This window comes from Carcharhinus amblyrhynchos, chromosome X (assembly GCF_965287045.1).
Source record: "Carcharhinus amblyrhynchos chromosome X, sCarAmb.v2.hapA, whole genome shotgun sequence".
NCBI classification, from domain to species: Eukaryota; Metazoa; Chordata; class Chondrichthyes; order Carcharhiniformes; family Carcharhinidae; genus Carcharhinus; species Carcharhinus amblyrhynchos.
Genome location: NC_137359.1, coordinates 14,169,543 through 14,231,127, shown reverse-complemented (window position 1 = coordinate 14,231,127; position 61,585 = coordinate 14,169,543). Strand labels below are relative to the sequence as shown.

Genomic DNA, 61,585 nt, shown 5'->3' with positions numbered 1-61,585 from the left:
CAACTGCCAAGACCCTACACATCACTTACACTGAACCTATACCAAGCACTTTTACCTTTCATTTTATCTCCTTTATCTCAACCCTCCGACAAAACTCATCTCCAAACTCCATGGCCTGGGCCTCGGCTCGTCCCTCTGCAACTGGATCCTGAACTTTCTAACTCACAGACCACAATCAGTAAGGATAGGCAACAACACCTCCTCCACAATCATCCTCAACACTGGTGCCCCACAAGGCTGTGTTCCCAGCCCCCTACTATACTCCTTATACACCTCTGACTGTGCGGTCAAATTCCCCTCCAATTCGATTTTCAAATTTGCTGATGACACCACCGTAGTGGGTCGGATCTCAAACAATGACAAGACAGAGTACAGGAATGAGATAGAGAATCTGGTGAACTGGCGCAGCAACAATAATCTCTCCCTCAATGTCAACAAAATGAAAGAGACTGCCATCGACTTCAGGAAGTGTTAGGAGAACATGCCCCTGTCTACATCAATGGGGACGAAGTGGAAATGGTTGAAAGCTTCAAGTTTTTAGGTGTCCAGATCACCAACAACCTGTCCTGGTCCCCCCATGTCGACACTATAGTTAAGAAAGCCCCACCAACGCCTCTACTTTCTCAGAAGACTAAGGAAATTTGGCATGTCAGCTTCAACTCTCACCAACTTTTACAGATGCACCATAGAAAGCATTTGTTCTGGTTGTATCACAGCTTGGTATGGGCTCCTGCTCCGCCCAACACCATAAGAAACTACAAAGGGTCATGAACGAAGCCCAATCCATCACACAAACCAGTCTCCCATCCATTGACTCTGTCTACACTTCCCGCTGCCTCGGAAAAGCAGCCAGCATAATTAAGCACTCCACGCACACTGGACATTCTCTCTTCCACCTTCTTCCATCGGGAAAAAGATACAGAAGTCTGAGGTCACTTACCAACCGACTCAAGGACAGCTTCTTCCCTGCTGCTGTCAGACTTTTGAATGGTCCTACCATATATCAAGTTGATCTTTCTCTACACCCTAGCTATGACTGTAACACTGCATTCTGCACCCTCTCCTTTCCTTCTCTGAATGGTATACTTTGTCTGTATAGTGTACAAGAAACAATACTTTTTCCTGTATGTTAATACATGTGACAATAATAAATCAAATCAAATATTAAGTTGATCTTTCTCTACATCCTAGCTATGACTGTAACACTACATTCCCCACTTTCTCCTTTCCTTCTCTATGGACGGTATACTTTGTATAGCGCGCAAGAAAAAATATTTTTTCCTGTATGTTAATAGATGTGATAATAATAAATCAAATCAAATATTAAGTTGATCTTTCTCTACACCCTAGCTATGACTGTAACACTATATTCTGTACTCTCTCCTTTCCTTCTCTATGAACGGTATGCTTTGTCTGTATAGCGCACAAGAAACAATACTTTTCATTGTATCCCAATACATGTGACAATAATAAATCAAATCAAATCAAACCTTGTCCTAAAGGCAATGACCCCTACAACCTGCATTTAGATGGCTACTTCAAACCGCCTGTTGTCTCAACCTTGAAGCCATTCTTCATACATAAGCTATAGGCTCTTGTGAGCCGGTTATTCAACCAAAGGAGCATTGCAATTCAACCTGACTGACTTTGTGGGGCACCTACGCCGATTTTAATCCTGTGTTTGTGATTAGGTTTTGAGACAGTTAAATCCTCAGTCTATGGTTAGATAGGAAGATGCAAACCCAACAATGATCAGGGAATGGCAACTCCAAGTCTGAATGCTGTGTGATTGAGAGGGGAACATAGTCTGATAGATTTCCAATAATATTGCTGCTCTTGCCCTCAGCGGCAGCAGTCACTCAGTACACCTCTCAGTAGAAGCTGAAAGCATAATATAAAGAAAGACCTCTTATTGGCCCTTCAGAGTTTTTGTAAAAAGGAAATAGAACATAAATGGGTCAAATTGCACTGTGCAATTTTGGGAGATTGAACCAGGGCAGAACTTAGTCAGTAAATGGTAGGGAGAGTTACAGAACAAAGAGATCTAGGAGTACAGATTCATAGCTCCTTGAAAGTGGAGTCACAGATAGCTATAGTGGTGAAGAAGGCATTCAGCACGTTTGGTTTCATTGGTCAGAACATTGAATACTGGAGTTGGGACATCTTGTTGAAGTTGTACAAGACATTGGCAAGGCCACATTTGGAATACTGTGTACAGTTCTGGTCACCCTATTATAGAAAGGATATTATTAAACTAGAAAGAATGCAGAAAAGATTTACAAGTATGCTACCAGGACTTGATGGTTTGAGTCATAGGGAGAGGCTAGATAGACAGGAACTTTTTTCCCTGGAGTGTAGGATCTTATAGAGGTCTATAAAATAATGAGGGGCATAGATCAACTAGATAGTAAATATTTTTTCCCAAAGGTAGGGGAGTCTAAAACTAGAGGGCATAGGTTTAAGGTGAGAGGGGAGAGATACAAAAGGGTCCAGAGGGGCAATTTTTTCACACAGAGGGTGGTGAGTGTCTGGAACAAGCTGCCAGAGTAGTAGTAGAGGCGGGCACAATTTTGTCTTTTAAAAAGCATTTAGACAGTTACATGGGTACGATAGGTATGGAGGGATATGGGCCAAATGTGGGCAATTAGGACTAGCTTAGGGGTTTTAAAAAAGGGCAGCATGGACAAGTTGGGCCAAAGGGCCTGTTTCTATGCTGTAAACCTCTATGATTCTATGACTCTATTATTAATAAGGTGAAGGTGATGTGTTCACTCAGTATTGCTGGTTGGACATATTCCTGCAGGTTTAATCATTAGCTATTGAGTATGAACCACTGGCTCACTCTTTATAAATATGTTCACGTTTAGCAGCAGCACACCAGGAGATCCTTGCTGATTCTGCAAAATTCTCAGATAAACCAGGAGGATTGGCAATCATCTTGTGGTGAAGGCACTAACTAGTTTGAAATAAATGGATTAGCGTTGCTGTTGAAATTGTTTTTGAAGGTGTTTCACACACACTTGCTGGAAGGAATTGTCTGCTAATATTGCACTGGGGTAGTGGTATTATCACTGGACTTGTAATCTAGAGACCCTGGGTAATGCTCTGGGGACCCAGGTTCGAATCCCACCACGACAGATAGTGAAATTGGAATTACAATTTGAATGATGACCAAAGAGACCATTGTCGGAAAAACCCATCTGTTTCCCTTTAAGGAAGGAAATCTGCTGTCCTTTCCTGGTTTGGCCTCCATGTGATTCTGGAGCCACAGCATTGTGGTGGACTCTTTACTGCTCTTTGAAATGGCTGAGCGCGACACTCGGTTCAAGGGCAATAAATGTTGGCCTTCTTAGTGATGTCTATATTCTGTAAATGAATGGAGGGGGGGAATCATCTCAACACCTCTGGCCCCCAGCAGTTTTTAAATTTACAAGTGATTATGACACTGTGTGTACACCAGTGTCTATAGGATTCATCTGCCTATATAAATGATTCAATGGCACTCTATTGAAGAAGAGCACAGGACTCTCCTCTACATTCTGGCCAATATTTATTCTTCAACGAACATCACCAAAAAGAACCATTATATTGTGGAAGCTTGCTGTAGGCAAATTGTGTCTCCTACATTCTGCACAGTGATTAGCACTGTTGCCTCACAGAGTCCTGGGTTCAATTCCAGTCTTGGGTCACTGCCTGTCTGCACATTCTCCCCATGTCTGCATGGGTTCCCTCCGGGTGCTCCGGTTTCCTCCTACAGTCCAAAGATGTGTAGGTTAGGTGGATTGGCCATGCTAAATTGCCGCTTAGTGTCCAAACATGTGCAGGTCAGGTGCATTAGCCGTGCTAAATTGCCCCTTAGTGTCCATAGATGTGTAGGTTAGGTGGATTGGCCATGCTAAATTGCCCCTTAGTGTCCAAAGATGTGCAGGGCAGGTGGATTAGCCACACTAAATTGTCCCTTAGTGTCCAAAAGATGTGCAGGTTTGGTGGATTGGCCATACTAAATTGGCCCTTGGTGTCCAAAGATGTGCAGATTAGGTGAATTGGCTATGCTAAATTGCCCCTTAGTGTTTAAAGATGTGCAGGTTAGGTGGATTGGCCATGCTAAATTGCCCTTGGTGTCCAAAGATGTGTAGGTTAGGTGGATTGGCCATACTAAATTGCCCCTTAGTATCCAAAGATGTGCAGGTTAGATGGATTGGCCATACTAAATTGCCCCTTAGTGTCCAAAGATGTGCAGGTTAGGTGGATTGGCTATGCTAAATTGCTCCTTAGTTTCAGGGGATTAGCAGGGTGAATATGTGGGGTTATGGAGATAGGGCCTGGTTGGGATTGTTGTCATTGCAGAGTCAATGGGCTGAATGGCCTCCTTCTACCCTGTAGGGATTCTATTATATTACAGCAGTGACCAAAAAGTACTGCATTGGCTGTAAAGCTGGGGGGGCTGAGGGGTTACGGGAAAGGGGAAGGGAAGGGGGTAGGGGGGCTAACGTTACAACCAAACACCCTCCAAGCTCAGCAAGCGCCTCTTTGTGAAATGCAACGGCCCAGGCCCCCCCCGGTTAAATAACAGGACTTCACCATTGGAGCAAAGGACAACAAGCGCCTCTGCACTGCAATGCCCTGCTGCAAGAGGCACCTTGGCTGCTTTCTGGGTGCTGCAGATGTGCACAGTGCTAGCCAGCTGTTTTGGGGAGGCGGGGGGGGGGAGGTGGAGCCGAGATGCTATTGTGCGATGCAGTCAGAACCTCCCCTAACTGCTGCACCCGAAATGGTACCTTCCAGCTCTCCTGTGTGCGTGGATATTGCTAGAAATTGTATTGTCACAGAGCTATTGCGGTAATAAGCAGCGGCAGGTCAGTTTTCCTGCAAATTAAGCAGCAGGAAGCGCAGAACATTCTCTTGTCACCCGCACTGCGAGTCCCAAAATGACACAAGGAAAAGTAAGTCGACCCATATCGCTGAGCACTTTGCTGTTTTATTTATTGCTTGGGGGCACATGTTTATTGTTCCTGGTGTTTTGCTACAGTGTGACATTTTTTATTTCTGTATCCCTCCAAACATCTTCTGATGTTTTGCACTTATCTAACCTCCCGACGTTATAACCGCAGACTTTCTTTAGGAAATAAATATTATCAGTGCTAAAGTGGGGAATTCTCGCCGAAAATAATCCCCTCGCCTTCACCAGGTTTATTTAAAAACCTGGAGGTCATCAGGTGCTGAAATGTAATGTGATGGAATGTAACATTTAGTTAAGGTGCTTTTTTTTTCAAATATTACGAGTTGGATGCTATATCTAATTCCTCTTGCATAACGAGCAGCCTGAGTGAGTGTGTGCACTTTAAGCTGTCAATATCCTTCGCTGTGGTGCATGCAATGTATCTGCTACTGTTTATTCAGCCCCAAACGGTGCGCCATCGGATTCATATGCAGCCATGTGTCAACCCTGAACATTCATCTCCTTTCCTTTCCTCCCACTTTTCCTTCCCCTCCTCTCCTGAAGGCTCTGACTCATGCTGAGTTGTGGTGCCAAGGTTACCAGCGTCTTTCCTAAGCTGATCCATCATGAGTTTTAAAGTTTAGTGTCACAAGTCGGCTTACATTAACACTGCAGTGACGTTACTGTGAAAATCCCCTGGTCGCCACACTCCTGTTCGGGTACACTGAGGGAGAATTTAGCACCTAACCAGCGCCACTGTGGGAGGAAACCCACGCAGACACGGGGAGAACGTGCAGACTCCACACAGACAGTGACCTGAGGCCGGGAATCGAACCCAGGCCCCTGGCGTTGTGAGACAGCAGTGCTAACCCACTGTACCACTGTGAAACCCACACAGACATGGGTAGAACATGCAGACTCCACACAGACAGTGACCCAAGCCAGGAATCGAATCTGGGTCCCTGGCGCTGTGAGACAGCAGTGCTAACCCACTGTGCCACTGTGAAACCCACACAGACATGGGGAGAAGGTGCTAACTCCACACAGACAGTGACCCAAGCCAGGAATCGAACCTGGGTCCCTGGCGCTGTGAGGCAGCAGTGCTAACCACTGTGAAACCCACACAGACATGGGGAGAAGGTGCTAACTCCACACAGACAGTGACCCAAGCCGGGAATCGAACCTGTGTCCCTGGCGCTGTGAGGCAGCAGTGCTAACCACCATGCCACCCGAAGACTATCCTATCTACCACACATGCACTTTGCCCTATTGTGGAAACTCTAACTGGTTACTTCCCCCTCTCAGTAGACAGATGTGGAACTAGTAGTGGAAGCAGATACGATAGTGAGTTTTAAGGGGCGTCTGGACAAGTACATGAATAGGATGGGAATAGAGGGATATGGTCCCCGGAAGGGTAGGGGGTTTTAGTTCAGTCGGGCAGAATGGTCGGTGCAGGCTTGGAGGGCCGAAGGGCCTGTTCCCGTACTGTAATTTTCTTTCTTCTTTCTTTGTTCTAGTTCCGATAACTTGCTATTAAACTGCAATTTGAACCTTATATTTTATGCTGGGAGCAAGGCATTTCCCTTTGAGCTGGCACTGAGTCTCAACTCATTCATATTGATTGAGGCTGTTTGAGTAAGTATATTGGGGCTACATATCACACACATTATTCATCGCAGCCTTTGCCTCGTTCCTGGGGCTTTTGACACCTCGCCAACTGTGGTATCTTAAGCCAACCAGTTACACGTTGGCATCAGTCTCATGCCACACATACAGTCGTGGGTTGGAGGCTGGCCTACACTGAGGGGGTGGGCAAGGGGGAAGAGAGGGAAAAATATTTGGGAAAAGGCATGCATCGACTGGTATGTACAAGGCACATACAAAAAGGGTATGCAGTGATGATTCTTACATCAGATGCAGAAAGGGTCGTTGTCAAGATGTTTAGCAAGCTACCTCAGTGCTAGGGTCCCTCCACATCTCGCACAGTGGAGCTGATGCACTTTCAGGTCTGCTGTGTCACACCTGCTTGGAGTCAGCTGCCTTGGGTTTGTTGCAATTGATCTCTGGTTCTCCCTTGTTATCAGATGTAGGTGAAGAACATTACGTGCAACCGCATCAGAAATGCCTGTCTCGATATCTGACCTCTGGCGCTCAATTTTTCAGTGTTTGGTAATGTGAGTCCGTTTACAGTTGACGCTCACTGCGCTTGATTGGTTAAGCCTGGGTGTGGATTCAGAGAAAGGTGAACAAAGCTGTAGATAAAGCTGAACGCATGGACAGTGAATAAAACCACTTACACGTAAAAACGAGTGTCATCTCTGCATAGCTCCGAGATATAAAATATACAACACTGACCATGTGAGGCATTTCTGCACCACCTGAACCCCTCTATAGCAGTAAAGGAGAACATGCCCCTGTCTACATCAACGGGGATGGAGTAGAAAGGGTCGAGAGCTTCAAGTTTTTAGCTGTCCAGGTCACCAATAATCTGTCCTGGTCCCTCCATGCTGACACTATAGTTAAAAAAGTCCACCAACACCTCTACTTTCTCAGAAGACTAAGGAACTTTGACATGTCCGTTACAACTCTCACCAACATTTACAGATGCACCATAGAAAGCATTCTTTCTGGTTGTATCACAGCTTGGTATGGGCTCCTGCTCTGCCCAAGAAAGCAAAAAACCTCAAAAGGTCATGAATGTAGCCCAATCCATCACACAAACCAGCCTCCCATCCATTGACTCTGTCTACATTTCCCGCTGCCTCGGCAAAGCAGACATTAATTAAGGACCCCGCGCATCCCGGACATTCTCTCTCCCATCTTCTTCCTCAGGAAAAAGGTCCAAAAGTCTGAGGTCACGTGCCAACCGACTCAAGAACAGCTTCTTCCCTGCTGCTGTCAGACTTTTGAATGGACCTACCTCACATTAAGCTGATCTTTCTCTACACCCTAGCTATGACTGTAACACTACATTCTGCAGTCTCTCCTTTTCTTCTCTATGAACGGTATGCTTTTCTGTATGGGGCGCAAGAAACAATACTTTTCGCTGTATGTTAATACATGTGACAATAATAAATCAAATCAAAGCTTCTTCCCTGCTGCTGCCAGACTTTTGAATGGACCTACCTCACATTAAGCTGATCTTTCTCTACACCCTAGCTATGACTGTAAAACTACATTCTGCACCTCTCCTTTCCTTCTCTATGAACGGTATGCTTTGCCTGTATCTGTAGGTGGGGCCTATTCCCACTCAAGAGGCCGGCAGCATAGCTCTGAGTGTGCCACTGCGCATGCGCTGATCTGTTAGCGCTGAGACTGGTGCATGCGCAATGGCCCCTCCCCCATTGCCTGCCTCTCGCTGGACCCCTGGGCCATCCCGATCACCAGCATCCCTCCATCTGCCAGTCATCCCGAATGCAGTGGGGCCCCACCCCATTGGCACTGGCTGATGCCCTGGGCAGTGGTAAGATGCCCCCTGGGCATTGCACTGCCCATTGGTAACCCCTACCCCAGACTTCCTGGATAGGCCTCAATGGCCTCTATTTGCTCCGGTGGTGTCAATCACCTGCTTCCCATTAGTGGGGAGCAGTAGTAAACCCCGCTGGACAGAACCATTCCTGGGGGCAGGGAGATGCTAGCGGGCCTGGAGACTTCAGTCCAGGGCCATCCCTATTAATGACATGGAAATCCCAAGTTGGCACATTCTCCCCATGTCTGTGTGAGTTTTCTCCAGGTTCTCCAGTTTCCTCCCACAATCCAAAGATGTGCAGGTTAGGGGGATTGGCCATGCTAAATTGCCCCTTAGTGCCCAAAGATGTGTAGGTTAGGTGGATTGGCCGTGATAAGTTGTCCCTTAGTGTCCAAAGATGTGCAGGTTAGGTGGATTGGCCATGCTAAATTGCCCCTTAGTGTCCAAAGATGTGTAGGTTAGGTGGATTGGCCATGATAAGTTGTCCCTTAGTGTCCAAAGATGTGTAGGTTAGGTGGATTGGCCATGCTAAATGTGCAGGTGTAGAGGGATAGGGCAGGGTGGGTGGGGGGACCTGGGTAAGATGCTTTTTTTTGGAGAGTTGGTGTAAATTTGATGGGCTGAATGGCCTCCTCATGTCAGGATTCTATGGTTTCTCAGTGGGTAGTTCTCTCACCTGTGTCAGAAGGTCTGGGTTTCAAATCCCACCCCAGAGATTTGAGCATTAAAGGCGCAGAGCTCATTCCTGGTGCAGTACTGAAGGAGTGCTACACTGTCAGAGGGGCCATTTTCAGATAAGATGCTAGACTGAGGCCCTCACTGTCCTGCTCTTGGCTGTAAAAGATCCCATGGCACTATTTTGAAGAGTGGGGGGAGTTCTCCCTGGTGACCTGGCTGATATTTATCCTTCAATTGATATCACTAATATGGATTATCTGGGTCATTAGCACATTGCTGTGAGCTAATTAGCTGCAGAGTTTCCTACAGTACAACAGTGACCACACTGCAAAACACACTTCATTGGCTGTAACGGGCTTTGGGGTGCCCCCAGAATGTGACAGGTGCTATGTGAATGCAAGTTAGTCTTTCCAACAGGGGAGCGGCAGGAGTTGGAGATGTCCGAGAGAGGGAAAGAGTGTAAACTCGATCGCCAGCCAGCCTCTGACTGCTCGCTCTAAATGCCAGTCATAGCGCTGCGCCCATCAGTAATGGCAGAGCCCTGGCAGCAGCTCACCCTGGCGATGTGGGCATGGGCAGGAGAAAACAAGGCCTGCTGTCGATTTAAAATATCCTTTAAGTTCGGATGCAGCTTTTGATTTCCAGTTTGTGTGAATTGCATTCACTCTGAGCTTTGTTGTTTGCTGTGATGTGGAACCTGGGATAAAAAGTCACTTGTGTCGACGATTTGACTAGAAGCATTATGTCTGAGCCATGTGACTGATTTCTGCTGGTTGTTACTACACTGGCAAGTTCTCTGCACTGACACATTATCAGCTGGCAACAGGTTAGCTGAACAATTTTGTACCAGGCACTGGAACATGTTTGACAGAGGAGCGAGAGAGAGAGAATGCCACCAACAGATTTCAAATTGCACCATGGTGTTATACACAAGAGTTAGAGCTTGTCCTGCAGCCTGGCATGTGTGAGGTGCCACCCCAACAGATGAGGGGCAATTGGGCTGTGTGCTGTGCTTTCCCCCCCCCATGCCATCCTCACAGGATCATAGAATCCCTACAGTGCAGAAGGAGGCCATTTGGCCCATCGAGTCTGCACTGACAACAATCCCACCCGGACCCTATCCCCATAACCTCATGAATTTACCCTAGCCAGTACCCCTGACACTAAGGGGCAATTTAGCATGGCCAATCCACCGAACCGACATTTCTTTGGGCTGTGGGGAGACTGTGCAGATTCCACACAGACAGTGACCCAAGCTGGGAGTGGAACCTGGATCCCTGGCGCTGTGAGGCAGCAGTGCTAACCACTGTGTCTCACAGTGATTCGCGCTTGAATCTTTTTTTTAATTTGGTCCTACGAATATGGGCATCGCTGGCTGGACTAGCATTTGTTACCCATCCATAATTCCCTTTAAGGTGGCAGTGAGCTGCCTTCTTGAACCACTGCAGTCCATGTGGTGTAGGTACACCCACAGTGCTGTTAGGGAGGGAGTTCCAGGATTGTTATTGGACATCAGTCAGTCCATGTGGTGTAGGTACACCCACAGTGCTGTTAGGGAGGGAGTTCCAGGATTGTTATTGGACATCAGTCAGTCCATGTGGTGTAGGTACACCCACAGTGCTGTTAGGGAGGGAATTCCAGGATTGTTATTGGACATCAGTCAGTCCATGAGGTGTAGGTACACCCACAGTGCTGTTAGGGAGGGAGTTCCAGGATTGTTATTGGACATCAGTCAGTCCATGAGGTGTAAGTACACCCACAGTGCTGTTAGGGAGGGAGTTCCAGGATTGTTATTAGACATCAGTCAGTCCATGAGGTGTAGGTACACCCACAGTGCTGTTAGGGAGGGAGTTCCAGGATTGTTATTGGACATCAGTCAGTCCATGAGGTGTAGGTACACCCACAGTGCTGTTAGGGAGGGAGTTCCAGGATTGTTATTGGACATCAGTCAGTCCATGAGGTGTAGGTACATCCACAGTGCTGTTAGGGAGGGAGTTCCCTCTGGTTCTAGTTTTTCCTACTGGTGGAAACATCCTCTCCACGTCCACTCTATCCAGGCCTCGCAGTATCCTGTAAGTTTCAATAAGATCCCCCCTCATCCTTCTAAACGCCAACGGGTGCAAACCCAGAGTCCTCAACTGATTGTGGGAGCTTGCTGTGTGGGAATTTACAACTGTGCTTCCTACATTACACCAGTGGTCACACTTTAAAAGTGGGTTGACTTGACGAGGTGCAGTAGAAATGGAAGTCTTCCCTTTAACTGTATGGTTGGAGGGGTCACTTATCTTTATAGGGGTGTTCAGGTGACTGATTGCGTTCTTGCTGTTACTGGTGTGGAGGAAAGGACAGCATTACCTCACGTTCCATTCGACACCACCCAGGACAAAGCAGCCCCACTTGATTGGCATCCCTTCCACAAAGATTCACTCCCTCCAGCACCAACACACAGTGCCAGCAGAGTGTACCATCTACAAGATGCAACTCACCAAGGCTCCGTAGACAGCAAACCCACGGCTGTTACCATCAAGAAGGACAAGGGCAGCAGATACCTGGCAACACTGTCACCTGGAGGTTCCCCTCCAAGTCGCTCACCATCCCGAGTTGGAACTGTATCAGCCGTTCCTTCACTGTCGCTGGGTCAAAATCCAGGAGCTCCCTCCCCAACAGCACTGTGGGTGTACCTACACCACATGGACTGACTGATGTCCAATAACAATCCTGGAACTCCCTAACAGCACTGTGGGTGTACCTACATCACATGGACTGACTGATGTCCAATAACAATCCTGGAACTCCCTCCCTAACAGCACTGTGGGTGTATCTACATCACATGGACTGACTGATGTCCAATAACAAACCTGGAACTCCCTAACAGCACTGTGGGTGTACCTACATCACATGGACTGACTGATGTCCAATAACAATCCTGGAACTCCCTCCCTAACAGCACTGTGGGTGTATCTACATCACATGGACTGACTGATGTCCAATAACAATCCTGGAACTCCCTCCCTAACAGCACTGTGGGTGTACCTACACCACATTGGACTGACTGATATCCAATAACAATCCTGGAACTCCCTTCCTAACAGCACTGTGGGTGTACCTACACCACATGGACTGACTGATATCCAATAACAATCCTGGAACTCCCTCCCTAACAGCACTGTGGGTGTATCTACACCACATGGACTGACTGATGTCCAATAACAATCCTGGAACTCCCTAACAGCACTGTGGGTGTACCTACACCACAGGGATGGCTGTGGTTCAGGAGGGTGGCACCATCCTCTTGCCATTAAATGCTGGCCTATAGTCATCCCCTGAAACAATTGGAAAGAATTATTGAGCGCATGTATTCATTTCCCCGTTCTGTTCAACCCCGGGGAAGCTTTGCAGCCGGTCAGACCAATTGCTGGAACTCAATAGCTTTGCAAGTCTACTTTTAATGTCTTTCAGTCGATAGCAACATTGCTGTGCCTCCCTGCCTGCCGTGATTGCCGGGGAGAGACCTGAAGCTTGAGTATTAGTCTTGAGCGTGCCTCTAATCTCGAGTGATGGGAACTGTGACCGTCATCTAATCCGGCGGACAACCTAATCCTCTTCACTAATGCTCTTTCAGCATATAGCTGGGAAGGGAATGTTGGAACGCCATTTCAAGACTGCTTCGTGCCTCCTGTTTTGGGAAGCTTCAATTTGAGCCTGATATGGGATGGTAAATTTAGCCAAGACGCATAAAGGTAAGTAGATTTGTGCCATTTGAGCGCAGGGTGCACTGTATTCTGTTGGGGACGGGGTGGGCACACTACAGGAGACTCCAGTGAGCCCAGTTCCGATTGTAGACTCTGCCCAGTTCCCCCAATTGGCCCAACTCCCAAATTGGGCCCAGAGGGCAGAGAAATACATTTTTCTCTTTGCACCAGGGTCTGTGTCACTGAGAGTCAGTATAGCTTCGCCTGACGTATATTGTCCTTGTTCGCTTGCAGCTTTTCGCCACGAGCAAAGCCCCAAATTCGGAAGGCGAGCAGGGAGGCACTGAGAAACGCGAACCCATGTCGGCGTCAACTGCCCCCCCCACGTATGAGGAGGCGACTCTGGGCGCCAAGAATAACAGTCCGTCACCATCGGCACCTATGCACCCGAGCTGGGCATACGTGGATCCAAGTAAGTCAAATGTTTCGACAAAACCATGTGAGAGATTGGAGTTGCGTTTGTACTGGTAACTTTTTCATTATAATGCTCATGTTCTGCTTCCTTTACGCTCTCATATGTTGAGTCCCCAACTGGTGAGTGCCATAACCTGCTTACAGGAGGCCTACTCACAGGCCTTAAAAACTACCACTTTGCCCAAGATTTTGGTCATCTGACTGAATGCTGAAATATTCCTTCACATTTTGTTTCATAATCCACCGGTGAGGCACCCTGGGATGTTTTACCACATTAAAGATGCAAGGTGTTATTAGGGGGTCATCAACTCTGGCAGGGCCTAGTCCTGGAGGTTTAATCACATGGCCTTCCATTCTTCATATTAGAATCCCTACAGTGCAGAAGGAGGCCATTCAGCCCATCGAGTCTGCACTGACAACAATCCCACCCAGGCCCTATCCCTGTAAACTCGCTTTTACTCTGCTGGTTGCCCTGACGCTAAGGGACAATTTAGCATGGCCAATCCACTTAACCTGCACATCTTTGGACACTATGGGGCAATTTAACATGGCCAATCCACCTAACCTGCACATCTTTGGACACTACGGGGCAATTTAGCATGGCCAATCCACCTAACCTACACATCTTTGGACACTAAGGGACAATTTAGCATGGCCAATCCACCTAACCTACACATCTTTGGACTATGGGAGGAAACTGGAGCACTCGGAGGAAACCCATGCAGACACAGGGAGAATGTGCAGATTCCGCACAGTCAGTGACCCAAGCCGGGAATCGACCCCGCTGTGAGGCAACAGTGCTAACCACTGTGCCACCGTGCTGCCCTACACCTCAATTCACCTACCATTGGTTAGCCAGCACGCATGTCCTACTGGTTCTCTGCCTTCCCCTCACCAATGGGAAATTCTTGTCTCCCTGACCATGCCTGTTAGTTGTAGGAGCAAGAAACAAACTCCGCAAAGTATGTTTTCTTCATTTTACTCGCAGAAGAGTCCTGGAGATTCATCTTTTAATTCCAGGAGAGTTGACAGTTCAATTGGTGGTGCGATGAAATGAAGACACGAGGCATTATTTTCCCCTATATTACAGCAGTGACTATACTTCCAAAGTATTTAATAAGCTGCAATGTGCTTGGAGAAAGGCAGTGAAGCGAGCTGTCTAAATGGAAGCTTGTTATTTTTGTGTGCTCTCTTCATCAGCTCATCGCTCTCCTGTCCATTCACTAACACAAAATGTCTTGTGAGATCGGTTGCCATGGCAATGACCTGGACTTGAGGGTCGTCTGCAGTGCAATCTGTCGTGTTCATCACTCGCAGGAAATACACTGCCCAGAACCAAGAAATGGGGTTTAAGAGGCGTTAATAGCAGGCGGTGACCGTGTGTATTAATAATCCTGTTTCGCTACTTACTGAGCACGTGACCATGAGGTGTCAGGCGTGCTATACACTGGGAACAACATCCCTCAGACTTACTGCCCACTGGCGTAAACTTTGAAGGGAGTCAGTGCCCCCTCACCACGGTAGCTTTTGACTTGATCTGTGCCCATGTATGTACCAGTCTATCATTCTCGCACTGGCCCACTGAGCGTGATCTGTAGTTTGAGTCTTTATCAAATATTTATTTGATAGGTGTTAATATTAGAACGCTGCTCAAATTCCAGCTTCTCTCAGTGCTCACACTCTCACCTTGGAGCTTGAAGCTGCTGGATTGTGGATCTAGAGAAATCCCTCTCCCTCTATCTCTCTCGTTCGATCCCTCTTTCTCTCTCTTCTTCTCTCTTCCTTTTCCTTTCTCTCTCTCTTCCTCCTTCCTCACCTCTCTTTTCCGTTCTCTCCTTCCCTCCTCTTTTCCCTTTTTCTCTCTCCTTCCCTCCTCTTTTCCCTTTCTCTCTCTCCTTCCCTCCTCTTTTCCCTTTCTCTCTCTCCTTCCCTCCTCTTTTCCCTTTTTCTCTCTCCTTCCCTCCTCTTTTCCCTTTCTCCCTCTCCTTCCTCACTTCTCTTTTTTTCCTTTCTCTCTCTCCTTCCCTCTTCCTTTCCCTTTCTCTCTCCGCTTCTTCACTTCTCTCTTTTCCTTTATCTCTATCCTTCCCTTTCATGCTTTTTCTCTTTTTATGCTTCTTTCTTTCGCTTTCTCTTTTTCTTCCCCTTCTCTCTTTCTCTTCCTCCTTCTCTCTTTCCCCCTCTCTTGCTCTCTCTCGCTCTTTCACCCTTTCTCTTACTTCCTCTCCATCTCATCCCTCTCTCTCTAAGTAGAGAGAGAGTGAAATCTGTATATTGATAACTATCCCTCTCTCTCTCTCTCTGGCTCCTCCTTCTACAGTCACTCTTTTTTCCTGCGTTTTTTGCATTCTATCTTTCACCATTCAGAGTGCAGGGTGTCAGTTGGTAACGTTAGGGGCGGCACAGTGGTTAACAAAGCTGCCTCACAACGCCAGGGACCCAGGTTCGATTCCCGGTTTGGGTCGCTGTCTGTGCGGAGACTGCACATTCTCCCCGTGTCTGCGTGGGTTTCCTCCGGGTGCTCCAGTTTCCTCCCACAGTCTGAAAGATGTGCTGGTTAGGTTGATTGGCCATGCTGAATTGCCTCTAAGTGTCAGGGGAACTAGCTAGGGTAAATACAGAGGGATGGGGCCTGGGTGGGATTATTGTCGGTGCAGACTCGATGGGCTGAATGGCCTCCCTTTGCACTGTAGGGATTCTATGATTTAATAAGCATTAGGTGAGCTCCCCTGTACTCAGCTGGCTCAGTGTCCCTGAATGACACAGCATGGCAGCCGCGATGCTGAGGCAATCAAAATCGGTTGTATTTTGGATCTGGATTCTGGTGTCTGACAGCCTGCTGCCTCGCACTCCATAAACCTGGGCGCATCCAAATCTCTGCTGTCAGTGTCCGAAGCACACTGAGTCTCGTTCACACACCGCCCACTGGTCTGCCTTGGTTCCTGGGATTGTTCTCCCTGGGAAAACAGAGGCTGAGGGGGGTGACCCAATAGAAGTTTATAAAATTATGAGGGGTATAGATAGTTGGAAGTTTTTTCCCAGGGTGGAAATGACAATTACAAGGGGGCACAAGTTGAAGATAAGGGGGGAAAGGTTCAGCGGAGATGTGCGGGGGGAGTTTTTTTATACAGAGGGTGGGGGGGGCCTGGAATGCACTGCCAAGTGAGGTGGTTGAGGCAGATACATTAGCAACAGTTAAGACTTATCTGGATAGAGACATGAACAGACGGGGGATAGGAGAATACAGGTGGTTGGTCTAGATAGGACAACATGGTTGGCACAGGCTTGGAGGGCCGAAGGGCCTGTTCCTGTGCTGTACTGTTCTTTGTTCTTTGTAATCCTCCAAGATCTTTGCACTCCTCATTCTGGTTTTAGCCTTATCCACCATTGGTGGCCATACTCTGCAATTCTGCTCTCAAAACCTCTTCACCTCTCTCTCTCTGTCTCTCCCTAAAACCTTTGACCAAGCTTTTGCTTACCTGTCCCTGTCTCCTTACGTGGCTCAGTGTCATACTTTGTTTGATAATTGCAACTGTGAGGCAGGTTGGAATGTTTTAAGATGTCAAAGGTGCTATATAAATGTGGGTCGTTGTTGTGGAATGAGCAATGGCATGGTGGCGAAGTGGCTAGCACTGCTGCCTCACAGCGCCAGGGATCTGGGTTCGATTCCTGGCTTGAGTCACTTTCTGTGTGGAGTTTGCACATTCTCCCCGTGTCTGTGTGGGTTTCCTCTGGGTGCTCCGGTTTCCTCCCACAGTCCGAAAGACGTGCTGGTTAGGTGCTAAATTCTCTTAGTGTACCTGAACAGGTATTGGTGACTAGGGGATTTTCACAGTAACTTCATTGCAGTGTTAATGTAAGCCTACTTGTGACGCTAATAAATAAACTTTAAACTTATGGCAAATGAAGGGTCATTTTACAAGTCCCAGCTGAGGTGTGCAGTGACGCAGAGCTACTCAGAAATAACTTCCAAACAGGATGCACCCACAGTTTGCCACACGGCAATGCTGATCTGGTTTTGAAAGGAAAATGCAGCATTGTTGTCAGACAATAGCTGGGGGAGCTGTGTGGTGGGTATTCACTGTGATTGCTGCAGTAACTGTGTTTCACCACAGGGTAGCTCTGCAACCAGTTTTTCCATGTTCAAGTCCCTGAACACAGTAAGAACTCTCTCAACACCAGGTTAAAGTCCAACAGGTTTATTTAGTAGTAAACACCACTAGCTTTCGGAGCGCTGCCCCTTCGTCAGGTCCCTTCGATTAGTAATCCCCACAGTTTACAAAATCTCACTAACTGTCCTGTCTGGAGACAATACACATCTCTTTAACCTGTGCTTAACCCTCTCTCCACTCACATTGCCTGCACCTTTAAGACTTGATTACCTGTAAAGATTTGCATTCCAATCATTATTTTGTAAATTGAGTTTGTGTCTTTATATGCCCTGTTTGTGAATAGAACCCCCACTCACCTGACAAAGAGGCGGCGCTCCGAAAGCTAATGGAATTTGCTACCAAATAAACCTGTTGGACTTTAACCTGGTGTTGTAAGACTTCTTACTGTGTTTATCCCAGTCCAACATCAAGTCCCTGAAGCCAGTGCACCCAACCTTTTCCCACTCTGGCCCCATTCTGCATTAGACATTTTGTTTCTATTCATTGGATGTGGGCATCATTTATTACCTATGGGGGTGACACAGTGGTTGGCACTGCTGCCTCACAGCGCCAGAGACCTGGGTTTGATTCCTGGCTTGGGTCACTGTCTGTGCGGAGTCTGCTGCCCGTGTCTGCGTGGGTTTCCTCCAGATGCTCCAGTTTCCTCTCTCAGTCTGAAAGACGTGCCGGTTAGGGTGGATTGGCCGTGCTAAATTCTCCCTCAGTGTACCTGAACTGGAGTGTGGCGACTAGGGGATTTTCACAGTAACTTCACTGCAGTGTTAATGTAAGCCTTACTTGTGACGAATAAATAAACTTTTAATGACACTTTCTAATTCACTGCCTGCGGTGATTGTGAGGGTTGTTCCTAGGATTTCCTGCCTTGATTAGGGGATGTACATCTTGCTTCCACGATCCCTCTTGGCTTTTGAATGGGTTTGTGCTTGTCTTAAGAGATTTGTCCAGACGCACGAGGGATGTGTGAATAGTTTGTGTGAGGGCACCAAACACAAAGGTGATACACAGCAGAAGAGCCTTCTGCAGCCCAACTCAAAGACAAAACTACACAACACCCAAAGGGTTAAGCGTTTAGCAATCTGATTGATTATCTTTATACCGTGCCATTAATTACCTTTGGCTCTTAACATGCTTTTTTGAAGTGTAATCGTTGGGCAGTTTGGCAACCAATTTGTGCACAGCAAGATCCCACTCCGGCGATCAAGACACAAATGTGAAACTCAGAAGGGTGATATTGCAGTGCGGAGGGACTGTCAAGTGGTGATGTCTTCTTTGGAACCCACAAACAGCAATCAATTTGTTTCTCAATTGAGGTTGGTTAAATGTTGGCCAGGACCCAACTCCCTGGTTCCTCTTCAAAGTAAAGGATCTTTTGCCCAAGAAGGCAGACCGGGCCTCAGTTTAATGTCTCTTCCAACAGCGATATCGCCTCTTGACAGTTTTAAATTTCTGTCTCAGGAGTGAGACATGAGCCCGTGACCTCTGGAGTGAGTCAGCTACGGCTGGGAACTGTGTTGTGAGGCTTATTCGGTAAAGGTCTTTGTCTTGGTGCTGGACTGATTATTTGATTTGATTTATTATTGTCACATGTATTGGGATACAATGAAAAGTATTGTTTCTTGTGCACTATACGGACAAAGCATACCATTCATAGAGAAGGAAAGGAGTGGATGCAGAATGTAGTGTTACAGTAATAACTAGGGCGTAGAGAAAGATCAGCTTAATGTGAGGTAGGTCCATTCAAAAGTCTGACAGCAGCAGGGAAGAAGCTGTTCTTGAGTCGGTTGGTACGTAACCTCAGATTTTTGTATCTTTTTCCCGATGGAAGAAGGTGGAAGAGAGAATGTCCGGGGTGTGTGGGGTCCTTAGTTATTCTAGCTGCTTTTCTGAGGCAGTGGGAAGTGTAGACAGAGTCAATAGATGCGAGGCTGGTTTGTGTGATGGATTGGGCTACATTCATGACCCTTTGTAGTTCCTTCTGGTCTTGGGCAGAGCAGGAGTCCATACCAAGCTGTGATACAACCAGAAAGGATGCTTTCTATGGGGCATCTGTAAAAGTTGGTGAGAGTTGTAGCTGACATGCCAAATTTCCTTAGTCTTCTGAGAAAGTAGAGGCGTTGGTGGGGCTTTCTTAACTATAGTGTCAGCATGGGGGGGACCAGGACAGGTTGTTGGTGATCTGGACACCTAAAAACTTGAAGCTCACGACCATTTCTACTTCTGATGGGTGTTTTCCATTTCTTCCTTTGCTCAGGTCGCAGCCCGAGTTATGGGAGTGGAGCTTTCTCTGGCGAGAGCGAGTTCTTTTCCTCTTTCAGCTGGGATGACAAGAACGTCCGAAGGATTTTCATCAGGAAGGTGAGTGGAGTCTTCACTGTGAGGAGTGTCGCTGACGCAGCGAGTCCAGCTGGCCTCTCTTTGCTGTCCTCCATCCCCCTTTGCAGATTTCCCTCCTCTTTAATCCCTCGGCTGGGTGGGAGGAGGCTTGAGGGTGACAGGACACAGTGAGGCTTAGTGCTCAGTTTCTGTGTTGTCATTACTATCCTGTGTAATTTCCCCTTCACTTGGTCTTTGCGGATTTCCCAGGCAAAGCAAACTGCAAAGTGGGCAAATCCCTGGCAACTCTTCCTTTCATGGAAGATGTTAACCCATTTGCATCAAACTGGTTAGCAGCGATACTTCAGATCTAGAAACAAGGGGAACTGGTCACACCAGGTGGCACAGTGGTTAGCACTGCTGCGTCACAGGGATCCGGGTTCAATTCCGGCCTTGGGTCACTGTCTGTGCAGAGTTTGCACATTCTCCCCGTGTCAGCATGGGTTTCCTCCGGGTGCTTCGGTTTCCTCCCACAGTCCAAAGATTGTAGTTTGGGTGAATTGGCCATGCTAAATTGTCCATAAGTGTCCAAAGATGTATAGGTTACGTGGATTTGCCATACTAAATTGTCCATTAGTATCCAAAGATGGGCAGGTTAGGTGGATTGGCCATGCTAAATTAAGAACATAAGAACATAAGAAATAGGAGCAGGAGTAGGCCATCTAGCCCTTCGAGCCTGCCCCGCCATTCAATAAGATCATGGCTGATCTGTTGTGGCTCAGTTCCACTTTCCCGCCCTCTCCCCATAACCCTTAATCCCCTCTCTTATCAAGAACCCATCAACCCGCTTCTTAAAAATATTTAGCGAGGCAGCCTCCACCACCTCAACGGGCAGAGAATTCCAGAGATTCACCACCCTTTGAGTGAAGAAGTTCCTCCTCAACTCCGTTCTAAACCGCCTCCCCTTTATCTTGAGGCTGTGCCCCCTAGTCCTACTGTCTTTTTTGAGCGGGAAGAGTCTCTCCACCTCTATCCTATCCATCCCATTCATCATCTTATACGTCTCAATGAGATCTCCCCTCATTCTTCTAAACTCTAACGAGTACAAGCCAAGTTTATTCAGCCTCTCCTCATAGCTCAATCCCCTCAACTCTGGTATCAGCCTAGTAAACCTCCTCTGCACTCCCTCCAGGGCCAAAATATCCTTGCGCAGGTGCGGCGCCCAAAACTGCACACAGTACTCCAGCTGTGGCCTCACCAATGCCCTATACAGCTGCAGCAAGACCTCCCTACTTTTATATTCAAATTGCCCCTTAATGTCCAAAGATGTGCAGGTTAGGTGGATTGGCCATGCTAAATTGTCCCTTAGTATCCAAAGATGGATAAGTTAGGGGGATTGACCATGCTAAATGTGTGGAGTTACAGGGATAGGGCAGGACAGAGGGCCTGGGTAAGATACTCTCACAGAGAGTTGGTGCAGACTTGATGGGCCAAATGGTCTCTTCTGCACTGTGGGGATTCTATGAAATCGATTATGTGGCTTTACAGATTGTGGTCCTTTTGAGTGCGAGCAGGAGGGTACAGCACAGCTGAATCTCCTCAGTCTTTTGCCCCGTCATTCTACCCAAACACAGCTCTGACCTTCCCCAAGTTACAGAGCCTCGTGAGTGAGTGTTTTCCAATTGCTCTTACTGAGACGCTCTCCGCAACTTGCGACCAGATTTTTGGGCCCAGCAGAAAAGCTCTCTCCCTGCGAGTTCTTTTCACGTTTTGAAGCAATCCATCTCCTCGTCAAGTTATTTTCCTTTTGGTTTCTTTGGATTGCAGTTTTATGGTATCCGTTGCATCAAAATTGGAAAAGTTTCCTTGATTGTTGGTTCTTAAACATGCGTGGTGTGCTTGAAGGATGGGTTAAGTCAGGGCTCCCCAAACTGTGGTTTGTGACCCCCCCCCAAACTGTGGGTTGTGACCCCCACTGTCCCCCCCCCCCACCCCAAACTTGTGGGATCGCAAATAAAGATTGTGGGTGGCTCGTTCAGCAATGGAAGTCAGGCCCCCCCCCCGCACTCAATTAAAATAAGATGACATTGAGAATGCGTTTGAGAAGTACTGGATGTTGTGATATTGCTTTGAGAGAGAGAATATGGTGCTGAATAAGGAGTGAGGATGTAAACAGACACTGTACAGCGTAGCGTTCACAGTGTGAAGGAATCGCAGCAATAATTTCCTGTTAACAATAGCTGTCAAATCTTTATAGTAAGTTCGCTGAGAAATGCTGTACTATGTCTTCAAACATAGGATGGCATACTGGTTAGCACTGTTGCCTCACAGCGCCAGGGACCTATGTTCGAATCCTGGCGTCAGTCACTGTCTGTGCAGAGTCTGCACATTTTCCCCGTGTCTGTGTGGGTTTCCTCCCACAATGCACCTCTGAAAGAGGCACACTGACCATACGAAATTTTCCCTCAGTGCAGGAGTGTGGCGACTCGGGGATTTTCACAGTAACTTCATTGCAGCGTTAATGTCAGCCTAGAGATCTCATTGAAACATATAAGATGTTGAATGGGATGGATAGAATAGAGGTGGAGAGGCTCTTCCCGCTCAGAAAGGACAGTAGGACTAGGGGGCACAGCCTCAAGATAAAGGGGGGGCGGTTTAGAACGGAGTTGAGGAAGAACTTCTTCACTCAAAGGGTGGTGAATCTCTGGAATTCTCTGCCCGTTGAAGTGGTGGAGGCTGCCTCGCTAAATATTTTTAAGACGCGGGTTGATAGGTTTTTGATAAGCGAGGGGATTAAGGGTTATGGGGAGAGGGCGGGAATGTGGAACTGAGCCACGACAGATCAGCCATGATCTTATTGAATGGTGGGGCAGGCTCGAAGGGCTAGATGGCCTACTCCTGCTCCTATTTCTTATGTTCCTACTTGTGACACTAATAAACTCAAATATTGGCCCATTATGCGGCTTTTCTGGATAATGGCCATCTCAAGTCTCTGCTGTTTAGTGAGCAGACACTGGGAGGCGCCCGAGAGTAGAACAGCATGCATTCCCTCCAATTTCCATTACCCATGTGGAGGTGCAGCGTTAATGTAAGCCTACTTGTGACATCAATAAATAATCTTTAAACAATTAATCCTGTGTGACATTGGTAAGTTTGTATTAAGTTGTACAGGGACCTGGTTTGGCTCGCTGTCTGTGTGGAGTTTGCCTACTTGTGACAATAATAAATAAACCTTTGTATTAGCTCCTCTAATCTTTCCCCATTGCCCTGTAAACCCTTTAATCATTTATCCAATTCTCCCTTTTTGAAAGCTACTGTTACTTATGTCCTTGTCATTTTAATACCCTGTGCCAATGGCTGATGGCTTGTTTTTTCTCCCTCTTGCAGGTCTATATTATCCTGATGATTCAACTCTCTTTCACTGCCGGAATTATTGCCCTGTTCACCTTCTGGTAACAGTCTATTTATTGCTTCTGTCTTAACACAGTGTTGGTTTCCAGGTTAAGTCAGCCTTTTCCACTTGCGTGGGTGCAAAGTGACTGGGGAATATGGAAGGATCGACTGGGAGGCAATAGCGAGTGGAAAGGTGCACTTCTTATGGTTTGAATTGGAGTTTTTCATTCACGTTAGAATTGTTTCCTCTCTCTGTTGCATTTTTTTTTCTGTCCTCAAGCCCTGGGGAACATGTTCTGTTTCGGGTCTCACAACACCAGGTTAAAGTCCAACAGGTTTATTTGGTAGCAAAAGCCACTAGCTTTCAGAGTGCTGCTCCTTTATCAGGTGAGTGGGGAGTTCTATTCACAAACAGGGGATATAAAGACACACACTCAATTTATAAAATAATGGTTGGAATGTGAGTCTTTACAGGTAATCAAGTCTTAAAGGTACAGACAATGTGAGTGGAGAGAGCGTTAAGCACAGGTTAAAGAGATGTGTAATGTCTCCAGACAGGACAGTTAGTGAGATTTTACAAACCCAGGCAAATCATGGGGGTTACAGATAGTGTGACATGAACCCAAGATCCCAGTTGAGGCTGGAACTTGGCTATCAGTTTCTGCTCAGCGACTCTGCGCTGTCGTGTGTCGTGAAGGCCGCCTTGGAGAATGTTTACCCGAAGATCAGAGGCTGAATTCCTGTGACCACTGAAGTGTTCTTGTAACAAAGCCTGAAATGTCTTGACGACACCGGAACACCGTGTGATGCAGTATCCAATGATCAGGGCAGTAATCCTTCCTCGTTTAACTTGACAATATTCTGACATGTTGTCTGACATGCATACTTCCTGTGAGCTGAGGGAGAAAGTGAGAAACTGGCACCAAGAGAGGGCAGCGACAGGATTTTCCTGTATTTTGATGTGCCTGCACCCACTATACTGGGGAAAGGTTGAGCCTGTACCATTGGTGTTTAGAAGAATGAGAGGTGATCTTATTGAGACACATTAGACCCTGAGTGGGGGGGGGGAGCTTGACATTAGACCCTGAGAGGGGGGGAGGGAGCTTGACATTAGACCCTGAGCAGGGGGGAGCTTGACATTAGACCCTGAGTGGTGGGGGGGGGTGGAGCTTGACATTAGACCCTGAGTGGGGGGGGGGAGCTTGACATTAGACCCTGAGCAGGGGGGAGCTTGACATTAGACCCTGAGCAGGGGTGGGGGAGCTTGACATTAGACCCTGAGTGGTGGGGGGGGGTGGAGCTTGACATTAGACCCTGAGCGGGGGGGGTGGAGCTTTACATTAGACCCTGAGCGGGGGGGGTGGAGCTTTACATTAGACCCTGAGCGGGGGGGGTGGAGCTTGACATTAGACCCTGAGTGGGGGGGGGTGGAGCTTGACATTAGACCCTGAGTGGGGGGGGGGTGGAGCTTGACATTAGACCCTGAAGTGGGGGGGGGGGGAGCTTGACAGAGTGGATGCTGAGAGAATTTCTTCCCTTGTGGGAGAGACCAGAACTAGGGGCACAGTTTAAACATTGGGGTCTCCCAGTTCGTGAGGACATGAGGAGATTTTTTAATTTCTCTGAGGGTCACCAGTCTGTGGAACTGTGTTCCCCAGAGGCTGAATATTTTCAAGGCGGAGGTAGAAACCTGGCTGACGAGGGAGTTGAGGATTGTCGGGGGCAGGCAGGATGCTGGCATTGAGACCACAATCAGATCAGTCACGGGAGGGGCGAAGGCCTAGTGCTATTATCACTAGATTATTCCTCACTGGCGAGAACCTTTCCCGGCAAGCTCGTAAAGGGCGATTTGAGCGCCGGGCAGATGTTAAGCTGCATTTATATATTAACCCTCCTCTCACCCGTTTCCGGCAAGAGGCTGATCGCGCTGGAAACCCTGCGCCCGTAAAATGGTCGCACAAACCGGTGCCAATCGCGCTGAGCACTTTACGCCCTACTTTAACATGGCGTCACGCCCCAAAATGGCCACAACGCAATTGCCTCCACACAGTGGATGGTTGTTTTTTGGACGGCTACGCCTCAGTCAGTACAGCACTCCCTCAGTACGGTGCCAGATTGTGAACTTAAAGCAAAGCCTTGGCGTGAGCCACGAACCAACTTCCATTGGACCCAGAGGTGGGTTGAGTTGTTCACGGCTACCCACGCCCACGTGTGAGCCCTGTCTCCAAGCCAGGGCTCCCAAATGCATTCAAATTCTCTCCCAAATGGCATGCCCGCATTGATCGACTGACTCTGGCCGCTCCTCTAGCTGGGAGCAAAATGGGAATAGAAACGGCTCATTTGCCCTTTCCTCTTTGAGAGATTTCTAACCCGCACTTGCGCGGTACCCCGCTTCCTCTCCTGACTGGCGTGGCCAAGATTATACTCACCATGTGGCCATTTGAGGGTGCCAGTGCCCAGTGGCAAGTTTGTGCACGCTTACCTCCCTGGCACAAGAAACTGGAGAAGAATGAAGAAGAGGACGGGGGGGAAGGAAATGAGCTGGGCACAAGAAATGACGTTTCTGGAAAAGTAACAATTTCTTCTCAAAATGAGAACTCGGTGGGTACCGAGGGGGGGGGGGCAGCGAGAGATTAGAAAGGGTAACCAGGATCATTGCTTGTGGAGCCATTCTCCATTCAGCGGGCACAAGTCTGACCCTCAGTGTCTTCACTGGGCGAGTTGCAGTGTGTACGTTGCTCGAGGAAAGGGTTAGATGGCGAGTACTCTGCTGTGCCCGGTTTGCCCCTGGGTTCATGATGCCGTGAGCTCGCAGCCCCCTTATGCTCTGGCTGGGCGAGCAGTGCCAGTCAGAGAGACCAGCTCTCCCCTTTACCGTGAGTCAAGTTACCCTCCAGTTAAAGGAGGAGTCTCTCCTGCATTCTCATTCCAGGATGTCCACTCCTGAAATTGTATTTATTTGTGTTTTTTTACCCCTTCTGCACAGCGACCCTGTCAAGATCTACATTCAGGCACATCCCGGCTGGTACTGGGCTTCATAGTAAGTGTGAATTCATAATGTCCCAATTCCTATGTTGTTAATGTGTGTGGGCATTTCTCTCCTTACCTGTGTAGTATAATCGTGTCTGTGTGTGTGAGTGTCTGTGTGTGTGAGTGTCTGTGTGTGTGAGTGTGTGTGTGTGTGTGTGCACGCCAACATGTATTTGTCGACGCACATAGCCATTTTGAGGGCTGAAGTATGGTTTCCAGAGCACACTTACAAGGTGTTGTAGTGGAGAATTTCTTGTTTCCTGCGCTGTGATAGTAAAACTTAACAAAGTTTGCTTTTTAAAAAGTCAGCTAGTTTTTATTATCACAAGACTGCATCCGTATATGGCAGAACCTTGGAAACAGAGAGCAGTCCGCACTAACTGCTGATTCTATCCGACTACAAGGATCAATTCAATAATTATACCTTTTTCTTATCAGCTTACATGACTTTAGTAATACAAGCAGTGGTACATCGAACAAAACAAATTCTGTGACCTTGGTTCTGTGCCTTGTTTTCTGTAATAAACAAATTTTGTGACTCCCTCATCCCCGACCTTATCTAATGTCTCCTCTGTTATCTCACGGTATATGGAGTCAACCGTGTTAAGACAGGCTTTCCTGGTGTTAATCATGTCTCACTCAGGCTGTGCGAAGTCAACCTTATCAAGACAGATTGAGGCCAAGCATTTGGCCTTCTCTGGTTGCAGTCATTTCTTTGTTCAGAGTCAGTTTTGCAGGGGTCTGGCATTTTGGAATAGCTTGGTCAGCTTTCCTTATTTCATACTAAATACTTGACCATTTTTCCCATCATGCGACCGCTTCACTATCACAAAGAAAGTTAGCAAAGAACATAAGAAATAGGAGCAGGAGTAGGCCATCTAGCCCTTCGAGCCTGCCCCGCCATTCAATAAGATCATGGCTGATCTGTCGTGGCTCAGTTCCACTTTCCCGCCCTCTCCCCATAACCCTTAATCCCCTCTCTTATCAAGAACCCATTAACCCGCGTCTTAAAAATATTTAGCGAGGCAGTCTCCAAGGACTGTTATGGTTCAGGTTAGAACTCCAAAGTGTTTTCTGGAGCCTGTCTAAAGTTTTTACATCTTGAATTTGGCTAAGCATGATGTTTCACTTCAACTGTGATTCAAGTAACCCACTAGGGAGCTTTTAACAAACAAAGTTTATTTAAGAATATAGCTAACATGTATAGTAAGAAAATTAACAGAACTTTTCTCAATTACAAACAAGACAGCCACTATAATGTGTAACTCTTAATGAATATATATATATATATATATATATAAGCCATCCCACTCAAACCCAACCTCCGTTACAAAAGACCTTTTCACAGGTTAAACATTGCGCACACTAAGGCTCACGTAATACTGAGATCGAGGCCTTTCGTTGAATTCTGCAGTCAAATGCTCTTGCGACTTATAATCAAAACAACAAAGCACAGATTCTTTACTGCAGAATAGCAAACAAGATATGCTTTCAGCTAACTGGTAAAACTTTCAAAATAAAAACAGAGTCAAACTTCTATGCGTCAAATGCTGCAGCCAGAACAAAACTGAAAACAACCCTTATTACCGGACTGGCACAGTTTTTTTTTTGTTCCTCCCACTAATAACATCACCTAAGACTGTGAGCTGAGAAACACTGACTGTGAGAGCTGCAGAGATCATGATTTAAAAAAAACACTTCTTAAAGGGACATTAACGTTACGGTACACAAAGTGGAAGAATAACACCAGTAACATGAGATGGGAGCCATGATGTGAGTTGTCAGCATTGGCGGGCACAGTAAGAAGTCTCACAACATGAGGTTTAAGTCCTACAGGTTTATTTGGAATCACGAGCTTTCGGAGCGTCGCTCCTTCATCGGGTGAGTGGAGCAGTGCTCCGAAAGCTTGTGATTCCAAATAAACCTGTTGGACTTTAACCTGGCGTTGTGAGGCTTCTTAACATGAGATGGGAGGGGGCTCGTGGGGACTCTGAATATTACCGGTTGGGTTTGAGTGGCCTGCGGCTGTGCTGTTAACACTGTGTCACTTCAATCACTTTAACATCTCTTTTCTGATTCACAGTGCTGTCTTCTTTGTGACCTATATGACCCTGGCCTGCTGCCCTGGACCAAGGTAACTATTTTGAGGCAGAAATGAAACTGGATACTCCATTGTCAATCATTTGACTTAATTAAGTATTAAAATCAACAGTAATAATTTAGGAAGACCTTATGCTGGAGTGGGTAGTGTCCTTGCCCTCTTAGCCAGGAGTTCTGGGTTCAAGTCTCACTGCAGAACTTGACCACAGAAGGTGCATACGTAACGATGTCTGAATCCTTGCAATGTATTAAGAAGAGGAAAGCTTGAATATTTTTCCTAACCTCTTTACACTTTCTTTCTCCTCCATAAAATGCTGGTGAGGTCACAGTTGGAGTCTTGCCCACAGTTCTGATCACCACATTACAGGATTGCTCCGGAGAGAGTGCAGAGGAGATTCCCAAGAAGGTTGCCAGGGCTGGAAAATCGCAGCTCAGGGGAGGGGTTGGGTAGGCCAGGCTTGTTTTCCTTAGAAGAGAGGAGTTGAAGGAGTGACCTAATTGAGGTGCTCAAAATGATGAGGTCCTAGATAGGGTAGGGAGGGAAAGATTTGTTTTCCCCCAGCTGAGGGGGCAATTATCAAGGGGCAGAGAGTTAAAGTGATTGGGTAGAGGTGACATGAGGGAAAACCTTTTCACTGAGGGTGTCGAATTCATAGAAACGTAGAAGCTAGGAGCAGGAGGAGGCCATTTGGCCCTTTGAGCCTGCTCTGCCATTCGTAGCTGATCATCCAACTCAATATCTCATCCTGCTTTCTCCCCATAACCTTTGATCCCGTTCACCCCAAGTGCGATATCCAGCTGCCTCTTGAATACATTCCATGTTTTGGCATCAACTACTTCCTGTGGGAATGAATTCCACAGGCTCCCCACTCTCTGGGTGAGGAATTCACTGCCCAAATTGGTGAAATGCTGAGGCTGAAACATTCAAGTTATTTAACAGGAACCTGGATCTGCAGGAACCTGCAAGGTTAAGGAGCAGGTGATGGAAAATGGGATTAAAATGAGCGACTTGCTTCTTTATTCTCCAGCTAGTGCAATCACGATGGGCTGAATGGCCTCTTTTCCCATCAGAACTTTCCTATGGTTGTGTGGTCCTAAATTGACCAGCTGGTTGCCCTGGAGAAATACTTGGATATCCGTCCTGTAGAAGTGAAAGGGGGTGCAGTGGTTAGTGTGCCCGGCCACCACCAGTAGCTCCGGGTTTGAGTCCCATCTCAGGACCTGATGCTCAACAGACGGTGAGTTCATACCATGGCCAAACAGGCTGATAATCCGCCTGTAACTTCTTCCAACACACACAAGATTCATAGAGGTTTACAGCATGGAAACAGGCCCTTCAGCCCAACATGTCCATGCCGCCCAGTTTTTAACCATTAAGCTAGTCCCCACTGCCTGCATTTGGCCCATATCCTTCTTTACCCATGTAACTGTCTAAACACTTTTTAAAAGACAAAATTGTCCACCTCTACTACTACCTCTGGCAGCTTGTTCCAGACACTCACCACCCTCTGTGTGAAAAAACTGCCCCTCTGGACACTTTTGTATCTCTCCCCTCTCACCTTAAATCTATGCCCTCCAGTTTTAGACTCCCCTACCTTTGGGAAAAGATATTGACTATCTCGCTGATCTGTGCCCCTCATTATTTTATAGACCTCTATAAGATCACCCCTCAGCCTCCTATGCTTCAGAGAAAAAAAGTCTACCCAGTCTATTCTGCCTCTCCTTATAACTCAATCCATCAGGTCCCGGTAGCGTCCTGGCAAATCTTTCCTGCACTCTTTCTAGTTTAATAATACCCTTTCTACAATAGGGTGACCAGAACTGTACACAGTATTCCAAGTGTGGCCTTACCAATGTCTTGTACAACTTCAACAAGACGTCCCAATTCCTGTATTCAATGTTCTGACCAATGAAACCAAGCATGCCGAATGCCTTCTTCACCACTCTGTCCACCTGTGACTCCACTTTCAAGGAGCTGTGAAACTGTACTCCTAGATCTTTGTTCTATAACTCTCCCCAGTGCCCTACCATTAGCTGAGTAAGGTCTGCACTGATTCGATCAACCAAAATGCATCGCCTCGCATTGATCTAAATTAAACTCAGGGATTCCTAATCGACCATATGATGGAAAGAAAGTTGAAGCTTTTACCAGCACTATCCATAGCTCCAGACTTTTGTAGACCTCATGAAGCTAGGGGCGGGGTGGCCTGTAAAGTGTGGAATCAATTGCTAAAAGGAGACTCCTTGCTTGTTCACCCTTGCCCACTGCAAGCCTCACCCCTCCCCGCCAAGGCCACTTGCATTTGGGTCTGTCAGTCGAGAGCTCAATAAGAAGTCTCACAACACCAGGCTGAAGTGGAGAGGATCTCCAAGACTTTAACCTGGTGTTGTGAGACTTCTTACTGTGCCCACCCCAGTCCAACGCTGGCACCTCTGCATCAGTCGAGAGTGCGGGGTTGGTGAATTTCTCCTGTTTTTGCGGGAGGGGTTTTCCTGCATTATTGAATTTGTGGAGGTTGCAGGGCATTTGAAGTTGGGGAAACCGTACCAAATAGAGAAGGAATCTCATCTTTAATGCTTGCCATGTTCTTCAGTAGTGAATCATAGAATCCCTACATTGCAGAAGGAGGCCAGTCAGCCCATCAAGCCTGCAATTTAGCATGGCCAATCCACCTAACCTACACATCTTTGGACACTAAGGGGCAATTTAGCATGACCAATCCACCTAACCTGCACATCTTTGGACACTAAGGGGCAATTTAGCACGGCCAATCCCCCTAACCTACACATCTTTGGACACTAAGGGGCAATTTAGCATGGCCAATCCCCCTAACCTACACATCTTTGGACACTAAGGGGCAATTTAGCATGGCCAATCCCCCTAACCTACACATCTTTGGACACTAAGGGACAATTTAGCATGGCCAATCCACCTAACCTACACATCTTTGGGCACTAAGGGGCAATTTAGCATGGCCAATCCCCCTAACCTACACATCTTTGGACACTAAGGGGCAATTTAGCATGGCCAATCCCCCTAACCTACACATCTTTGGACACTAAGGGGCAATTTAGCATGGCCAATCCCCCTAACCTACACATCTTTGGACACTAAGGGACAATTTAGCATGGCCAATCCACCTAACCTACACATCTTTGGGCACTAAGGGGCAATTTAGCATGGCCAATCCACCTAACCTACACATCTTTGGACACTAAGGGGCAATTTAGCATGGCCAATCCCCCTAACCTACACATCTTTGGACACTAAGGGACAATTTAGCATGGCCAATCCACCTAACCTACACATCTTTGGGCACTAAGGGGCAATTTAGCATGGCCAATCCACCTAACCTACACATCTTTGGACACTAAGGGGCAATTTAGCATGGCCAATCCCCCTAACCTACACATCTTTGGACACTAAGGGACAATTTAGCACGGCCAATTCACCTAACCTACACATCTTTGGACACTAAGGGACAATTTAGCATGGCCAATTCACCTAACCTGCACATTTTTGGATATTAATTTAGCACCCTTTGAGGTGAAAGTTTGTTACTTTACAAATTTGCAGAGCAGTGGGGGGGTGGTAGCATTTCGTTTAGGAATTTCCAGGAAACAATTGGCAAGTTGTGATAGACAATACCAAACAATGTTTTTGTGTATTACAGGAGGCATTTTCCATGGAACCTGATCCTCCTGAGCGTTTTTGTAAGTATTGTGACTCGAAGGATGGAAGAATCCTTTGTTTCTGCACCTCCTGCAGATAATTGTGCTCTGTGTTACTGAAGTCTTGCTAAATGTTACTAAATGTACCAATAGACTGCACACTGGCATGGTTTTATGAAGAGAAAGTCACACTTGACAAACTAGCTTGGGTTCGTTGAGGACATAAGCAGCAAGGTGGATACTGGGGAACCTGTGGATGTGGTATGTCTAGACTTGCAGAAGGTGTTTGACAAGGTGTCGTATAAAAGATTGATCCAGAAGGTGAGCTTGCAGGGGATTGGGGTTAGAATACTGGATTGGATCGAGGATTGGCTGACTGACAGAAAGCAGAGGGTCGGGATAAATGGACCCTGCTCTGACTGGCGAAACATAACCAGCAGGGTGCCACAGGGTCAGTCCTCGGGCCTCAACAGTTTACAATCTATATAAATGATCTGCAAAAGCAGGTTCAGAGTGTAACACAGCAAAATTTGTGGATGATACTAAAATAGGTGGGAAAGTAGGCAGTGAAGAGGATATCAAGATTCTACAAACAGATATAGATAGACTAGGAGAATGAGCCAAAATTTGGCAGATGGAGTTTAATGTGGATAAGTGCGTGGTTCTCCATTTGAACCAGAAAAAATCATAAAGTAAATTATTACCTAAATGGAAAGCAAATTCAAAATGCGTCTGGGCAGAGGGATCTGGGTGTCCTAGCTCATGAATCTCAAAGTCGGTATGCAGGTACAGCGTGTAATTAAAAAATGCAAATGGGATGTTGGCATTTATTGCCAAGAGGCTGGAGTATAAAAGTAGAGAAGTGTTGTTGCAATTGTATAGGGTGTTGGTGAGACCACATTTGGAATACTGTGTCCCGTTTTGGTCTCCTTATCTGAGGAAGGATGTGGGAGGCAGTTCAGAGGAGGTTCACCAGACTGATTCCGGGGATGAAAGGGTAGGCATATGAGGAGAGATTAAACAGTTTGGGGCTTGTACTCGCTGGAGTTTAGAAGGATGAGAGGGGATCTGATCGAGGTAGATAAAATTTTAAGAGATTGATAAAGTGTAGACCGAATGTTTTCTTTTATGGGGCAATTTCGAACGAGAGGCCACAGGTACGGGTTGCGAGGTGGTAGGTTTAAAACAGAGATGGGGAGACTTCTCGCAGAGGGGGTGTGAATTTGTGGAACTCGCTGCCCCATCGCGCGGTGGAATCTGAATCATTAACTGGTTTCAAGAGGGAAATAGATATATTTCTCATTTTAAAAAAAAAGGGACCTGGGGAACAGGTGGGGAGGTGGCTTTGAGATCAGGGAGAGATCAGCCATGATCTGATTAAGTGGCGGAGCAGGCTCGAAGGGCCGGGTTTGCCTACTTCTGCTCCGAATTCCTATGTTCCCACTGCTTTCTGGGCCATTTCAGAGGGCATTTAAGAGATAGCCACATTGCTGTGGGTCTGGAGCCACATGTAGGCCAGACTGGGTAAGGATGGCAGATTTCCTTCTCGGAAGAATCAGATGGGTTTTTGTGACAATTGATAGTTTCATGGTCACCATTGCTGAGATTATATTCCAGATCTGTAAATTGAATTTAAATTCCACCAGCTGCCTGTGGGATTTGAACCAGTGGCTCCAGAGCAATCGTTCAGGCTTCTGGATTACTAGTCCAGTAAAATTAGCACTATGTTACTCATGGTCATTGCTATCTCTCGTCAATATATCAGGACTAATATGGTGTTGTTTCATTTCCCATCCAAGCTGAGCTAATTGGGGTGTTTGTGACTAACACATAAACAGAAAACGCTGGAAAAACTCAACAGGGCGGTGCAGTGGCATAACGGTTAGCGCTGCTGCCTCACAGCGCCAGGGACCCGGGTTCAATTCCGGCCTCAGGTCACTGTCAGTGTGGAGTTTGCACATTCTCTCCATATCTGTGTGAGTTTCCTCTGGTGCTCCAGTCTCTCTCCACAGTCCAAAGATGTGCTGGTTAGGTGGATTGGCCATGTTAAATTGCCCCTTAGTGTCAAGGAGACTAGCTAGGGTAAATACATGGGGTCATGGGAATAAGGCCTGAGTGAGATTGTGTCGGTGCAGACTCGATGGGCAGAATGGCCTCCTTCTGCACTGTAGGGATTCTATGATTCTCGATCTGGAAAGAATTAAGCCTTCTCCAGAGTTTAAAGTTTATTTATTAATGTCACAAGTAGGCTCACATTAACACCACAATGAAGTTATTGTGAAAATCCCCTAGTCGCCACACTCCTGTTCGGGGGAGAATTTAGCTAATGCACCCAACCAGCCCGTCTTTCAAAGTGTGGGAGAAAACCGGAGCACCCGGAGGAAACCCACAGGGGGAGAATGTGCAAACTCCACACAGACAGTGACCCAAGCCGGGAATCGAACCCGGGTCCCTGGCGCTGTGAGGCAGCAGTGCTAACCACTGTGCCACCCATAATGGGGGTAAGATACAAATGCGATGGGCTTTTTGCAATGGAGCAGGAGGAACAGAATAGAAGGACAGGGGCGATTTGACAAAGATGTCATGGGCACAAGACAAAGACAGTGTTAAAGACTAAGGCAGGTGTTAATAGCGGAATAAAGGTCAACTAGCATTAACTAACGATGTTTCTAATCACTCTCTGCAGACTCTGGCCTTGTCTTACATGATGGGAATGATGTCAAGGTATTGCAGTAATTAGCCACACCGCCCATTTCATTTTGTGTGTCTTGTTATTAATTGCTTTCCTTTTGTGTTTAACCTTTCTAAAGACCAGCAGTTTTGCGTGCATGCTTGGATTTATTTCAAGGTATTATTATCTTTTTTGAATTGATTCTTGCTTTGACGTGTCAGTGAGGCTAGGCCTTTGCCACTTCTTTTGCTCCCACTCTGCCTTGGCTTGACCAGTGTAACGATTAACGTTGGCGCCACTCAGTCAGGAATGGTCAGAAATACGAAATGAACCAAGCTGGAGGACCCGTAGCAGAAATGTAAACCCTTTCTTAAAGGGGCCATGCATCACCACAGCTTTCAGAATGGGTAGCGCTGTGGTCAATATGTAGAACTCTGAACTCGATTTGGAACCTTTGATTCATGCCCCAAAGCAACATTGAAGAATATTCCTTAGAACGGGAATAAATCGGGCCAATTTCCACTGGTCATTGAGTTGATGCTTAAAGGCATTGATTTAAAATCATCACCAAAATGATGAAGCAAGAGACTAAGAGACTTTTAGGGTTGACAGAATGGATATTTGACATTTGCTCCCACAGTCCAATGTGTAGGTTAGGTGGATTGGCCATGTTAAATTGCCCCTTAGTATCAACAGAACTAGCTCAGGTAAATGCATGGGGATAGGGCCTGGGTGCAGGCTCGATGGACCGAATGGCCTCCTTCTGCACTGTTGGGATTCTAAAACCCACCCTATTGAATTGAAAACCCTAATCCCTCCATGGCTTTGCTTGGTCCTGTCCATACCATCTCCTCCTGTCTCTGACCCCACCTCTCATCCCCAGTACACTGTCCCTCTGGCTGTTTCTGCACAGTAAGAAGTCTCACAACATCAGGTTAAAGTCCAACAGGTTTATTTGGTAGCAAAAGCCACTAGCTTTCGGAGCGCTGCCCCTTCGTCAGGTGAGTGGGGAGTTCTGATCACAAACAGGGCAGTATAAAGACACACACTCAGTTTACAGAATACTGATTAGAATGTGAGATTTTACAGGTAATCAAGTCTTAAAGGTACAGACAATGTGAGTGGACAGAGGGTTAAGCACAGGTTAAAGAGATGTGTATTGTCTCCAGTCAGGACAGTAAGTGAGATGTTGCAAGCCCAGACAAGTCATGGGGGTTACAGATAGTGTGACATGAACCCAAGATCCTGGTTGAGGCCGTCCTCATGTGTGTGGAACTTGGCTATCAGTCTCTGCTCAGCGACTCTGCGCAGTTGTGTGTAGTGAAGGCCGCCTTGGAGAACATTTACCCAAAGATCAGAGGCCGAATGCCCGTGACCGCTGAAGTGTTCCCCAACAGGAGGGGAACAGTCTTGCCTGGTGATTGTCGAGTGATGTTCATTCATCCGTTGTCGTAGTGTCTGCATGGTCTCCCCAATGTACCATGCTTCGGGACATCCTTTCCTGCAGCGTATCAGGTAGACAACGTTGGCCGAGTTGCAAGAGTATGTACCGTGTACCTGGTGGCTGGTGTTCTCGTGTGAGATGATGGCATCCGTGTCGATGATCCGGCATGTCTTGCAGAGGTTGCTGTGACAGGGTTGTGTGGTGTTGTGGTCACTGTTCTCCTGAAGGCTGGGTAGTTTGCTGCGGACAATGATCTGTTTGAGGTTGTGCGGTTATTTGAAGGCAAGAAGTGGGGGTGTGGGGATGGCCTTGGCGAGATGTTTGTCTTCATCAATGACATGTTGGAGGCTTCGGAGAAGATGTCGTAGCTTCTCCACTCCGGGGAAGTACTGGACGACGAAGGGTACTCTGTCCACTGTGTCCCGTGTTTGTATTCTGAGGAAGTCGGTGTGATTTTTCGCTGTGGCGCATCGGAACTGCCGATCTATGAGTCGAGCGCCATATCCTGTTCTTATGAGGGCATCTTTCAGTGTCTGGAGGTGTCTGTTGCAATCCTCCTCATCTGAGCAGATCCTGTGTACACTGAGCGCTTGTCCTTAGGGGATGGCTTCTTTAACATGTTTAAGGTGGAAGCTGGAGAAGTGGAGCATCGAGAGGTTATCTGTGAGCTTGCGGTACAGTGAGGTGCTGAGGTGACCGACCTTAATGGAGATGCGTGTGTGCAAGAATGTAACCAATTCCGGAGAGTAGTTCACGGTGAGTCTGATGGTGGGATGGAACTTGTTGATGTTGTCATATAGTTGTTTCAGTGATTGTTCACCATGAGTCCAAAGGAAGAAAATGTCATCGATTTATCTAGTGTATAGCATCGGTTGAAGGTCCTCTGCAGTGAAGAAGTCTTGCTCAAATCTGTGCATGAAGATGTTGGCATATTGAGATGTGAATTTGGTCCTCATGGCTGTTCCAATTCTAGATGAAGAATTGGTTGTTGAAGGTAAGACATTGTGGTCCAGGATGAAGTGGATGAGTTGTAGAATTGCATCTGGAAACTGGCAGTTGTCAGCGTTAAACACTGGGACAGTTGCAGCAATGCCATCGTGGTGGGGGATGTTGGTGTAGAGCGCTGAGACATCCATTGTGATGAGGAGTGTCCCTGGTTCAACTGCTCCATGCGTGCTGAGTTTCTGTAGAAAGTCCGTAGTGTCGCAACAAAGGCGTAAGGGTTCTTTGTACAATGGGTTTCAGGATGCCCTCGATGTAGCCAGAGAGGTTCTCGCACAGGGTCCCATTGCCCAATACGATGGGACGGACGGGTGTGTTTGCCTTGTGTATCTTTTGGAGGCAGTAGAGATCTCCAATGGGGGGAGAACGTGGGATGAGAGCACGGAGGGTGCTCTGAAGGTCCGGGTCAAAGGTCTTGATCAGTCTGTTGAGTTGATAGGTGTGTTCTTTGGTTGGATCTGCGGTCTGTAGTGTTCCCCGTTGTTCAGTTATCAGTACACTTCTTTGCAGTAATCCGTTCTGTTCAGGATGACGATGGCCCCTCCTTTGCTGGTTTGATGACAATGTTGCGGTTGGTCTTGAGAGCGAGGATGGCGTTGCGTTGTGCTTGGGTGATGTTTGGGGCTGTCTTGTGAGTGCGGCTGATGAATTTGGTGTTGATGCACATCTCACCAAGGCCATCCCCACACCCCCACTTCTTACCTTCAAACAACCACACAACCTCAAACAGACCATTGTCCACAGCAAACTACCCAGCCTTCAGGAGAACAGTGACCAGGACACCACACAACCCTGCCACAGCAACCTCTGCAAGACATGCCGGATCATCGACACGGATGCCATCATCTCACGTGAGAACACCATCCACCAGGTACACGGTACATACTCTTGCAACTCGGCCAACGTTGTCTACCTGATACGCTGCAGGAAAGGATGTCCCGAAGCATGGTACATTGGGGAGACCATGCAGACGCTACGATAACGGATGAATGAACATCGCTCGACAATCACCAGGCAAGACTGTTCCCCTCCTGTTGGGGAACACTTCAGTGGTCACGGGCATTCAGCCTCTGACCTTCGGGTAAGCATTCTCCAAGGTGGCCTTCACGACACACAACAGCGCAGAGTCGCTGAGCAGAGACTGATAGCCAAGTTCCGCACACATGAGGACGGTCTCAACAGGGATCTTGGGTTCATGTCGCACTATCTGTAACCCCCACGACTTGCTGGGCTTGCAACATCTCACTTACTGTCCTGTCTGGAGACAATACACGTCTCTTTAACCTGTGCTTAACCCTCTGTCCACTCACATTGTCTGCACCTTTAAGACTTGATTACCTGTAAAGACTCGCATTCCAATCAGTATTTTATAAATTGAGTGTGTGTCTTTATATGCCCAGTTTGTGATCAGAACTCCCCACCTACCTGACGAAGGGGCAGCGCTCTGAAAGCTAGTGGTGTTTACTACCAAATAAACCTGTTGGACTTTAACCTGGTTTTGTGAGACTTCCTACTGTGTTTACCCCAGTCCAACTCTGGGATCTCCACATCACGTTTCTGCACCCCCAGCAAACATTCTTGCGGAGAACGTAGGAAATAGTGGTGGGCCATTCGGCCCCTCGAACCTGCTTTGCCATTTAGTAAGATCATGGCTCTTCTGATTTGTGACTTTGGTTCCACATTGCTGCGGGCTCCCCATAACCCTTGACTCTCTCTTGTCAATCAAAGACTCTGTCTAACTCAGTCCTGCGTACATTCAGTGCCCCAGCCTTGACTTCTCTCTGGGGGAGAAAATTTCTAAGATTAACAATCTTCCGTGAGAATAAATTCTTCCTCATTGCCATCTTAAATGGGAGAAGGCCCCTTATTTCTAAACTGCACCCCCTAGTGCTAGTCTCCCCCACAGGGGGAAGCATCCTTTCTGCATTCATTCTTTCGAGTCCCCTCAGTATCTTACGATTCAATAAGATCGCCTCTCATTTGTTTAAACGCCAATGGATAAAGGTCCAAATAAGTGGGCCCCTTCAATCCAGAAATAACACCCAGTAAACCTTCCCCCGGGTGCTCTGATTTCCTCCCACAGTCCAAAGATGTGCGGGTTAGGTTGATTGGCCATGCTAAAATTGCCCCTTAGTGTCCTGAGTTGTGTAGGTTAGAGGGATTAGCGGGTAAAATAGGGAAGGATATGGGGGTAGGGCCTGGGTGGGATTGTGGTCGGTGCAGACTCGATGGGCCGAATGGCCTCTTTCTGTACTGTAGGGTTTCGATGATTTCTATGAACCGTGTCCCCCTAATCCTTGTACCATCAGCCAATAGGAACAGCTTTCCTTATCTAACCTAATCTTGTCCACCCCGATCGAATTTCCCCTCAATCCCCTTCACTCCAAGGGGAACAAACCCGGCTTCTCCAACCCTTGGAGCTAAAATGTATTCCTTTGCTCCACAAATGTATTACCATTCGTCATCTCGGAGTTAGGTAACGGGCGGAGTTCCCTTTCAGGGTCTGTCTTGTGTCGTATGCTGTTAGCCTGAGTTCTCAAGGGGCTGCCTGAATGTGGCAGACAGATTCAAACCCCACGGGTCTCGTGGCTAAATTCTGGTGACGGCAGCTTTGGAGGAATAGTGACAATAATGCCCACAGTGGTGCTTTTTGTGGGATTTCCAACTCTTGGAGGCTGAGAGGTGATCTTGTAGAGGTCTATAAAATAACGAGGGACATAGATCAGCTAGATAGTCAATATCTTTTCCCAAAGGTAGGGGAGTCTAAAACTAGAGGGCATAGGTTTAAGGTGAGAGGGGAGAGATACAAAAGGGTCCAGAGGGGCAATTTTTTCACACAGAGGGTGGTGAGTGTCTGGAACAAGCTGCCAGAGGTAGTAGTAGAGGCGGGTACAATTTTGTCTTTTAAAAAGCATTTAGACAGTTATAGGGGTATGATGGGTACAGAGGGATATGGGCCAAACGCAGGCAATTGGGATTAGCTTAGGGGTTAAAAACTGGGCCTTTTCCATGCTGTGAACCCCTGTATGTCGAAAATACGAAATGAGAATCATTGTTATTTTGAAACCAAGAAGATCTTTTGATCTTTTATTTTCTAGCTTCTACAACACCAAATCTGTCCTGCTCTGCTTTGCCATCACGGCACTGGTGTGTTTCGCAGTTACCATATTCAGTTTTCAAACTAAGGTAAGCTGGCCAGGAAACTTCCCAATGATCAGTTCCCCCCTCCGCAATGTCCTGAGGGGGAATGAATGAGTGAGACATTGGCCCCAATTCTCACGGGGGTGGCATTTCCAAATGGGGAGGTGGGGGCGTTAGGATTCTGGGAAAGTGTTAACTCCATTTCCCCAACATGTCCGCTACTTGACTTCCTGTCAGGCAAAGGACATTGCAGAATGTTGCCCAAGAGCAGGTTCTTTTCTGGTAAAGATAGCCAGTGGGCTGCGTGGTGGCGCAGTGGGTAGCTCTGCTGCCTCACAGCACCAGGGGCCCGGGTTCGATTCCAGGCTCAGGTCACTGTTTGTGTGGAGTCTGCACCTTCTCCCCGTGTCTGGATGGGTTTCCTCCAGGTGCTCCGGTTTCCTTCCACAGTCCAAAGATGCACGGGTTAGGTGAACTGGCCATGCTAAAATTGTCCCTTAGTGTCCAGGGGATTGGCAGGGTAAATATGTGGGGTTATGGAAATACGGCCTGGGTGGGATTGTTGTCGGTGCAGATTCGATGGGCCAAATGGCCTCTTCCTGCATTGTAGGGATTCTATGATTCTCTCCATCATCTCATTCAAGCAAGCTCTTGTACGTACCCTTTGTGTGCCTAATATTTGTGGCAAGTCCAACAGAAATCCTTGACATTGGATAAATCCATATAATCCCATATATTTACCCCACTAATCCCTCTACCCAACGCATCTCAGACACTAAGGGACAATTTAGCATGGCCAATCCACTGAACCTACACTTCTTTGGACACTAAGGGGCAATTTAGCATGGCCAATCCACCTAACCTACACATCTTTGGACATTAAGGGGCAATTCAGCATGGCCAATCCACCTAACCTGCACATCTTTGGACACTAAGGGGCAATTTAGCATGGCCAATCCACCTAACCTGCACATCTTTGGACACTAAATGTCAATTTAACATGGCCAATCCATGTAACGTACACATCTTGGGGCTGTGGGAGGAAACCGGAGCATCCGGAGGAAACCCACACAGACATAAGGAGAAAGTGCAGACTCCGCACAGAGAGTGACCCAAGCCGGGAATCGAACCCGGGTCCCTGGTGCTGTGAGGCAGCAGAGCTAACCACTGTGCCACCCACAGTATTCTCAGTGCGGCGGGGCGGGGGGAGGAATCGAGTTTAGATTTTTTAAAATGTCTCTATGGAAAGTTAATTTAAATTTGTTCTGAACCTAACCAAAGATCTGCTAACCGAGATATTCTCTCACTCTCTTGCAGTTTGACTTTACCTCCTGCCACGGGGTCCTGTTTGTGTTGCTGATCGTGCTTTGCATCAGTGGCTTGGTTCTGGCGATTGTGTTACCGTTTCACTATGTACGTAAACCTCTTCGCCTTTCCACCTGAATGGACACAGCGCCTTTGAAACGAGGGCCCGTGAAGCACTCCGCGTTCCGCTCTGTCTAAGCCTCGCAGAACAACATATATAGTGGCGCACTAAGGCTGACTGTTTCCAAAGCTAGGAATTGCCAGAACCAGTCGCTAGTCTGGTGTCAAGGGCTTAAAGCTTGAGGGGCACCACTCCACATCAAGCACAGCTGACCAGGAATCTCCCCCACTCTCTTACTGCCAGCCATTGCCATGCCAGGAGGAAATTCTAGGTTGGCATTTAACCAGTTTGATCGTGTTATGAATGCATCTTCCTTGGCCATCAAGTCCTGGGGCTGGGCTTGAACCTGAAGCTCCTGGCTCAGAGGCAGGGACGCTGCCCGCTGCGCCACAAAACCTCCACGGGATTCGGATTTGAGAGATTATTAACCTTCTGCATTGCACGGGATCTAAGCTTGCGACTTCGCAGTTGCGATGCCTGTTGATAATATGGACCGATGGCAGAGGGAAAAAAATCATTGGGCAGGACTTTACGCCCTCTGGCATCCCGAGACCTGCCTGAGGTCAACGGACCTTCCCATTGTCCGCCCCTCGCCTGCTCCGATCCCCGTGGCAGGCGGGATGGTAAAATTCCAGCCGTTGACACCAGGGGCAGTGACAACTTGACAAGGCACCTAGATAGAAACATGCATAGAAACGAGAAGCAGGAGGAGGCTATTCAGCCCTTCGAGCCTGCTACGACATTCATTGTGATCATGGCTGATCATCAAATTCAATATCCTGATTCCCCCCCTCGATCCCTCTAACCTCAATGGAAACCAGGGCCAATGGGTGTCCCTATTATGGATAAAGTAAGCCAATAGCAGAGAACAATGTTACAGACCGTTGTAGCAGTGAAGGGAGCCTGACTGATGGTGCCTTTGCTTTGTCTTCCAGGTTCCCTGGCTTCATGCTATTTACGCAGTGCTTGGCGCTGTCGTTTTTACAATGGTGAGTGATTCGCGGGGAACTGTTTCTTTTGCAGTCAAACCTGAACACGAACCCCTATCCTTCGTCCCCTCCCCAGCCTGTCCCTCCACCCTTCCCTCCCATCTCTCGGCGCTGTTTCCAACTGGAAATTTGACGAGGTGCCCACACAATGTAGGAAAGTGCGTCTGCGATTCTGCTGGAACAAGGTAAGTGTTTGTGTGTCTCTCACTGTAACTGATGGCCTCTGTGTGTTGCTGGCTGGCTGCAGTTTTTTGAAGGCTCTACTGGTGTTTTTTTGCCAGCAGCACACTGCCAGTTTTGAGGGCAGGCAGGCTGCTGACCGGTGCTGCTTTGCTGGTGTGCCTGTCACCCATCTGCTCCGGAGACCTAAGCACAAATCTAGGCTCACACTGCCAGTGCAGTACCAGTGGCGGTGCTGCACTGTTGGAGGTGCTGTCTCTCGGATGTGATGCCAAAGCCCTCTGAACCAGACTGAAAAGATCTTGCAGCGCTTCTTAAATAAGAGCTTATCCATTAGTCACAAGTAGGCTTACATTAACATTGCAATGAAGTTACTGTGAAAATCCCCCCAGTCGCTGCCCGGGTACACTGAGGGAGAATTTAGCACGGCCAATGCACCCTAACCAGCACATCTTACAGACTGTGGGAGGAAACCCACGCAGAGATGAGGAGAATGTGCAAACTCCACACAGACAGTGACCCGAGCCGGGAATCGAACCCGGGTCCCTGGCGCCGTGAGACAGCAGTGCCAACCACTGTGCCACCCGCGTCTTAGCTGACAGCTATTCCTCAAACCAGAGCTAAAAACAGATTGGCCATTTATCGCGTCGCTGTTCGTGGGAGCTCGCGCAAATTGGCAGCCGCTTTTCCCACGCTACGGTGGTGGCTACCTTCCAAAAGTATATCACTGGCTGTAAAACCCTCTCACACAGCAGGAAATGCACTGGCCGGAATTTTACCATCCTGCCCGCCCGCCAGGGGAAGCGGGTGGGTGGGGGGGGGGGCGTACCACGGAAAGGTCCATTGACCTCGGGTGGGGTGTTACGGTTTCGGGACGAGCGAGGCCGTGAAGGGCCTGCCCAACGTCTCCGATCGGATCTGCATGCAAACCTGTAATCGGCGCCACAGAAAGGGACGACTCAAAAAGCACATGCGTTCTGCTTCTTCCTCCCCAGTTCCTGGCCTTTGACACGCAGCTGCTGATAGGGAATCGCCGGTACACAATCAGCCCTGAGGAGTACATCTTCGGGGCGCTGAATATCTACCTGGATATCATTTACATCTTCACCTTCATGCTGCAGATTTTTGGCACCAATAGGGAATGAGTCGCTCGGAGCGAATGGTCTGTGCTCAGCAGAGGCCACTGGACGTAAAGCGTACCTGCCACAGCGACACCCGGAGTTACAGCAAGTGGAGTGACTGGGAGAATGCATTCACTCCAGCTGATATTGGAATTATTTTGTGTTAACGTACTGTGAACCTAGTACAAGGTGGAACACGCTTTTAGGTAGCAGCATGACCACAGAACATGTGCATTTCTGAGCTTTTTCTGTGCTTCCAAGTGGCAATATCTGAGTATCACATTGCTGCCCTCTCTGCTCAATCCTTGTAGTGAGTCACTGCTCCAAGTCCCGCTTCCTCCTTCTCTCAAATTTGTATCCATTTTTAATGAGCAATATCTGGGGGTTTGGGGAGGGGAGAGATGGTTAGCTCTGTTGGCTGGTATGTGGATTAGATTAACACCAAGGGTCCAGTTCCCTGTTCTGGTTGAGATGGGCACAGTGGTTAGCACTGCTGCCTCACAGTGCCAGGGACCTGGGTTCGATTCCCAGCTAGGGTCATGGTCTGTGTGGAGTTTGCATGTTCTCCCCATGTCTGCATGGGTTTCTTCCCACAGTCCAAAGATGTGTAGGTTAGGTGGATTGGCCATGCTAAATTGCCCCTTAGTGTCCAAAGATGTGTAGGTTAGGGTGGATTGGCCATGCTGAATTGTCCCTTAGTGTCCAAAGATGTGCAGATTAGGGGGATTGGTCATGGTAAATTGTCCCTTAGTGTCCAAAGATGTGTAGGGTAGGTGGATTGGCCATGTTAAATTGCCCCTTAGTGCCCAAAGATGTGTAGGTTAGGTGGATTGGCCATGCTAAATTGTCCCTTAGTGTCCAAAGATGTGCAGGTTAGGGGGATTGGTCATAGTAAATTGTCCCTTAGTGTCCAAAGATGTGCAGGTTAGGGGGATTGGTCATGGTAAATTGTCCCTTAGTGTCCAAAGATGTGTAGGGTAGGTGGATTGGCCATGTTAAATTGCCCCTTAGTGCCCAAAGATGTGTAGGTTAGGTGGATTGGCCATGCTAAATTGTCCCTTAGTGTCCAAAGATGTGCAGGTTAGGGGGATTGGTCATAGTAAATTGTCCCTTAGTGTCCAAAGATGTGCAGGTTAGGGGGATTGGTCATGGTAAATTGTCCCTTAGTGTCCAAAGATGTGTAGGATAGGTGGATTGGCCATGTTAAATTGCCCCTTAGTGCCCAAAGATGTGTAGGTTAGGGGGATTGGTCATGGTAAATTGCCCCTTAGTGCCCAAAGATGTGTAGGTTAGGTGGATTGGCCATGTTAAATTGCCCCTTAGTGCCCAAAGATGTGTAGGTTAGGGGGATTGGTCATGGTAAATTGCCCCTTAGTGCCCAAAGATGTGTAGGTTAGGTGGATTGGCCATGCTAAATTGTCCCTTAGTGTCAGGGGGACTAGCTAGAGTAAATGCATGGGGTTTTGGGGGTAGGGCCTGAGTGGAATCATGGTCAACGCAGGCTCGATGGGCCAAATGGCCTCCCTCTGCACTGTAGGAATCTGTTTGGGGACATAGAGAGACTTTAGCATGGCCAACACACCCTAACCAGCACGTCTTTCGGAGTGTGGGACGAAACCAGAGCACCCGGAGGAAACCCAAGCAGAGACGGGGAGAACGTGCAGACTGCACACAGACAGTGACCCGAGCTGGGAATCGAACCCGGGTCCCTGGTGCTGTGAGGCAGCAGTGCCTACTGAGGGAGTGCTGCACTATTTTTGGCGTTGGCCCCCACCGGGCGGACGGTAGATATCCCTCCGCACTGGTGAGCTCGCCGTTGACCCGACTCTGAAGGCCGATTAGCAGATCGCTCGTTTTGCGTGCTACGTGTGGGAGTTTACTTGTGCGCAAATTAGCTGCTGCAAACGCTGCCACGCCAACGGTGATGGCAGTTGAAAAACGATGACGCGAGGCATTTGGGAAGAATGTGGAAGGCGCTATTTTCTTTATCTGTCTGTGCTGTAGTTTCTAAGGTTCCACTGCAAAGCATTGAGTTGCGTTCTGCAAACCTGCGCCAACATTCAGAATAAAAAGGCCAGCAAAAGTCAGAGGGACGCGAGTGTGGTGCCTCATATTGCTGAACCAGAGGCTCAGACTAACGATCCCAAGATGTGAGTTCAAACCCCACTGTGGCAGCAGGGATTTTTTTAATTCCAGATAATTTAATGGAATTTATCTGTCAGTAGTGGAAGCACAGGATTGTTGTTCATACAATAGAATCCCTACAGTGCAGAAGGAGGCCATTCAGCCCATCAAGTCTGCTCCAACCATAATCCCACTCAGGCCCCGTTCCCGTAACCCCCTGACACTGGGGTCGTTTTTAGCACGGCTAATCCACCTAATCAGGAAATCTTTCGGACTGTGGGAGGAAACCGGAGCGCCCGGAGGAAACCCACGCAGACACGAGGAGAATGTGCAGACTCCGCACAGACACTGACCCCAGGCCGGGAATCGAACCCGGGTCTCTGGCAGTGCTAACCACTGTGCCACCGCGCCGTCCCGCGGTTCGTTTGAGACCCTTCGGAAGGAAATCTGCCATCCTTACCCGGTCTGGCCTACTCGTGACTCCAGGTCGACAGCAATGCACCTCTGATCCCAGCAAGACACTCAGTTCACCACCAACAGTGGGAGTTGAGAAGGGGCAGTAAATGGTGGCCTTGCCGGCGATGCCCGCATCCTGCCAGTTACCGATATTGATGCTGCTCATTGCAAGAATCCAGTGCATCCAAAGAAAAGAGGGGTGAGGGGGTTAGTATTAGGAATCATCGGATAATTCCAAATCCCAAAATCGTGCCAAGACACTTGGCCCAGGAATGAATATGAGTGCAAAAGAAAGCACGTGGGATTGGAGGACAGGAATTGATTGGGGCAGTATGAATAAACACAGCCCCCTTCCCGCAGCCATGTTGAAATCCAGGACCAATCGGAGAAAAGAACGGGCTGGACAATTCATCTCTGACATCCTTGGCCAATGGGAACCAGTCGAGGAGTTCCCATGGACCCAGTACTTTCAAAATTAGGCCAAACGAGCACCAGAAGAGACACAACGGCTGGAATTTTACTGCCTTCCGGGCTGGGCACAGCTCGCAGAACGGCATTCTCCATTGGCCTCATAGAACCCTGACAGTGCTGAAAGAGGCCATTCGGTCCAACGGGTCTGCACCGACCACAATCCCACCCTTGCCCTATCCCTATAAACCCACATATTTACCCTGCTAATCCCCCTGACACTAAGGGACAAGTTAGCATAGCCAATCCTCCTAATCCATACATCTTTGGACACTAAGGGGCAATTTAGCATGGCCAATCCACCTAATCTGTACATCATTGGACACTAAGGGGCAATTTAGCATGGCCAATCCACCTAATCTGTACATCTTTGGGCACTAAGGGGTAATTTATCATGGCCAATCCTCCTAATCCATATATCTTTGGACACTAAGGGAAAATTTAGCATGGCAAATTCCCCTAATCCATACATCTTTGCACATTAAGGGGCAATTTAGCATGGCCGATCCACCTAATCTGTACATCTTTGGGCGCTAAGGGGCAATTTACCATGGCTAATTCACCTAACCTGAGCATCTTTCGGACTGTGGGAGAAAACCTGAGCACCCGGAGGAAACCCACGCAGACATGGGGAGAAAGTGCAAACTCCACACAGTCAGTGACTCGAGCCGGGAATCGAACTCAGGTCTCTGGCATTGTGAGGCAGCAGTGCTAACCACTGTGCCACCCTTGGGTGGGATCTTACGAGCGGGCGAGGCGGTAAAAGTGCGGCAAATGTCATTTTATTTAGAGAATAGGGGTGAAACGGAGATGATCGAAGAAGCTTTGCAATGAGATTTGGCGCAAAGCATGCTGGTCAGAGTCAGGGTGGCAGACATGTCCTGATATGTCAGATCAAAATGCTGGGATGGAGGCAGAGTGTAGAATTCTCTGACTGCTCACGCCCCACCAGCGAGGACGGAGAATTTGGCACTCAGCCAAATCTCCGTTCACCGCAGCGGGACTGGAGAATCCCGCTGGGGAACTTTTATAACGAAGCTCTGCATCTTGGGGCCTACAACTGGAGGCACCAATGGCGGAGCGATTAAAATTGGCAAAATTCAAGAGGCCAGAATTGCAGGAGCGCAGATATCTCGGAGGGGCTGGAGGGAGTGAGAGAGGTAGGGAGGGGTGAGTGAGGCCATGCAAGGATCGGAAAACAAGGATGAGAAGTGGGAGAGACTGCCAGACCGGGTGCCAGTGTGGGTTAGCGAGCACAGCGGGTGAGGGCGGGGAAGGGACTTGGCGTAAGTTAGAACATGGGCAGCAGGGTTCAGGTTTCCAGAGGGTGGAATGAGCGTGCACTGTTCCCCATCAACCTGACTCCACCGGGCCTCCTGTCTGTGGAATGGGATCTTTCATCTAATTCCTCAGCAGCACCCGTTCAAATGTCAATAGGTTGAATTTGCTTCTGGCTTGTTTGTCATCACCCTCTATCCCCAAAGGCCGAGGAGACGCTTCCTTTCAATGAGACAATATCCCTTTAGGGCCTCTGAGTCAGGCTCAAAAGCAGCAGAATAGATGAAGGGGCAATTCTCTCAGCCCCTGACCCCGCTGGAGTGAAGGGGGGCATCGAGAGGGTTGGGCGCTGGTGTGGTGTTCTCTGGGCATTGGCACCCTGTCAGTGCCAGCCTGTGCCCCCAGTATTGCCCGAGGAGCAAAGTGACTGGGCGTTGGGCAATGCAAAGGGGGTGGGCCCTACTGGGGTGGTGGGTCCTCTTGGGGGGGAGATGAGTGGCGGGGGGGTCCCACTGCCACTCTGCAGAGGGTTTAGTGAAGGAAGGCGGGAGGCCAGTAATTTGGGGCTGGCCATTGGGGTGGGTGGAGTGGGGGCAGTTGGCCTCTTGATGGAGTGGGGGGGGGGGTTAGGACTGCATTAGGGGTGGGGGGAATCGGGAGATTGGGGCTGCAGGGGTGGTGGGGTCATCAAGGCGGGCTGGGGGCTGGTCATGGTTCACCCGGGCATGTTTAGAGGCCTGTGATTGGGCCGAGGAGGGGCTCGGAGAGGCAGCATTGTGTGGTCGCAGGGCTGTTCAGCGATCGGGACACTGGCAGTGCGGGGCTACTGCGCATGCGCCAATCTCAGCGCTGACAGATCAGCGCATGTGCAGTGGCGCACTCAGCGCTATGCTGCTGGCTTCTCCAGCGGGAATAGGCCCCGTCCCCGTGATTTTTAGCGTGAATCACACTAGTGCCCTCTGCAGTGCACAGAGTGTGGGAGATTCCTTTATAAACTCCTGCTGGAAAAAACCCAGTGAGATTTACAACAGTTTTTATGCAAATTCGACACTTAGAATTTTTTGGGGAGAATTTCCCCCGAAATCTTTCACATAATTGCAAAGTTAATGATGCGTAATCTATGGATGCCATTGTTGTTGGAACTTCTACTTTTTGGTACGTTGAAAAAGTTAATAACTGTGTGAGAATCATTATTTATGCTCAGTGTTGTGTGGCTTGAAACAGCGTGAATCAAGTGATAAATATTGCGGAAAGACACAGAGAGTGAGAAATCGAGAGGACCTTCCAGAAGTGATAAAAGTAATTTAAGAATGATCTGGGACATTACTGTATTATTTTCTTTGGAATATAATTTAGGAGAATCAACAAATACACTGGCTGGGATTCTCCCAAAAAAGGTTCTAAGTTTCCAACAGGCGGGAAGGCAAGGATAAATCCCGCCAGTTTTTTTTTTAGTGTGATTTTCCGAATGAATCTCCAACACTCTGAGCACTGCAGTGTGCCTCAGCGGGATCCACTCTGGAAAGTAGGGAGTGGAGCCTACTCCCGCGGGAGAGGCCAGCAGCATAGCGCTGAGCAGGCCGCCGCGCATGTGCCAATCAGTGCGGAGATTGGCGCATGCACAGTGCCCCCCCCGCCACCGCCCATTGCTGGCCTTCAGATCGCTGGCCAGCCCCACAAACCCCCTATTGCTGGCCTCCCGGATTATCTCTCCCCTCCCTTGATGGCCAGCCCCAATTGCCCCCACTGTCCGGTGAGCAGTGCCATGGTGCCTGGTGGGCAGTACCAGGCTGGCACCATCAGGCTGGTGTGACCCAAGGGGCACCCCCCCTTACCCCATACCTCACCCAGTGTGGGGGACTCTGTGGCCTCTGTTCCCCGTGAGTGGGGAACAGTCAGAAATGGCGCTGGAGTGAGCCACTCCCGGCAGGGGTGGGAGACACTCGCGGGTCTGGGAAGTATCGTCCTGAGCCTGCTAATCGTATGGAAACATCAATTTCCATGATCTGATTTCCGACTTCTGGCGCAGAACAGATGGCGCAAGAAAGCTTAGCCTGAGAGGCTGTGGCACCCAGCGTGAAACCCGCAAAATGGCTGCCGCTGGTGTCTCCCTGTCCGCTGCGCTACTCAAGCAGCGCAGCGAGCTGGGAGAATCGCCCCCATTGACTTTTCTTGATGCTGGTATTATTTTCTCGGACTGAGTGTATTCAAATATTTAATCTGGTGGGCACTGCGTGTTGAGACAAGAGAATGTGCACCAGGTAACAGTTCAGAAAAGGGTCACTGTCTCTTTAAGAATTGTTCATAGCATTGAATTAGTTGAATTTAGTCTTAAAGGGCACTACTTTTACTAAAGAGTGCTTCAAGAACCTTCTGTTATTTGTTTGCAAACACAACACAAGAACGTGATTAATATTGCATGACCAGTGTCATTTTTGAGTTTGCATCAGATGAATTGGGACTGGGCCACAGTACCCCTGTCCCCTCAGCATCTTTTCTGTTCTCGGATTGCAACGGGATCTTGATCGGTTGGGCCAGTGGGCTGACAAATGGCAGATGGAGTTTAATTTAAATAAATGTGAGGTGATACTTTTTGGTAGATTGAACCAGGGCAGGACTTAGTTAATGGTAGGGTGTTAGGGAGAGTTACAGAACAAAGAGATTTAGGGGTACAGGTTCATAGCTCCTTGAAAGTGGAGTCACAGATGGACAGAGTGGTGAAGAAGGCATTCCGCTTGGTTTCATTGGTCAGAACACGGAATACAGGAGTTGGGACGTCTTGTTGAAGTTGTACAAGACATTGGTAAGGCCACACTTGGAATACTGTGTACAGTTCTGGTCACCCTATTATAGAAAGGATATTATTAAACTAGAAAGAGTGCAGAAAAGATTTACTAGGATGCTATGGGACTTGATGGTTTGAGTTATAAGGAGAGGCTGGATAGACTGGGACTCTTTTCTCTGGAGTGTAGGAGGCTGAGGGGTGATCTTATAGAGATCTATAAAATAATGAGGGGCACAGATCAGCTAGATAGTCAATATCTTTTCCCAAAGGTAGGGGAGTCTAAAACTAGAGGACGTAGGTTTAAGGTGAGAGGGGAGAGATACAAAAGGGTCCAGAGGGGCAATTTTTTCGCACAGAGGGTTGTGAGTGTCTGGAACGAGCTGCCAGAGGTAGTGGTAGAGGCGAGTACAATTTTGTCTTTTAAAAAGCGTTTAGACAGTTACATGGGTAAGATGGGTATAGAGGGATATGGGCTAAATGTGGGCAATTGGGACTAGCTTAGGGGTTAAAAAAAAAGGCGGCATGGACAAGTTGGGCCGAAGGGCCTGTTTCCATGCTGTAAACCTCTAAGATGGGACATCAGGATTATGTCTGAAGCGAGGGAATGAATCACAATTGCCTTGGCCAAGGGACTGAATTATGGGTGGAATTTTACCGGCACGTCCACCTATGGTTCATACAATCCCACCCAATGGAGAATGCCATTCTCCGAGCCTCGTTCACACCTGGAAGCGGGCCGGGGTGTGCCAGTGTGTGCTGTTAACCTGCAGCGTAATCTGAAGAGTAAAAATCTTCCCTGATTAACTGGAAAAGGTTCAGTTCAGGCTGGGATTTGGTAGTGCAGATGCTAAATCATCTTCAGCTATAACTCCTTGTAAGATATGTCTGTCACACATCAGATGTGACGTTTAGTTACGTAAGCACGATACTGAGAGTATTGTGAACAATGCGGAGCTTAATGATAGTGAAGAGGACAGAGACAGGTAGGTGGAGTGGTGGATATGTGGTAGGTGAAATTGATGCAGAACCATGAGACATAGGAAGACATGAGGAGAAGCATGATAAAATAAAAGGTACGATTCTAAAGGGGATACAGGAACAGAGGGACCATGTACATTGAAAGTAGCAAGAAAATGAGAATGAGGTTAATAAAGCACACAGGATTCTGTTCATTATAAGTAGAGGCAGAAGCAAGGAAGTTATGGTGAATCTTTATGAAACAAAGCTTCAGCCTCAATTACTGTCGCTCGGCATCACTCTTGGGAAGGATGTGAAGGCTTTTAAGGGCGGCACAGTGGCTCAGTGGTTGGCACTGCTGTCTCACAGCACCAGGGACCCGGGTTCGAATCCTGGCTTGGGTCACTGCCTGTGTGGAGTTTGCACATTCTCCCCGTGTCTGCGTGGGTTTCCTCTGGGTGCTCCGGTTTCCTGTCACCATTATCCATGCTAAATTACCCCTTAGTGTCCAAAGATGTGTAGGTTAGGTGGATTGGCCATGCTAATTTGTCCCTTAGTGTCCAAAGATGTGCAGGTTAGGTGGATTGGCCATGGTAAATTGCCCCTTAGTGTCCAAAGATGTGTAGGTAGATTGAAGCAAGGGTTACTCCCCTCGGAGAAGAGGAGGTTAGGAGGAGATTTGATAAAGTTTCTGAAAAATCATGGGGTCCTGGGACAGAGGTGGTGGGAGAAACTGTTTCTGTTGGCAGAAAGGTCGAGAACAGGAGGACACCAATTTAAAGTGATTAGCAAAAGACGGGCGAGAGGCAGAACATTATTTTTGAACACAGCGAGTGATTAGGATCTGGAATGTGCTGCCTGAGAGTGTGGTAGCTATTTTTTTTTGTTGTAGTTTCTACATTCTCTCTCTTTTCAGTTCTGACAAAGAGTCTAAAATGTTAAAAGCAAAATACTGTGGGTGCTGGAATCTGAAAGAGAAACAGAAAATGCTGGAAAATCTCAGCAGGTCTGACAGCATCTGTGGGGAGAGAATAGAGCCAACGTTTCAAGTCTGGATGACCCTTCGTCACTGTGACGAAGGGTCATCCAGACTTGAAACATTGGTTCTATTCTCTCTCCACAGATGCTGTCAGACCTGCTGAGATTTTCCAGCATTTTCTGTTTTCGAGTCTCAAACGTTAACTCTGTTTCTCTCCTGATCGCTGCTGTCAGACCTGCTGAGATCTTCCGGTCCCCTCTGTTCATGTTTCAGATTCCAGTATCCACAGCATTTTGTTGATTGTAGATGGATTCAGTCCTGGTAGGCAGCTCCCGTCGGGTTATTCTGGGGTGCACACAGGGCGATTCAAGTGGGGTAACTGTAGCAGCCGTGGTAAAGGGTAATAATCATACTTCCAGCCCCCACGTGCTGAAAAGGTCACTGCGTGGCTGAGGCTAAGCACCCAGCATCATTGCCACGCAGATTTCGGTCAGAGAAATGAAATTACTCGATATCTGTACTTCCACGCACCTCTAGTTTTGCACTGGACAGTATAAGTCTGGTCCAGTGCTGTGAAGAAATACCACTTGACCGGCCTAAACTTACGACAGAGCCTGGGACAGAATGAGGAAGCAGACACACATTCTCTAAACATTAACAAATGATCCTAATTTGGAGAGTAGGGCTCTTGAGTTTGCCATTGTGCTTGTAATTAAGCTGCAGCGTAACTGGTGGATGCAATACAACAGCAGACAGCGAAAGAAAGTTCTCCTCCTCTGTTATAACCTATTTCTGTGTAAAACGACACTGGCTTATTTCTTACACAGGTTCCCCAGTTTATTGGACACACAGCTTGCACATAATAAAATAAACTCGATGTTAAAACACACTGACCAAAAATGACAGCCACAGGATGAGAAAAATAATTGCAGCAGATTAATGCTTTGGATGGAACCAGTGCACTAATCCATTTTGCCTACGTTAACTGCATTCACCCAGTTTCATGCCCAATTTCTTCTCCAGTCCATTTGTTCTGCCCACTAAACTGGCATCTTTTTCTGCCCACCTGTTCCGTGACTTTAATTCCCCTCGGCAGAAAACACATCCCCTGATTGTTCTCCAAAGCTGTGGCTGAGGTGATAGCAAACCTTGCCTGAGCCACGGGCTCAAGTTCCTGTCTATGAGATCCGGGTGCGCGACCCGAGGCTGGCACTCCAGTGGCCCGCAGCAGAGGTGCTGCACTGTCTGAGGCTCCATCTGACACAATGAGATGTTAAACAGCCTTTGCCTGAACCTCGTGGCTGGAGCTGGTCCTATTGTGAAGAAGAGCTGGTGAGTTCTCCCCGCTGCCCTGGCCAGTATTTCTCCCTCCCTCAATCCACGTCACAAAATGGATCTGGGATCTTGCTGTGCGCGCATTGGTTGCCACATTTTCCTACGTTGCAATGCGCTGCGCAAGAACTTAATTGGCACCACAGGAATGCAATTCCTTAATTTATAATTTCTCTTGATCTCTTAATTTTTAATAGAATAGAATCCCTACAGTGCAGAAGTAGGCCATTTGGCCCATCGAGTCTGCACTAACCAGAATCCCACCCAGGCACTATCCCTGTAACCCCATGTATTTACTCTCATTCACCCCGACACTCAAGGGAAATTTACCCTGGCCAGTCCACCTAACCCGCACAGCTTTGGAGTGTGGGAGGAAACCGGAGCACCCGGAGAAAACCCACTCAGACACGGGGAGAACATGCAGACTCCACACAGACGGTGCCGGGAATTGAACCTGGGTCTCTGGCGCTGTGAGGCAGCGGTGCTAACCACTGTGCCGCCGTGCCGCCCCCAATCACTCTTAATTTTTGACCTGAGTTCTTTGATATTTGATTTTTTTTCTGTCTATCATTGGAGTGGCATAGTGGTTAGCACTGCTGCCTAACAGCGCCAGGGACCTGGGTTCGATTCCAGCCTCGGATCACTGTCTGTGTGGAGTTTGCACATTCTCCCCATATCTGTGTGGGTTTCCTCCCAGAGTCCAAAGAAGGTTAGGTTGATTGGCCATGAGAAATTGACCCATGTGTTAGAGGGATAAGTAGGGTTACAGGAAAAGGGTGGGATTGTTGTCAGTGCAGGCTCGATGGGCCAAATGGCCTCCTTCTGCACTGTAGGGATTCTATGATTGTATGATTCTAAGTCCCATCCAGAGCATTAACCTTTCACTATTTTGCCCAGGTGTTTCTAGAACTGTGCTGTGTTCCAAGCTGTTTATCTCAGATTCTGGGTCCTTTATCGCTTCCCTTGATAGCAAAGTTTGACTTGATACCCTTTCACCCAGTATGTAGCAGCAAATCTTTATCTAGGGGGCAATTTTGTGGCCCGGGAGACTGTTCTGAATGATGAAGAGGTGTACAGATTATATTTTTCTGTAGTAAAACGCTGCGATGTCATTTGCTTTTTTGACCGTGTACTTTGTCACTTGGCTTGAATGTTGCGTGCAGCTTGTTTGCAGTAGACTTTGTATTTCCACATTGCAAATAAATTATCAAACTAAACCCATCAGAACTGGCTCATTCTTTTTGTGTCATGATCATAACACATTAGACATCGGAGCAGAATTAGGCCACCCGGCCCATCGATTCTGCTCTGCCATTCAATCATGGCTGATATTTTTCTCATCCCCATTCTCCTGCCTTTTCCCCATAACCCCTGATCCCCTTATTAATCAAGAACCTATCTATCTCTGTCTTAAAGACACTCAATGACCCAGCCTCCTCTGCGGCAAAGAGTTCCACAGATTCCCCACTCTCTGGCTGAAGAAATTCCTCCTCATCTCTGTCTCCCTTTAGCCTGAGGTTGTGCCCTCTGGTTCTAGTTTTTCCTACTAGTGGAAACATCCTCTCCACATCCACTCTATCCAGGCCTTGTTATTTTTGGGTTGTGGGATGGACAGGAGCATGGAGAACTTTGTGCCAATCAAAATGAGGTGTGTGCCTCAGTTGTTACAGTTTATTTATTGGTCACAAGTAAGGCTTGCATTAACACTGCAACGAAGTTACTGCGAAATTCCCCTAGTCACCACACTCCGGCACCTGTTTGGGTCAATGCACCCTAACCAGCACGTCTTTCAGACTGTGGGAGGAAATCCACACACACGGAGAACATGCAAACTCCACACAGACAGTGACCCAAGCTGGCAATCGAACCCAGGTCCCTGATGCTGTGAGGCAGCAGTGCCAACCACTGTGCCACCGTGCTGCCCAACACATTCATTTCCGGGTCAGGGGGTTTGAGTCCCACCTTCCAGGGCCGAGCATTAAAATCAAGGCTGGTGTTGGAGTGTGGAAGGGGTGCCGCATGGTTGGAGGTGCTGGGTGAGATGTTAAACGGAAGCCCCCATCTGCCCCCCCCTCGGCTGGATGTAAAAGATCCCCTGGCACTGTTTCAAAGGGGGAGTCCTGGCCAACACTTATCCCTCAATCAACATCACAAAAACAGATCATCTGATCATCACGTTGCTGTTTGTGGGAGATTGCTGTGCGCAAAATGGCTGCCGCTTTCTCGACAGTGCCCACACTTCAGAAGCATGCCCTTGGCCGTAAAGCGTTTGCGATGGCTGGTGGTCATGAAAAGATGCTAACCTTTCCTTTTTTCCTCTCATCTGATTTGCCAGCTCAGTGGGACCACACCCCTTTCGCTGCCACTCAGTGACATTACCATCACTGAGTCCACTCCCCCGACGAACAACATTCTGGGGTTAAACTGAACTAAACTAGCCATGTAAATACTGTGACTACCACAGCAGTGATGTTGGACTGGGGGAAACACAGTACAAAGTCTCACAACACCAGGTTAAAGTCCAGCAGGTTTATTTGGTAGTAAACGCCACTAACTTTTGGAGTGCTGCTCCTTCGTCAGGTGAGTGATGAAGGGGCAAACCCGGAAAGCTAGTGGTGTTTACTACCAAATAAACCTGCTGGACTTTAACCTGCAGTTGTGAAACTTCTTACTGTGGCTACCGGAGCAGGTCAGAGGCTAGGAATCCTGCAGTGAGTAACTCACCCCCGACTCCCCAAAGCCTGTCCATCATCCACAAGTCAGGAGTGTGATGGAATACTCCCCACTTGCCTGGATGGGAGCAGCTCCAACAACACTCAAGAAGCTCAACACCATCCAGGACAAAGCAGCCCCGCTTGATTGGCCCCCCATCCACAAACATTCACTCCCTCCACCACCGACACTCAGTAACAGCCGTGTGTACCATCTACAAGATGCACTGCAGCAATTCACTAAATCTCTTCAGGCAACACCTACCAAACATTCAACCTCAACCATCTAGGGCAAGAGCAGCAGGGAACATCACCACCTGCAAGTTCCCCTCCAAACCACTCACCATCCTGACTTGGAAATATATCATCGTTCCTTCACTGTCACTGGGTCAAAATCCTGGAACTCCCTCCCTAACAGCACTGTGGGTGTACCTACACCACATGGACTGACTGACTGTCCAATAACAATCCTGGAACTCCCTCCCTAACAGCACTGTGGGTGTACCTACACCACATGGACTGACTGATGTCCAATAACAATCCTGGAACTCTCCCCCTAACAGCACTGTGGGTGTACCTACACCACATGGACTGACTGATATCCAATAACAATCCTGGAACTCCCTCCCTAACAGCACTGTGGGTGTACCTACACCACATGGACTGACTGATGTCCAATAACAATCCTGGAACTCTCTCCCTAACAGCACTGTGGGTGTACCTACACCACATGGACTGGCTGATGTCAAATAACAATCCTAGAACTCCCTCCCTAACAGCACTGTGGGTGTACCTACACCACAAGGACTGACTGATATCCAATAACAATCCTGGAACTCCCTCCCTAACAGCACTGTGGGTGTACCTACACCACAAAGACTGACTGATGTCTAATAACAATCCTGGAACTCCCTCCCTAACAGCACTGTGGATGTACCTACACCACATGGACTGACTGATGTCCAATAACAATCCTGGAACTCCCTCCCTAACAGCACTGTGGGTGTACCTACACCACACGGACTGACTGATGCCCAATAACAATCCTGGAACTCCCTCCCTAACAGCACTGTGGGTGTACCTACACCACATGGACTTCAACAGTTCAAGAAGGCATCTTCACAAGGGACAATTAGGGATGGGCAATAAATGCAGCTTAGCCAAAGAAGCTTACCTCCCATGAATGAAAGTGACAGCCACTAATTGTTGATGATACTGTCCATCAGCAGATATAAGGCCTGCAGCACAGCAGCACAGTGGTTACCACTGCTGTCTCACAGCGCCAGGGACCTAGGTTCGATTCCCAGGCTTGGGTCACTGTCCATGTGGAGTTTGCACATTCTCCCCGTGTCTGTGTGGGTTTCCTCCGGGTGCTCCGGTTTCCTCCCACAGTCCAAAGGTGTGCTGATTAGGGTGCATTGGCCGTGCTGAATTCTCGCTCAGTGTACCCGAACAGGAGTGTGGCAATTGGAGGATTTTCACAGTAACTTCATTGCAGTGTTAGCGTAAGCCGACTTGTGAAACTAATATAAAAAACTTTAAAACTGAATTAATTCTGAGGGTGGCTGTTTCCCCTCCGTTTGGGAGCTGCCTCTTTTTTATTTGATCCTGATTTAATTTGAGTTGGTTTACTTGGTTGGCCCAAAAAGAGGGAGAGGGTGGCTGTTTAGGCATTTGTAATTATGGAAACGCTTTTACTTTAAGCTTCTATACCGAAAGAAGAAATTTAATCACTTCTTTTGTGAGAAATCTGGTGGATAAAATTTAGGATTCAACGCTTTCCCCATTGTATCAGAGTGCAGCCGGAACCTTTCGCCTTGGCCATTCCGGTGGGGGAGCACCTTCTGTGTCGGACAAGCAATGGCGGCCCCCATGTGTGAGGTGAAGCCTGAAGCCATGGAGATGGAAAATGAGCAGTGTGAGCCCGGAGCGGCGCCTTACGGCAATTTTATTAACTATTATCGTTTTAATCCTCCAGGGGAACGGTTACGACTGATTCCGGCCGCAGATTTAATGGAAGTGTTCCCGGCAGGAAGGACAGTGGCGCTGGACGTGGGTTGTAACTGTGGGGTAGGTCTGAGACTCTCGTTTTATTTATTAGTCACAAGTAGGCTGACATTAACACTGCAATGAAGTTCCTGTGAAAATCCCCCAGTCGCCACACTCCTGTTTGGGTACACTGAGGGAGAATTTAGCACAGACAATCCACCCTAACCAGCACGCCTTTCAGACTGTAGGAGGAAACCCACGCAGACATGGGGAAAATGTACAAACTCCACACAGATAGTGACCCAAGGCTGGCATTGAACCCAGGTCCCTGGCGCTGTGAGGTAACCCTGCTTACCACTGTGCTGCCTCTAGTTAGAATTGGCTGTCACCAGCCAGCAATGAATCTAAAAGGTCTTAAAGCTGCCGCTTCTGTTAACTTTCATATGATGTGGAGGCAGTTTTACTTAATGTAATTTTGATGCTTTAAATGTCATTGTTTTTGCAATGATTGCACATCTCCCTGATGTTGTAAGCAGTGATATTTTCAGTATGTCTTACTGTTGGCCTTTCCTGTGCTGTTGCTGGATTTAGTACGCCAAAAATTATATCCCATAACGTTCGAGCATAATTGATCGCAAATTGCTTTTCTTTTACAATGGTTAGCACAGCTATCTCAGCGCCAGGCATCCGGGTTTGATTTCCTGTTTGGGTCACTGTCTGTGTAAAGTCTGTATGTCTACCCGTGAAACTGAAAATCAAAGAGCTCCTGTCACCTGACCTGTCAATCATTCTTCCCCCTAACAATGCACAAGGTCATAAAATCCCGGACACTGCATTAGGCCCAGAGTAAAAATAAACAAAACCTCATTGAAGCAGCAATAAAAGGGCTTCTGAGCAGACAGCTTGGCAACAATGAAAAAAACCTGCTTGCAAAATACAGAGAATATGATTTAAAAAAAAAACATTTTTTCAAGGTGCACTAGCATCATGGGTAGAACTATCTTTGTCTGGTTCCATCCTTGTCTATTCTCCTGTAGCCAAGGAATCGCTGCAGCTTCTCTTTCTATTCCTGCACTGTTAACTCACGTCCCCAAGAATCTATCCTTGGAGCTCCTCCCGTTTCTGAGCTACATGCTGCCACGTGACCACATCTGAGAACATCATGTTGGGTTTTCAGATACTGAAAATGCCTAGATCTAAACCCTTAGCAGCAGCATCCCCCAACCTCTCTCTCTCTCTCTCTCAACCTATCCACTTTCTCGGATTAGTCTTGCCGCTGGGCCAGAAAATGTTCTCCCAATTTCAATATTGGGAAGTCCAAAACTATTGTCTTGGTCCTCGCCACAAACTCTGTTCGTGTTTCAAAATCCTTCCCTGACCTTGCTCCTCTCAACACCCTAACCTCGTATTCAAAAGGTGGCTGGATATCGCACTTGGGGCAAATGGGATCAAAGGTTATGGGGAGAAAGCAGGATTAGGCTATTGAGTTGGACAGTCAGCCATTATCATAATGAATGGCGGAGCAGGCTCGAAGGACTGAATGGCCTCCTCCTGCTCCTATCTTTTATGTTTACTGCTGCAACCTTTCCAGGTTTCTGCGCTCCTCTATTCCGGCATCTTGCAGGTCCCCTCTGATTTCAATTGCTCCACAATTAGTGGCTGTCTCTTCAGCTACCTGCTCTCATTCTCTCCCTAAACCTCTCCTTTCTGCAGCATTGACCAAACATTTGGTCACTCCTGTCTTGTATCCCTATATGCCATGGTGTCAAACATTGTTTGGTAACTGCCCCTGTGACGTGTCTTGCAGCAGATCTTAAGACCATAAGATACAGGAACAGAATTAGGTCACTTGGCCCATCGAGTCTGCTCCACCATTCAATCATGGCTGATATGATTCTCATCCCCATTCTCCTGCCTTCCCCCCATAACTCTTGATCCCCATATTGATTAAGAACCTATCTATCTCTGTCTTAAAGACACTCAGTGACCCGGCTGCCTCTGCGGCAAAGAGTTCCACGGATTCCCCACTCTCTGGCTGAAGAAATTCCTCCTCACCTCAGTTTTAAAGAATCGTCCCTTTAGCCTGAGGTTGTGCCCTCTGGATCTAGTCTTTCATACTAGTGAAAACATCCTCTCCACGTCCGTTCTATCTAGACCTCTTGGTATTCTGTTAGTTTCAGTTAGATCCTCCCTCATCCTTCTAAACTCCAACAAATATAGGCCCAAACTCCTCAATCGCTCCTCCAGGGATCATTCTTGTGAATCCCCTCTGGACCCTTTCCAAGTCCAGCACATCCTTCCTTAGATATGGAGCCCAAAACTGCTCACGGTGCTCCAAATTGGATCTGACCAGTGCTTGCTTGTCATGTGACACGCCAAGCTAACTGGAATTCAGTTTGCTCGTGAGCCATAAACTCTGTCTTTGATTTTGATCTTCCTGTGTGTTGTTCTTGAAACTCTGTTTCAAAACTGTCAATGTCTTCCTCAGGATTTCAGCGTTGCCATGTATAAGCACCTTTGCGGTTTGCAAGAAAACCTGACGTGGATTTCTCCAGGTGTGGTGGACCTGAAGCTACTTGGTTGTGACATCGACGCTGATC

The 61,585-nt window shown here is 47.9% G+C and overlaps 2 protein-coding genes across 5 annotated transcripts in view; both read left to right on the top strand.

Annotated features, from left to right (window-relative positions):
• The first annotated feature begins 4,845 nt into the window (after nt 1-4,845).
• faim2b (Fas apoptotic inhibitory molecule 2b) lies at nt 4,846-44,349 on the top strand. 4 transcript variants are annotated; one of them, XM_080218028.1, is made up of 13 exons: nt 4,857-4,943; nt 6,457-6,574; nt 13,073-13,250; nt 19,676-19,779; nt 23,125-23,189; nt 26,117-26,170; nt 28,244-28,294; nt 31,935-31,974; nt 34,743-34,780; nt 40,148-40,235; nt 41,508-41,603; nt 42,552-42,605; nt 43,781-44,349. In XM_080218028.1, exons 3-13 carry the CDS (start codon nt 13,139-13,141, stop codon nt 43,928-43,930), a joined length of 852 nt encoding a protein of 283 aa, XP_080074154.1. In that variant the 5' UTR covers nt 4,857-4,943; nt 6,457-6,574; nt 13,073-13,138; the 3' UTR covers nt 43,931-44,349. The 4 variants fall into 4 exon arrangements, with proteins under 4 accessions (XP_080074151.1, XP_080074152.1, XP_080074154.1 ...); XM_080218025.1 differs by lacking the exon at nt 6,457-6,574 and having other exon boundaries at nt 4,846-4,943; XM_080218026.1 differs by lacking the exons at nt 6,457-6,574; nt 34,743-34,780 and adding an exon at nt 34,619-34,656 and having other exon boundaries at nt 4,846-4,943.
• A 14,326-nt stretch (nt 44,350-58,675) lies between these two features.
• The window catches only part of bcdin3d (BCDIN3 domain containing), a 3,464-nt gene continuing 554 nt past the window's right edge, over nt 58,676-61,585 (top strand). Inside the window, exons 1-2 of the mRNA XM_080218029.1 lie at nt 58,676-59,066; nt 61,474-61,585. The exon at nt 61,474-61,585 is cut by the window's right edge and continues 554 nt beyond it. Coding sequence (XP_080074155.1) covers nt 58,857-59,066; nt 61,474-61,585 — 322 coding nt within the window. The 5' untranslated portion in view covers nt 58,676-58,856. The remainder of the gene's footprint in view (nt 59,067-61,473) is intronic.

Excerpts from the sequence above, each read along its gene's own strand:
- faim2b (XM_080218025.1), top strand. Across the intron at positions 34,781-40,147 it reads ATGCTTGGATTTATTTCAAG|CTTCTACAACACCAAATCTG; the intron begins GTATTATTATCT and ends TTTATTTTCTAG. Across the intron at positions 40,236-41,507 it reads TATTCAGTTTTCAAACTAAG|TTTGACTTTACCTCCTGCCA; the intron begins GTAAGCTGGCCA and ends ACTCTCTTGCAG.